The sequence below is a fragment of the Tetrao urogallus genome, assembly GCF_951394365.1.
Source record: "Tetrao urogallus genome assembly, chromosome: 3".
NCBI classification, from domain to species: domain Eukaryota; kingdom Metazoa; phylum Chordata; class Aves; order Galliformes; family Phasianidae; genus Tetrao; species Tetrao urogallus.
Window position 1 is genome coordinate 85854097 of NC_136815.1, and position 72089 is coordinate 85926185.

The window sequence follows — 72089 nt, forward strand, 5'->3', positions numbered from 1 at the left end:
CTGCTTTGTGTAATGCTTATTGGTACTAGCTTTTCTTTCTTTCAATCAGGCAGTAATTTTATTATACTCTTTCAAAAAGTGGGAATGTGATGGCAAATGTGATGAAAACACAGTTGGAAAATCTGCTCATATCTGGGCACACTGTCCAAATGCATATCATAATACAGTGGCTTGGGGTTGGTTGTTTTTTTATGAGTTTTCTTGTGTTAAAAATATCTACTTGTGTAAAAACAACCCTGCAAATTATCATGGGTATTTTCAGCTGTAATCTGAGGAATCCATACCTTGTAACAAGGACATGGGACAATTATTTGAAGGCACAGATACCACCCCAAGAGCTGAGACTTGTTAAGTGCTGAAGCATTGAGTCCAACAGCACTGAAGAGTTATTTTGGACAGGCCCTGAGATGCGTCTCATCTTGCTTGAGAAAGCTCTTGATGAGTTATCATTAGGTACAGCTATCACAACACCATCTCGCACTAATCTGCACTAAATGCAAAATGTGGCACTGCAGAACTTCATACTTGATGTAAATGTTATTTCCGTGACAGAAGCTTTGTATGACCCCTTCTACTGCTGTCCCTCTTCCTAAATATTACTCCTATCCCTTCATTCTCTTTCAAGTAGTGAGACTTACATGTTTTTTTGCCATCAACTTGTCCTTTGATCCACGAGGATTTAACAAATGTATTGAAAGTGCTAGCTGTCCCTGCTGCAAATATGGGGCAATGTGTTGTCTGCTGAGAGCCAGAAGGTATCCAGATACTGCTGGGTAAGACGTGTGCTAGCAGCTTATCATGATTCTATCAAGTATTGACGCAGGCAAAATCAATGCGATTTCACGCAGTGAGAATTGAAGTCCTGGGGACTGATAGCTGCTAAATCATGTATTCTTTAACTCTTCAATATAAAACTCCGTGGGGTCTGTATCACCACCATTTACCCTTCAGAAATCCCTTCATCCTAGCTTTCATCAATATCAATGAGCTTTTCCTACTGATAATTACAACATTCCCTTGAAGCTATTGAATAGGTCAAGTAAGCGAAAGCCACCTCATCACACCTAAGCCAAAGGTGCCATAAAGTTGTAAAAAATAGCCTTGTTTTTGAACCAGACATTGAAACATGGAGACCATAAGTGATACGTTGAATGCCAAGTTATGTTCTAAGATGAGACATCGTGTTATAAGCATAGTTTTTACCACATTGTTATCAGTATTTTTTTATTCTCAAATAGTCGGAAATCACTCAGTACAGATTAAGGCACATTATTTTCTAGATGAAGCTGACTCCTGTTTGCCACAGAACAGTTTGCCTCTGTTTTGGTACAGTATGAAACGTCCTTCTCTACAGTTCCAGGAGCTCCTGATAATCAACAAGTGAAACAATAAGTCATTCAAAACAAAACCAAGTATCTATGTGTCCCTCAAATGTAGAGTTCCGTTTTTTAACACACCGAAAGGAAGCCACTCCATTCTCTATTTATATTCAAGAGCTGCATCCCTTTCAAAAGGTGTTTTGTTCAGCAAAGTAATTTTCACAATTTCCACGAGCCCTTGTTCTTCTACCAGTTACTGAAATTTTATTTGGTAGAGCACCACTGTCATGGAAAACAGTAGCCCTTGGGAGGAATGGCACAAGCTCCAGAAAGAAATGTTGGTCTGTTTGTACAGCACTTGCTTTCAAATAGGTACTCAATATTTCTTTTGACTTTACAAGTTTCCAGTGTGATTTACAACTCTAAATACCACCCTAGTTATCAGTAGAAGAAGAAATCCTCTTTCAGCCTAGTAGTGAATCTATAGGATATTGCCTTCACAAGCTGTAGAAAAGGAAGAACAGGAGAGTAAATACCAAAAAAAAAAAAAAAACAACCTTTAGTAGACTTATATTGATTATGCAATTAAAAAAAAAAAAAAAAAGGAAAAATAAAATCACTGGTTTTGCTTATCAAGTAAGTCTTGAAATGAAAAAGTAAAGCAAAAGAAGGCTCCAAAATAAATTCAGAGTGCTCTTTCATAGTGTTGCAAAAATGTATGCTTTCCTAACCAAAACCTAACTTTCCAAAGCTCTTCCACTGTCCTAAAATTCACTTCAAATAATGGAATTGCAGCATGTCTTCAAAAATTTTGTCTTCACTTTCCACTTTTTCTCTCCACTTACCAGAAGGATTCTTTTTCACAAGGCAAGCAATATTTAACATGAGTTAAATGCATTATATTGCAAAACCAGTTAAAGAAAAGTAGTAATTAATGACAAATCACTGAGGCTTACAGATCTTAGTGATGCAGGACTATTTACTCAAGATTATTCTGCCTGCAGCAGCTTTCTTACTGTAGGTATACATCATTACCTCCTTGATCTGCAGTCAACAAATGAACAAGAAAAGAATGAGCTCAAACTAAAACAGAAGTTGACAGGAAAAGCAAAAGTGCCTTTGTTTGGTTTCTTGAATTTAATCTTTTAAACCCAAAAGGTGCAGTGTTTGGTTTTCTTCATTTTCCCTTTTCAAACCTTAAAATGCTGCAAACCAGGCTTAAGGCAGGTTGTTGGCACTGTGGTTCTTGCTACTCTTTCATAACGCCGTTAACACTACCCTGCCAACTCCTCTGTATAACAAAATATGTTCTTCCTGTCCTAGCTACTATAACTAAAGAAAACGGAGATGCTAGCTCATAATGTGAAATCTGCAAATTTCCTGCCAGTGGTATGGAATCACAACCCAGGGAAAACTGAGCTCCCATTAGACAGGTATTTTTTCCTCTCTTTTATTGGGGTGTGGGAGGGCATAATGTCTCATAATGAACATTTTAATGGAAACTCATTCTACTTGAGTAAAAATCTGAACAAAACTTTCCTTAGAGTTGATGGCAAATGACTACTGAAATGTAATTGCCAGAGTTTTCTGCAGTTGTTTTAGTAAGACATCATCTTTCATGATGTGGATGGGAAATGCAAAGGGAAACAGCCATTGCTGGTACCAAATTACCACACAGGCCCCAGTTGTGAGCCACTAATTGGTTTTCAGTCTGTTGTTTTGTTGTTTTTTAGGGTTTTGTTTTTTTTTTAATGTGAGTCAAGAAAAGATGGGCACATTTTGAACCTATAGTGCAGTATAGGTTGGTCAATGTACTTGAACAATTTCAGACTGGTTTATTACACAAACAGCATGGAAAAAAATGTAACTCCTGTGTACTGAGAAGGTGGGTTCAGTGTGAGGACTTATTTGGGTGATGTAGCTTATAAATACGAGGGCAATAGTAATGCTCTGCAGCACTGACATCATTAATTCACCATCAAATTTAAGCATCATTCAAGTTAATCTATGTCTGCATCAAGTGTAAGTAGTTTTCAGCTGTCTGAAACTCTTGGGATATGTGTGGATTTCTCACACCATCATCTTTCCCTGCTTTGTTTCGCTAGAAAGTTGGTGTGATTTTATACTGAACTCTCGTATGAAAAATGTCTGTCTAACATGGGTTCATCTAATTTATTCTGGTAAAAAGAATCTCCTAACCTAGCCTCCAGTAAGGCTTAGGGGTTCTGTTGGATTAGTGACTGCAAAATCTAAGATGAAAATTTTTGAAGGTGTCTCATTGACTGGGGATAGTGACAAAGCAAAATAATAGGAAAAATACTCTGTTTTCAACTTAGCTTCTGTTGGTTTTCAGCTATTAAGTTTGCATCTATTTGAGGAAACATTAATGATCAGATATTCAATCCACTCCAGCTCTGGTGGAGTTAAGTATGAACTGCTTAGCAGGTCACAAGTTCTGGCACACTACCATATTTGAATGATTCTCAGACTGGAATCAGTTGGTGCTTGGCAGCACTGCTTAGAGCCTGGACCAAATACAGGGCCATATCTGTCAGCTGGATGGGTCTTTAGTTATCTGAGTTCCCAGAAGCCAGATGTGCAAATGAGTTCAAAATGCAGGCTTTGCCTTTTCCCAGTAGGGCAGCCCTTTGGTGATCTGTGGGAAGATAAACTTCCAGTGCTGTTCAACTGGAGAGGGAGGATACACACATAGATACAGATGTGTGCCTGTGGCTGAGGGCAATGCTAATCCTTCCTGGATGAGAAAGTGAATCTACATATCAGCCGAAAGCCAATATCTTATATTGCTGCATATCCTCCCACTAAAGATCACAAGTCTCAAGAAATTCAGTAATTTGCCCAAGAGGAGTTTCTCTTAATGTTCTTTTCCCCGACCCTCCTTCACTGCCTGCTTAACTCCAGGCTTCTGCATTGAAATGGGAAGGTTTCTATCGCTTTACGCATTTTATGTAATCAAATTCTTTCTTTAAATTCTATCTCAAGTAAGTAAATACTTCCGCTTCAATGGCTAATATTCCCTTTCACCACTTTAAAGTTTGTATCATTTTAATGATACGGTGGGTGAATACTTGTGCTTAAATTATATATATATTTTTAAAAAGTGACTAGAAATGCAGGTTTTATCTTCTCCCTGCCATTCATTATTTTTTATAAAGCTCTATCATGTCTTCTTTTATTCATGCCATCCATAAACAGGTTTAATCTTTTCAGTTTCTCCACATAGAAAATTCTCAGCCTCTAGTAATTTCTCTCTAGATAGTTTCAGTATTTGCTGTATCTGTTTTGAAGTCCAGTTCCCAGAACTGAACAAAGTACTCAAGATAACTTGAAGCAGTTGTCTGAACTGTGGGAATTATAACATTTCCAGTCTGATCTTTCTTTACATTTTGCTCACTTTCTAAACACTGCTTCCATTGAGCTTTCCACAGTAACACCAGGATTTTCCGAGCAGTTGCACTCAATTCAGATCCCAGTAGGTTGTGAGAATATTCCATCCAGATTTAAGTTTTCCTAGCATGAATCTCTGTTGTGTTTATTGATCTCCTTAGGATAAGTCTCTAATTGCTGTCTCTGAGGCTCTTTTACAGCAAGCAAAAACAAATAACGGTGTGCGTTCTGTATGCTGTCACATCCTTTTACCCCTTTCCAGATCAGTGAGATTTTTAACATACTCTGCTAACTCACATGTTTCCTAGAGATGCCAGGTTGTCACAGGAGGCCTGCGTGTGCATACCCTTGGGATATATCTGTGCTGTCCCCCACAGCGAGTGCAAACACTGCCAAGCATGTCTGTAACTTACAGCACTGCATTTCGACTCATCTATTGCCTCTCTCTCAGCAGGTGACTTGGCTGCCTTGTTTACAGTAGCTGGGGTCTCTCAGCATGGCAATGCACAGTGAAGGGCAGACATGAGCCCAGTCACGTTGAAAGTCAACCAGATAGTAGCAATATTTGCTTTCCAGCAGTTTTGAATGCTCAGCAGTACCTTCTCTCCCACCACAAGTTGTCTTTATAAACATCTGATAATGATTGTGTTAAGGAATCAGCTGAAAGTCTGAACACATTTACACATACTGTTTCCTCAAGGCAGAGTTTCCTCAATACAATCAAAAACCGTACGGTAGCTCCATGAAAGGGAAATTTTTCCTTAACAAGCTGAAGCCCAGGGGCTCATCTCCTATCTTAGCACACTCACATTTTATTACTTCCTTCAGTTACCACCTCAACTCATTTTCCAGGTACAAAAGTCCCTAGTTTCCAGAAGGACAGCTAGCCCCTAGACACAGGATACAGGATTTACACTGCCTCCTGACAGAAATACTATTGCAATTATTACATTGATTAGAATGTATATTATACACATATAAAAGGCTGCAATTAAACTAGGCCTCACTCTGCTAGCCACTACACAAACGTGTAACAAATTTCAGGCCCTCGGGAAAAACACTTAATTCTAATGTAAACTCCTTGGGGCAGAAATTATCTTCATTTTTGTTCTGTGGGAATGCAGTGCCTGGCTCTGGTGGACCCTCTAGGCTGCACCACAATGCTAATAATAATACTGGTAATGATAATTAATATTAGTATCAAATGCTGTTATTTTAATTTTATCACATCTTACCTCTCCCCTTCTATTTATTTATTTGTTCGTTTTTGAGAGTGTCCTAAGTATATATTTCATTTTGACTGAAGAATCCTTTCTTTAATGGTCTAGAGGTGTACTAAGGATACTCCGCTCTGCTTACAGGGAACAAACAGTGCCATGGAATAAGTGTTTGGTGGGACGAGAGGCGTTCTGAGTAAGGACAAGTGGCAAGAGAGAAGGGACACCATCAAAAGCTGTTCTTCTGCTCCATGTGAATGTTAATACTTGTTCAGTGCTCCATGATGAACTCCCTCGGTACACTGTGTTACTGGAAAAAATCCTCCTCACTGAGAAAGAGGCGCATGTCACTGCTGAGTCAGAAGCTGGCAATGGTCATATCAGCACGCTCTTTAATTTTTTCAAATGCCCTTTTTTTTTTTTCTTTTTTTTTTTCCTCACCCTCTCCCAAGGAAGTGCACATTCCCTAAATAGTTTTGCTAGAAGGCATTCCAGTTGTTGATTTGAAAGTATCGTTCTTAACCCAGACTGGGAGAAATGGGGACAAAACGACACAAAGAGAAGCAGGACAGCTTAGTGTTAACGTGTTACAAAATGTGATGCTGATTACTCTGTGGGAATATAATAGTGATTAATTACTGAAATGCAAGAATTTACTATTTTTTATGCTTCATTACCCCCACGACGTCTATAGAAATACCATTAATCAGTTTCAATATCAAACTGGACTATTTGCAGTTAGTGTCCTACTTTTAAATGTATTTGAACAGTTAGGTTTATATGACATTAAGCCAAGTAAAACTAGATATATTTCAAGTAGAGTTAAAAAAAAAAACAAAACAATAAAACAAGAACTAGAATGGCAAACTAGCAAAGGATCTGTCCTCAAGATACAGATTATATCCATCTATAAAAACATCTGATCTCTTTCAGCAAAATATCATCATGACCTTGATAAGAAAAGTAATCTACATCTGCACAATACTAAGACACAGCTGATTGTGCCTGTCTGCAAAACTTTTAAATATCACCCAGCTGTCCCAATTGTACCTTCTGGAAATATTACTATTTACCTTCAGCCTAGAGTGGGAAATACATTTAGCAGTGTGCATGTAAAGTTGCATCGATGATTAAAAGCCCCAAAAACATGGAAAATAATAACAGTACTCGAGTGCTTTATTTCAGTGAGACTAGAGATCAAATAAGTCTATCGATAATTTTTCAGGGCTTACACCTGGGAGAAAGTGCTATGAAAATCTTTTGTAAGAAAAATGAGGCGTCCTACGAATGACATTGCTTCTTGCTGTTGAAACAGTGATCATTTCCTGCAGCAACATTAGTGTCTCTAAACACTTCTCAAAACACGTTAACTAACACTCTTACTTTTCCGAAAGGTTTTAGAACTCCATTTGCTTTCCAGCTTCCAGGCTTTTTGAAGAACAAAATTAAATAACAACACTGTTCCTCCATGTGATTGAAAAGATGAAAATATGATTTTATATATAGGAAATAGGAGAAGAATGTCTCTGCTGCTACAGAAGCTGGCACATGGCAGATCATTCACTTCTCTAATACTATTCCTTCCACCTCAGAACAAGTGAATTCGCTAAGGTAAAATATTCCATTTAACTGTGCTAGGCTCTGGCTGGATGCACACTTTTTTAACTCTACAATTACTATTTAGCATGCAAATAAGACAGATAAATATGCGGCGACCCTCTTTCATATCCAACCTTCCATCTCCCTCCCTTGTGCCATCATTGTGTTTGGTTGTGATAGGATCTGCCAGCAGTTCTGCTATGAGCTGCACTGCTTTGTGATCAGTTCCTGGGGGGCAGCCTTTCTTGTCTTTGGCAAACTCTTCCTAAAGAGTATTTTCTGCAGAGTGCCAGCAGCTCTTGGCACAGATTCATCAGCTCACAGTGACTTGCAGTGCTGATACTTAATAGTCATCCCCTGTAGCTTAGCAGAAGCAGGAGCTGAGATGGATAACGCAGCATCTAAGCTGCATCTTGCTTGTTGGGTTTCTTCTGTTTGGCAAACTCTAAAGACCAATTTTATATAAACCAGGGAAAAGAAGACACTTGTCTCGCACTTTGAGTGGTGTTGTATCTACTATTGTTGAGGGAATAAGAATGTTTAAGGGAGTTTCAATAAACTGATACCACTGAGCCCTTAGTGGATGAAGAAAGACAGAAGACTGGAAGAGGAACTGACTCAGCTTTTGCCTGCCATGCAAAGCAGGAAAAAGGACGAGCAGGTGAGTGTCTGTGACATGCAGTTGGCCATTGCTGTGGGAAAGCATGACATCCTCAGGGTAACTCAAGGGAGACTCTGCTACTCAAAGCGTCATGGCCTGATGGCACTTCCCATCCACTTGGCTGTGGGAGAAACGTAAGATCTCTGCCAGAAGGGCAGCCACACATTCTGCCAAGCTTGTCTTTTCCAAGCACTGATGGCCAGGTAGGTGAACATTATCCACTTTAACCTGCTTCACTGTTGTCCTCTCCCTCCATTCTTGCATCCATCATCACCCTTTTTACCACCTGCATATCCCTTCCTGCCAGCTGCCTGCACAGCACTCAGAATAACAGACTCTGTTCTTCCTTTGTTGCTGAACAGGGGGAAATGGTTTCAAACCAAAAGAGGGGAGATATGGACCTGATATAAGGAAAAAGTTTTTGCAGTAAAGGTGGTGAGGCACTGGAATAGGTTGCCCAGAGATGCGATGGATGCTCGGTCCCCGGAGACATTCAAGGTCAGGCTGGAGCAGGCTCTGAGCAACCTGATCTAGCTGTAGGCGTCCCTGTTCATCGCGGAGGAGTTGGACTAGACGGCCTTTAAATGTCCCTTCCAACTCAAACGGTTTTATGACTCCTTGCCCCTCAGGCCCCGCTGCCATCAGATGAAACGAGTGAACAAAACCCCCTCTGCACTTCAGAGAGCTCATTTTAAGGGTCCCAGCAGCAAGCTCCAGCCCGAGAGCAGCTCCTCACCGACGGCCTCGAAGCTTATTCACATTTACAAGATGAAACGTAAAGAAGTTCGAGAGGCTCCAGACCGAACGGGGCAGGAGCCCAGGTTAACCGCCGCCATTTCGCGGAGCGGGCACCCGTCACCCGGTGTCCTCGCCGCCCTGGGGCGGCCGAAAGGCTGTGGAAAGCATCCAGCTTTCGGGCGGCAGGGGAGCGGAGCACTCTGAGGTGAGGGCGGCGCCGGGGGCCGGCTGCAGCGCGGCGGGGGAGGCCGGGATCCTCCTGAATGAACGGCTCCTTCCCCGCCTCGCCTCGCCTCGCCTCGCCTCGCCCCGCACCCCCGCCCGCCACTCGCCGCCGCCGCTCCGAGGCGCAGCCAGTTTCTATAGCGACGGCACCGATCCTCCGAGTAGTAACAAAGCCGGCTGCCCGCGGCCGCGCCGGGCCGGCGGGAGAAGCTGCTCCCTCTCCCCAGGGCACCGGCCGGTTGCGCCCTGTCAGGTACGGGGCGGCCGGGAGCCGCCGCGCGGCGGGGCTGGGCTGGGCGGCGGGGAGAAGGGATCCGGGGAGCGTGAGGCTGGCAGAGCCGAGCGAGGTGCCGCTCCTGCTTGCCGGCTCGCTGTGCGGGCTCACAGGGAAGCGGTATGGCGGACCGGGCTCTGCAACCGGTGGGCTACCGCTACCCGCCCGCCCGCCTGCCGGGGCCGCCCGGCGCTGCTGTACCTCCTATTGAAATACGCCGTGCCCCGTCTGGGAGTCGTGGGGTTACAAAGTTTAATTCGCTCAGCTCGGTAAAGTAACGCTGAGCGGGGTGATAGTTTTTAAATGCGTTGTTGTTTGAAGGGGAGTCGATGCTAGAGCATTGGTACTGAGGAATAATCGGGAAATTGCTGCTTGTTTTTAGGAGTAAGTGTGCCGAAGGGCTGTAGGTGAGATGGGTTCGTCGCTTTCAGATCCGGATCCAGACTGAGGCGAGATGCTAGGGGTGATAAAACGCCTTCCCTTGGGAAAGCAGGGGTAGCAGAGAGTTCCTCGCCTCAACGCGAGGCCCTCCGCCAGCAGGAAGGCGGCGAGCAGTGCTGGCGGTGCCCAGACGGGTGCCGTGGCCACGGACACCTCAGCAAAGTTGCAAGTCCAGAGCAACTTCCAGTGATACCAGCATGGCTGACCTTGTGTGGGAAGGTCCTGAGGAGCAGCCCTTGGTCGTGGCGGAGTGAGCGAGGAGATGAGGTTCTGGGTGTGCCAAGGGAATAGCCTGCAGAGCCCGCAGCGGGGATCCTGTGAGGTGTGAACGAGCAAAAATGAGGAGCGGTGTATGAGCGTGGCTGTTGGGTTGCTGGCGGGTGGACAAGAGCGGAGATGATTAGTAGCACGTAACTTAAATGGCAGAGACGCTGGGATTTAAAACGCGGTACATAGAGTGATACCGGGCTATTGGAACCCCAGAGCTAAGTATTGACCTGAGGAGGTTGGAGAGAAGCCTGAAGAAAGCGGGTGTTCCATGAAAGGTGGAGTTACCCATAGCGTTTCAGTGAACGAGGTGCAAATATGTCATTGGCTGGAAAGGGGAGACGTGCAGCTCTTAAGCAATTGTGAGCGCAGGTAGCATGTAAAATTGAGGTGTTTTCTTCTTGCAAGAAGTGTGTCACCGAATTTAAGTTTTAAATGAGGGTTAATCAAGGTTAGATGTTTCAACTCCATCTGTTTGCTGTGGGATCTCCTGATTACATTTCATATTGAGAATTCAGATCTCTTTGGAAAAGGAAAATTACTTATTTAGAATTTCTTATTTACATGGGTTGCAATGATTTGCCTTGTGTTTATTGGTTTTTGTCCTTTGTTCCTTGCAGAGAAGTGTCACAACAGTTATTTTGTTCCAAAAAAGTTATAACCTTCTGAACGACCTCTGTTTTTCATGCAACACTGAAAAGCTAGCACTCAAGCTTATTAAATGTGTAAAAATGGAGACCTCCTATTAGTTTAGCAGGATGGAAAACAACATCTCAAGACCTTACCTGTGGCCATCTGAAATTGAATGCACGTAGCAGAAAATAAAAGATCAGCTGTGTGTGTGAACCTAGGGACCTATATTCCCTTAGCTGCATGGCAGAGAATGAGAGAAACACCGGAACTCAATACAATTCTGCCTTGAAAGCTAAAGGAATAGGCAAAATGTTTATGGTTATGCAGCTGGTGACATTTCAGTCCTGAAATTGTTTCATGTAGAACAACTGCAAGCTGTACTTGATGAAGTTTATCAGTGGAAGGAAAAAAAATAGTTGGAGCTGAGGCAATGCCAGGCAGGTACAAGGCAGCTCGCTGTGGATAATATGTCTTGTAGCATAAACTGACATGTATAAGGGCTTCTAGTGGGCCGAGCAATTCAAGTACTTAGATCACTGTCTCTCACAGTCTGTTTTTTCACACCTTCCTGATGCCCCTACATCCAAAGCAGGCTTACATGAAGCCTATTATCAAACTGTCATGAAAACATCCTCTAAAACTGTGTGCTCTCTGCAGTGATACAAGGCAACTGCAGGAATCAGCACTCATGACTATTTCTCCTGCCTCCATCAGTCCCAGCTGAACGTGTCTTTGTCTATATGCTAGGTTTGATGTCTCTGTGCTGAATGATTTTCTGGAGATGTCTGTGTGCTTGGTGCAGCCAGCAGCTATTTCAGGTATACAGAGACACCACCTGCTACCTCGAGGCTGCAGTTTCAGTCCGTTAGCAAGGTTGCTAAGGAGTTCCAGACATCCTCAGAGAGCAAAGCTCAGGAAATTCTCCTGTGGCCTTTGCAAGCATCGTGTGCTGAAACGCTCATATCCAATATAAACTACTGTTCTGACAGTAATGTAATACAGGCAGATGTGTACTTTAGGATAGTGCAACGTATGATAGTTGTGACTTTCCAGTAGAAAGAAAACACTTGCAAGTTTCATAGTGCTGTAAGCTACAAAGAGATCAGGCCTCCTGGAAATATACCCAAGGTTTCAAATTCATTTGAAAGAAACAAAGTACAGGATTTTTTTTTCCTGGTCAAAGACGTGCAGCTTTTAACCTACTACAACTCTGCAATTTTTTACACCCCAATTTTTTGTGGTTTCACTCAGCTTGGTTTTCTTGCAGATATGACACATCACAGCAGTCTAAGCACAATAAATGCTGCAATTAAGCTTAACTTTCCATTTTCTATTTGATCTTTTTTCACTACGGACAGATGAAGCCAATTTTTCAGGTTGGGTGGGGCTTAAAGCTGGATTAATTTGCTATGAATGAGTAGATTTTCATGTGAGGGTTTAACTTTGGTGGATTACCGGAGGGAAGTAAATCTTTATTAACTCCCTGGCCAAGACCCACGTCAGTGCTCAGTGAAAGTTTCAATTGAACAGAAGCAGTGTAAGTCTTGTCCAGGTAGCGTGAAACCTGTGATATTCCAACAACTGCAAAATGCTGAGCAGAGCATTATAGGTTTTTCTAATGTCTTTTGCAATTTCTGGGAAATTAAGCTGGAGCGTGGCAAAGTCATGGCTCTCTGAAAGTCTCAGGTTCATAACTGTACTGTAGGTATGTGTTGTTAAGATCACAGGGTCTATAAAGATTGCTGTCATCGGTGCTGCTATGTTCAGAAGCAGGAACTGGAAGGGGAACGCTTGGATATCCCAGCTTCCTGCCTCCATTGGCAGCTCCTTGGGTTGTTAGGAGAAATGGCAGACTGGTAGAAAGAAAGGGGGGTGGCAATCTGGGCTTAAGGACAGCTGTGGGGAGATGTGAAACAAAGGCTGTAGTAAGGAGCAAGGTAAGGTTTGTTGTGCAGCTGGCGATGAAGGCGTAGCTGTGGACTCGAGGAATACGGTGGGAGAAAGGTCACTGGGACTGCTCTGAGTCGGGCTGAGATGGAACTGGATCTAGGACATGCTAGTGGAGCTCTGGCCAGGAAAATCCATGGTTATGAGGATGTGTGCTCCATTTCCTCCCAGTACATGGCCAAATTAGGGGGTAAAGGCTTATGGTTTCTATCTGATTTGTTTATGTCACTATTTGTAAGGCTTCAAGGAACATCTGTAGCAAAACGTTGGTCAGGAAACCCCAAACATTCTATGTTAGCACAAGGACAGTGATGCTCCAGGCAGAGGAACTCATCTTGGCAGGCAGTTCACAGCAGAGACAAAAGTCCCATTGCAGATGATAAATGGATAGCCAATCTGTAAATCACAGCAGCAGATGTGCTACTGTGAACAGAAAGGAAACATTCCATCCTTGGTGACTCACAAGCAGTGACCTGATCAGAGTCTGCTTGAAAAAGCATCTGACCTTGGAGCTTCTGTTACGTAGAACAGTTGCACGTAGAAGTATGGATAAATGCTGCAGCAACTACATTGCAGGTATTGATAAAGGAAAGGTTTACCAGGAACCTGCAGAAGCCATTTGGTTTCTGACACGTTATGGCAGATCTGGAATATCTGCACAAGGTTGTTCTGTAGCAGAGATAAACATAGAGCTGATTCTGGCCGTTCATTCTTACAGCAGTTTCTTTTTGTGCTGAAAACAGCACGAAAAGGCTTGTCAGTGCTTCCACCAGTGGTGAAGATGGTTAGCTTGGTTAATTAGAAGTTTGTGAACAACTTAAGAAATTTTGGGTAATGTTTGAAACACCCTTTGTCCAGGTGAAATGTTGTGTAACACACGTTATGAGGGCTTTTATCTTCCTGTATCTCTTTCAGTTCATTGAATTACATTCATACGCTGTTAAAGTGACAGCCAAATGAAAGTCAATGCTGAAAGAAGCAAAGCTGTGTTTGGTGCTACGTCTAAATGGCGTACAATGAGTCATGGGGCCATGGATTAAGCTAGGAATAAAAACATTTGCCAAATAACCACCAGGTATCCTGCACACTCAGTGAGGCTTCTTGTAGAAGAAAGTACTTCGTGATTGTATGACTGTAATGTACTGCGTGTACTCAATAGAAAGCTGATGTTTTGTAACTCACTAAGACTTGCTTTCAGTATATTACAGCTATTTTACTGTGTCCTCTAAATCAAAGAATGCTTTTGTACCTGATGCTATATTCCTTTAATCAAGTTTCTCTTATTGGCTCATAAGCTAAACAGATTGAGCTCTTTAACACCTCCACGGGAAGGAATTCTTTTCATCTCCTGAATAATTTTGAGCGATCTCACTGTTTCTGTCCAAATCATTCTGCGTCCTTTTAAGTGCGTGAACATCAGAACTGCACAAAATACCGTAGGGTGACCCTCACAGAAGTACAAATGGTACTGTATCTAGGGGAAAATAGCAATTTTTGCCTCCTCGCTCATCCCACGTTGCTAAGTCCATGTTGCTAAGCTCTCATATCCAGTCGTTTGTCCTCTGTGATTTCTGTATACTTGCGGATTATTTGATAATTCCAGACTTTGTATCTGGTTGTACTCGGGTGCAGCAGTGAGCAAAGTTATTATAAAGTTAGATGGAAACTCTCTGTGTTGCTCAATATTCCGATGTAACACTCTTTCCAGTTCCTTTCATGGCAGACACGAAGTTGTCCCATCCTTCCTGTAGGTGTCTAAGTCCTTGACATTTTGTGCTGTTAACGGTGACATCTTGAACAGTATTTTTAAGTAAATGGAAAAGAAATAGGTCTGACTAGTAAGAACATATCTAAAAAGACATAAAGAGAAAGCATCTTCCAGCTGCACAGTTTATGTTCTTCATTGGCCATCAGACACTATTTCACACTTGAGAAGATAAGCAAAGGTGCCTGCTCACTTAAAGATCAGCTAATGATGAAAAATTTGATTTTTGGCCTTCTCTGCCTTTTAAAAATGAGGAACAAACCTCTATCCAGTAAGACAAAAACTGCTCCCATGGGTTTCTCTTAGCCTGAAATATTAACACCTTCATCATGAGCTACCATGTCTCCCAAAGGACAGAGAGAACAGAGAGTATGAATCATCTGTTTTCATTATCAGTCATTCAGGCAACGTGGTGATGGATGGATAAACAGATAGAGGCCAGGTCTGTGAGCCAGCAGCTGGCAGGTAAGTCCTAGGAAGCTCACTAAAACGTGTCCTCAAGAATCTCTATCTGATATGCTATACTTTGCCAATACATTTCTATCCTAGAATACAAAACGTGTTCTTCAGACAGTAAGATCATACTTAAGCATACGTAATTCCATCATTTCAGTGAAACTTGAATATGTGCATATTTGTACCTGTGCTCAAGAATCTGAAGAAGAATGTTTTCCTGGGTGAGGAGACAGGGAAGGAGCTCTTCCAAGACTTAGAAAAAATGAAACAAGGTGGGAAATTAAAGGCATAGAGGTGATGTAAAAGCAAAACAGTGATATTGGTTATCAATGGATCCCACAAAATTCCCAGATGAACAGGTTTCCAATGAATCTTTTTGTCGTCTGTCTTTTAAAAATAAATGAAACTCTTGTGTGACTGCTTTGCGTGTCTCTGCCACCCTGACAGGCAAGTTAAAGCATTTCAATAATGTGAAAGTATTCATAAAAAGAATTGTCAGCAGTGCAAGCCTGGAAATTTGTTCTTCAGCTTTAATAATGTTAATATGATTATGCTTGACTCACTGTGTGTGTATGTGAAATTCTGTAGGGCTCTTGAGAGGGCAGTGTAACCTGTCTGTAGTTCTAGTCTAAACATGTGCATACCTTTATATATGCTACCCTCTCAAGAGAGCTTTAGTATTTTAAATTGTTCAAGTACACATACGTTTATATTTGTCAGATAGAGCAATGGTGTCACTTGAGATCACAGACAGACTTGTTGAAGTTGCATATGTACAGCGCTATAAATTTCTGTACAAATGGCTCATCCCTGTCATCTGTTGTTTCTCTGCCTTTAGCAACAGGCAAACAACCTTATGCAATATGATCAGTGATGAGCAGCTTTGGACATGGTGCTGTGCAGAGCTTTGAAACAGAACAGTCTACCTGCTTACCGTAAAATAGTGCCTTGTAACAGGCAGTCATCCAATCATGCTGCGTATTTCCCACCTCCTCCTTCACTGCTTTGCTGAACCTGTCTTTCAGTGGTAGTTTCGTGTATTTAAGCTTATTTTTTATCACACCTCCTTTCATTTATGGTTATCCAAATACTAACCAAAACACTGACAAAAAGCAAAAAGACACCAAAGAATGCTAGGACAAATAGTAACTCCCCAGAAACAAAAGAGGATATAGTGATCATTCTGTGATTGCCTGTATTGTTAAGTAAGGTGAACATCACCCCATTGCTTGTGCCCCAGAGCTCTTTTGATTGCCTTTGAACAGTTTGCCCCAGGGGACCTGGAGGATTAGAGCTGGGAGGAAAGCTTCAATGAACCCCTGCTTTGATGTTTGTATATGCATAAAATTAAAAATGGAATGTGTGTGTACAGCCCTTGCTGTGCAGAATTTAGTCTAAAACAGAACAAATAGGTCAAAAATTCCAGAGAATAACATTACTATTATTGGGCATCACCGTTTGGTTGAAAATGATTTGAATGGTTTTCTGTATTTTGTGTTCTTGATGTTCTTGATGGTGTTTTTGTTTTGTTTGCTTGCTTGTTTGTGGTTGTTTGTTTTGTAGGAAAGATGGAAGAAATGGGTCTGTGAGGAAAGGGATTGCTGGACCTGTGAATGAATGAGAATGAATTGCCCTCCTGTGTCTATTAAAATATCTGGCTTTGGACTACACACTGCAATCTTTGTAACAAATTTAGTAGAAAATACACTGAAGGAGTGTGGAGCTCTCACGTAATAGGCGAAGCCTGGAAGGCTGAAGGAAAAATTCAAAGTGAATCCATAGATTGCAAGATCATACTGTTCTGAGAGAAGAAACGTGTCTTAGGAGAGCAATGTCATCAGCATTCATAGCACTGAGTGGTGGCACAGTTCCTGTAAAGCCTGCTCCAGAAATGACATCATTTGCCCACAGTGACATACGAGGCCACTGAGACAGGTTTGCAAATACTGAGCAGCTGCCCTGCACAAACCCAGTGGTGTCTCTTGCAAAAGAAAGGCTCCAGTCAGACATGTGAATGGTTATTCACCCATCTAGGGACTCCTCAGGGAACTGTGTTGGTAGGAAATGGGCGGAAACTTGGGGCCTGTTCAGCTGAACCCTTTGGTTTCTGCACTGGCAGAGCTCGCTTCCTGCCTGCTGCCCCAGATTTCTGCAGAGCTGCCTGTTTTGGCCCAGCTTTTCTTTCACAGGGATGAAGAATAGTACCAGAGATGGTCTGTAGGGTGCTGGAATTTTGAGGGGAAGGGAACTGCAGTGACGTAGTGCTGCTCTGCAGTGCCAGGTGCCCTAGGAAGACTGGGTTGAAAGTTGTGACCGTTGCATTCCTGTGGCTGGTGTTTAGGCTCTGGGATATGACTGGCAGATTTGAGCCACTCAGGCCAGCGTCAGAGTTTCTTTTAGTTAATCTTTCAGCCTAAAAGGGCAGTTGCTGAGGGATAGAGCACAGAGGCATCTTTGATGCCCTGCCTAGACCGTGTGAGTTAGCTTAGTGGTGGCTGTCTCCTTGTGCAATCTTTATTGTCCACGTTGTTCATCACTCTGACAGGCCAGAAAGAGCAAACATCATAATTAACATGAGACATTGTGATAATGGCGTTGTGTTCCAGCTTTAAATTGTTTACACCAAGCTTCTCTTTTAAGTAATTCCCTGATAATTCTGTTAAAACTTTTCTTTCCTTCAGTCTTGAATCAGCACTGAAGTAGAGGCATCTGTTTAAATGTCCTCTGCCTGAAGTGTGCATGTGGGGGGGCGTCTATGTTTGTGTGTGTGTTGAGCTTTCAGTCAGTGCTCCTTTAAAGCACTGGTTGTAGCGCACAGCTATGATTATTTTCCACAAAATGTCAGATCAAATCCTCTAGCTAAATATTGTTGTGTGTGTATACTTCTTGAAGATGGAAGCACTTATTTGTCAAGGTAATGTTTAAAGAAATATATTGAGCTACTTTTCTTTGGCATTTTCAAAAATGCTGTGTACTATACCACTTGAACAACAGTCATTAGCAACAATGTTCTACCGGATGTGATTTTTCTTTAGGAGGAGATGGTGCTCATTTTTAATGAGAAAACAGCCATCTCAGCCTTTATCCTGAAGTTTTATATACCTCTGTTTTCCTCAATATACAATAATGTATTCAGAAGCATGGAAGTGTAGTTTGTGAGACAGCGTGTTCCCTCCATAACCCTTCCTGGGAAATGCACTGTATGTTAGACCTGCTTTTGGAATATCAGAACCATCACAGGCGCCACATATTACAAAGAAAATGCTCTGAAAATGTGAACATTCATGTAAGAAATACACTTATCTTCATTTGATAGTGCAGTTCATACATGATTCAAACAACAGTAATCAATGGTCAGTCCTGTTTGTATGCTTCTTTTAATATTCTCTCATAGCGCTGTGAACACGTAACAAATAAAGCCAACAGATGAAGACAGGCATACGAAAATTTCATTGAGGTACCTTTGCTAAAAGTAAGGATGCTCCCTTAATGGCCAACCTCATCTTAGAGGTAGAAAGGAGACATCCCTGCTCAGGGATGAGTCCCCAAGCAGTGACCCAGCTGGCAACTCCATAGAGGCATGGGATAAAATGTCATCTGCTGAATGGACTCAGCATGTGTTTGACAAATCTAATAGCAGTAGCCAATGGTTTCAAGCAGGTACACTTGGTTAGGGATTTGGAAGATGAAGGAGTAATAAAACAGCTTTATTTCTGCAGAGCAGTGCTGTGATCGGTGCCAGCCGTAGGATCTCGATGCCTGTCTAACTTGCTCTGTTCACCATACTGTCTTGCAGCTTGCGTGGCTGTTAAGACTTCTCTCATCATCTTGTTTGCTTTGTGTGAGGAAGACCAGCCGTGTAGGTGTGAGTGGTTGCCTTGTATCTGCCCTGAGATCACTGAAAGAGCCAAGGGGGATAGGAGTTCTTCTCTGTGAGTCAGGCTTTGAAATGCGTCCAGCGGGGTATTGGATGAGGTTGTGGACTTTATCACCAGAGTCTTTCAAAATTAAAGTGGGCAGGTACACCTTCAGAACTGATTCCTGTAAAGAACTGCCCTGGGAACCTTGATTGTTATGAATGGAGTGTGGAAGTACTGGAGGAACAGCAGAAGCTGTGAGCATAGCTGTTGATGGCTCCCAGATTAGCAGGTCATCAGGATACACATGAGTGGGTGCGGTTTTTCCAGACACCCACATCAAAGGGAGGTCAGTGGGTAAATCCTGATGAATGCAGAGATGTGTCTGCACGTGGTTGCAAGGAGTCAGGAGGAGGCCTGGATAGCTGGCATGCCTGCTTCGACATGTAATTGCAAGGATTGCATCTCCATTGCTGAAAGTTGGGCAGACTGTCTGTAGTTATGAACATCTTGGTGCTTGTGGATAAGTGGGCTGGAGTGAGGCAGATGAGCATTTTCCTGTTGTGTACCATCTCCCATGGAGCTCTGCTAAAATGTCCCTACACAGTGTTGCAATCCTGTTTTCTAGATTTTCCAGGAAGATAGGTTTTCCAAGGAGAGATGACCTCCAGAGCTTTATTCCAGCATAACTCGTTCTGTTATTTTGTGACTAAACTGCAGGAATTAGTGGAGTGTGTTCCTTGGCCTTCACTGCACAGGAGGTAACATTAGTGTAGCTTTATGGCCCTTTTTAAAATTTCTGTTCTACTACCTACATCCACTGGTAACTCTTAAACGTTTTTGGTTTTCTTTTTTAAGTATGGATTTGTGTCACCCAGATGTAAGAAAAATCCGGAAGCATTTTCAGAGCATCGCGTGTACAGTTTGATATCCCCACAAGGGTTTGCTTTAACTACCTGTTAAATGTACAGGTTTCCCAGGGAGGTGGTCACAGCACAGGGCTTGCCAAAGTTCAAGGCAGTGCTCTCAGTCATGGTCTGATTGTTGGGTAGTTCTATGTGAAGCCAGGAGTTGGACTAGATGACCCTTATGGATCCAGTCCAACTTCGGACATTCTACAATTCTATGATAATAATCTGAGACTTGAAAAAATTCTCTTCAGTGGGTCTTTTTGATCAGAGATCTGTAAATCTCTGAAGGTTAGGGAGCTGGGTCTGAAAAGTCATCTGTCATTGCCCATCACAAACAACAAAGATGACATAGCATTTTCAGCAAATACGTATTTAGTGCCCAGACTGAACTACTCCCAGTTTGCAGGCTTTATCTCATCATGCTTTCTTGTTGTGAGGAGCTGACTATGAGGCCGGGGCTCCTGTTGATCTCTGCAGTAATGCTGCTGTCTGCAGAGTAAAGGCATAAAGGTTACCCTGAATCATGCGTGTTTCTGTCAGCACAGTTGCAGACCAGGTGTAGCGCTTGTTAGTTTGCATGTTGGCTGAGAAAATACACTTTCACTACCAGCACTTGGTAGTGAGAGAATTTGGTTCACAACAAAGTATAAACAGCTTTCTCCTAAATTTTATTCTGGTTGCTTTTGTAATATGTCATTAGCTTTTTTTTTTTTTTTTTTAAAGAGATATTTCCTGTATTAAAATGAGTGCTAAGTTTTATTCCTACATCCTTTCCTGCTCTTTCATTCTGTTGATGTTTAATGACATTCATTCTCATCAGCATGGCAGGCAACAGAAACCACATCATTTCTCCATTTGTTTTCAGGTTAGTACCACATTTTTCTATTACTTATTTCTATATAACACACTTACTTTTGTATGTTTGTTTAACACAAAATTTTCATCATCTCCAACCTCTGCTGCCTATAACTTCATATCTTCTTTCTTACAGTTCTTTAACTGGTGGCTCAGAACCTATAAACTTCTCTTTACTAGCTGGCTTGGCACATTTGCTGCTTCCACATATCTAAACCAGTCTTTCTATCTTGTTTGGCCATCTTCTTACTAACCCCTGTCGTTCTGCATCTTTAAAACTCCCCACAAATTCACCTTGTGCATCAACTCAAACTTTATTACATTCAAGCCTCCTTTCTATGCATGGGCTTCCTTCTCCTCAGTGTGTCAATTTAGAAACTTCTTGTGGTACATTTTCAATTACATTACCTCCCTCTGTCCACTCTATGCATAAAACTTTCAGATGCATCATGCCACTACTGTCTCCTTTCTCCGATTTAACATTCCCTTCTGTAAAGAGTCCAAGAATCTGAGATACTGATCTTGCAAACTGCTTTGTGCAGTGTTACACTAGCACCATGTCAGTAATTCAATGGAAATGAGTTTTCTTTTATGAGTTAGAACTTAACAAGGGGAAATGGCTGAGGACTGCTATTGCTGTGAGTAGGATCTCTCAACAGTGTAATGCTCCAGTGTTCCTGTTACTGTAGTAGCCTCTAGCTAGAATACAAAATACATCTGAGACTGTAATGTTTCATTTGGACATGATACCATGTCTGCTGTGAGCGTATCAAATACTTACATAATGTTTGATCAGTAAGTCCTTCAGACTTGATATCCTGCCAGTGGGCAGCCACAATTTGTGTATTCATAAACACCGGCAGTGAGATCTTGTCTGCTCCTTTTTTTGCACACCCCAGTGTATTAAATGAGGTTTATCTAGGGAACAGTGGCCCGTGGTTTTTATGAATTACTAGATGACATCACAGTTCTTTACTGATGATGTTCCCTGCCGGGATTTAGATATGACAAACCACAGTTGATTGCAAGATTTAATAATGCAACAATTTAAAAAAGATATATTTGCATGCAGAGAACTCTCAGAATACATGAGCCTCATTTAGAGCAAGAAAGCAGCTCTCTCCTCAGCAATCAATCTGTTAAGATGCGTATGTGGAAGATTTTTGTTGTTTAGAGATGGAACTGTGTTTGCATTCTCAACTAACATATGATCTAGAAACTTCTGTTTGAATTGGAAGGGACCCTTTAAAGCTCTTCTAGTTCCAGCTCCCCTGCAATAAGCAGGTACACCTACAGCTAGATCAGGCTGCTCAGAGCCCAGTCCACCCTTCCAATGGAGAGCTCCTCTAGAGGTAACCTCATCAAAGGAAAGTTAGTCCTGTGAAGCTCTGACTACAACAGATTGGTTATTTGTCTTGATCTGATCTATAAAGCTGTGCTTGTTGCTGTGTGATGTGTGACTGACTTCTTACAGCAGACTTTTGGTCTGGTTAATCCACTCAGCATAACGTTCCCTCTCTGAGCAACTGCTTTTCCTTCAGCTCTCCTTAGTGTTTTCATCCATCTGTATAACAGCATTCTGAGAAGAAATAGGTGCCTATTTGGAGAAAAAAAAACCATGATAGTTAAAATTTCTCAAACCTCCATCTGCAAGCCTTGTTGCTTCAAATTTTCAAGACATTAATTATTGTGACAAAGCTTTAGAAGGCCTTTGAATAAAGGAACACACCCCGACACAATGTGAACAGCAGCATTTGTATAAAGTTTTGAGAAATTGCAGATGAAAGTTTCTGTTTCCTGTGGTTATGGATCCTGTGAGTTGCCCAGTTCAGACTGAGACATGTCCAAGTTTGGACGTTTGGAGAATGGAAAGTAAAACTGTTTTTTTAGAACGTTGCCTCTTACTTTTCAAAACACTGTCTTCAGTCCCTTAATGTCCAGGGGAGTAGTGATGCAGGGGAGAGATGCACTTACAGCATCTACTCCCTGAGTTGTCAGACCAACATGACAAACGGCTTGCTTCCCTTCAGGAAATTCTATTAAGGATAAAGACAGGGCAAGGAGGGGATGATGGGTTTCACAGCAGGTCTTTTAGTGCTGGTAGTGAAACTGTATTTTCTCAGCCAACATGCAAACTAACAAGTGCTACACCTGGCCTGCAACTGTGCTGACAGAAACACGCATGAAACACGCAGGGTAACCTTTATGCCTTTACTCTGCAGATAGCAGCATTACTGCAGAGACCAACAGGAGCCCCGGCCTTATAGTCAGCTCCTCACAACAAGAAAGCACGATGAGATAAAGCCTGCAAACTGGGGGTAGTTCAGTCTGGGCACTAATACGTATTTGCTGAAAATGCTACGTCATCTTTGTTGTTTGTGATGGGCAATGACAGATGACTTTTCAGACCCAGCTCTCTAACCTTCAGAGGTTTACAGATTTCTTAATCTCCCAGTGATTGTAGATAGGCAAGATACACAGGCATTAGCATATTAACATCTGGCAGTGACCTGGGTAATGGTACCTATGTTAGGCTGACTGTCCTACACACCAAGTTAACTTGGTTTGTTCAGAATTGTGTTGTTACACCTCAGTTGCTTCTGGTACCAGATCTGGCTCAGTTATGTCAACTCTGTGCTGCTTTTTGAAGTGTTGGTGTACATGCTGCTGCAAAATACATCCACCAGGATTAATGAGAAGCATCTTTGCGAGTATGCTTTCTGAGTGTACGCTTTGTTTCTGCTCTCCAGAAACAAAGAACAAATAGGAGCTCAGAAGTTCTTTTGGAGTAATCATTTGACTCTGGGGAAGAGACCAGAAGTGGATTTCACTCAATTTCACTGTGCTCTGTCAAGAAGCCTAGGTGAAAGAAAAAGGTATTTTAACTTACTGCAGATTGTGGTCCGTGTTTGCAGAGATTTGAGAAAGTTATAGGGTCCCAGTGAGTGCTGTACAGCTTCCTGCACTGATTATTAGTGCAGTGCTTGCAACCTTAGAGAACCATGGTCTAGAAGTAAAACCAACAGCAGTATGCTATGTTGGTGCTTCGAATATGAAGCTTTCCATAGAAAAAATAATAGCATAAATAAAAAACAATGCTTCTTACCTTCTAAATAGACACTGTACTTTGTTATTGTTGTTGTGTTTTTTTTTAAATAAATATTCAGTTCTTTGCAAGAGCGTCTAGTTCTTTCCTGTAATGTCTAGTAAATAAGATCACTTACTAATTCATCTTACTGTTATCCTTTCTTTGAAAATAGACCTCTGTAATGGAGCATCTGGAAGCCTCTTGTTCACTTGGTTATGTAAAAAAAAGAGCAGAAGAGCTTCATTATTACAGTTGCTTTAGCAAAAGATTGTAATTTAAGACAACTGGTGCTTTAAGATGCTCTTGGTACTGTTTCTGTTCTACCAAAATTTCTTGCCATCTACTGAGAAATGTTTTTCATATCCTGCTTTATTCCGTAAGCTTCAGCCAAGCTGCTCATTTGTGCTGTAGTACTACATAAACCAATATCCTTGGGAACGCTGACTGAAAAGTTGCTTTGGTGATGCTGATGGGATGATGGGATTTTTATTATGTTAAGTGAAATCCAGAGTTTGTCTCCTATTTTCTAGTTTTACCTTAAACTAAAAGTCCCATTCATCATGTCCAGTTAAGAAAATACCAAGACCTGGTCTTAGTCATTAATTTACCCTAAACCAGGTTAAGAGCCAAATGTAGCGACTGTGTACTTCCTTATTTTTGCTTTTTAAACCTTTAGAATTCCTTTTATTTCCTTCCCATGTGGTTTAGTAGACAGGGTATCTTTCTGAATATGTCTTGATTACTTCCAAAATTTCTGAAGCAATATTTTTCATTCCTGGATTTTGTATTTGAACAGTGCTTAATGGGCACTGTTGAAACATTTTGACTAAATGACAGTTGAACTTTTCATCTGTTATGGCTACGAATGATACCTAAGTGTTGTAGTTCTGCTCAAAGCAAAGGTAACTTCATATCTGCCACTGAGCTAGCCAGGTCAACTGCTGGTGACCATGGTGCCTTCAGAAATATGCAGAGGGTATCATGTATTTGATGGGGGATGGTTGGACTAGGTGATCTTGTAGGTCCTTTCCAACCTTGTGATTCTATGATTCTGTGATTCTGTATTTCAGCTTATGCTCAGCAAATTCCTTCGTACGTTCAGATCAGTGTAGGATGGGATGATGTATGGGTAGTAAGTAGGGCCATTTTTAATTTTTCCCATTTGAAAATACTTGATCCAAAGTCTTAGTTCTGGCGAAGGCTACTTCTGTATAGCTAATGCTCAAGGAGACATCGAGAGTATGAATGGGAGGATTCTTCTTGAGAAAGCAGTTACACCAAACTTGTTCCTTACAGAATTTAGTCTGTGTTTTATTACAGCATGTGGAGTTGCAGCCTATGAGGACTCTGCTTTTTGCTTGTAATGTTCTATTCTGTCACACTAAAACTCTTCCACTGATGGTTTAGAACAGGTTTAAAAAAAAAAAAAAAAGATAAAAAATATTTCACTGCTAAATAACATGTTAAAAGCAGAGCAATGCACATAAATCTCCCTGAAGTTTAAATCTTGTATGGCATGAATCTGAGCTAAGCAAATCTTGGCAGCAGAATACTCCACAGTGATCCTGAAACTGGTCATGTAGCACTTACGGATCTCTGTGGTCTCAGATCATCCATAGTAATTACAAAGATGTTTTCAGACTAATTCTTAAAGCTGCCTTTCTTTAAGAGGGATTTTCTATTTCTTATTAGCAAAAAAGTGAAAGACGTGCCTATCATTTGATACAAATTAATTCAACTTTTTTAATACATGGATTTATTTTTCTCATGTAAATCCAACAGCAATATAAACAATAACAACATCAAACAATCACCAAAACCTGCTAACAGTAAATTTTCTTCTGCAGTTTCTTAGGACCATGGGGATCATAGATTGTAATTTGCTTACTGTGAGTATAAAAATGTAACAACATTTTTCCTCTTTATTGTTTGAGGGAATTTTCATTACTAAAGAGAAATATTTCTTAAAACTAGATGAAAAAAAAGGCTGCTTGGTGCAGGTTAATAATATGAAGTGTTTGAAAAAGCAGTGCAGATTAAAAGGAATCTAGTACACTTAAAATACTGCTTTCCTTGTACAGACCAAATGGCCCCTTTTCCTGCTGATATTTTGTAAGAGGGTTTTACATGCTATAGTCAAAGTCACTTAATAGACACATCATTCAGCTGGGTTCATTCCATTCGTGTAAATGTAGATGAAGACTTCGTGTAAATTCGTGTAAATGAAGATGAAGGCAACTTAGCTTTACCATGCGTCCATCAGATCTACTAATATGCTATTTTTCATAAATAGCATATTTTTTTGTGTACTTGGTCTTAAAAAATATCTTAAGATTTTAAAACAGCCTTTTTCTTAGTTGTATCACTGTGATTCAAGTCATATTGTGGAGCTGTTGGAGAGGGTCCAGAGTACAGCCATAAAGATAATGAGAGGGCTGGAGCACCTCCTCTGCAAAGACAGGATGAGGGAGCTGGGCTTGTTCAGCATGGAGAAAAGAAGGCTGCTCAGAGACTTCATTGCAGCCTTTCAGCATTCAAAAGAGGATTATAAAAAGGAGGGGGATCAACTTTTTACAAGGGTAGACAGTGATAGGACAAGGAGGCATTGTTTTAAGCTCAAGGAGGGAAGATTGAATGTCAGTGGGAAGTTCTTCACAGAGAGAGTGGTGAGATGCTGGAACAGGCTGCCCAGAGAGGCTGTAGATGCTCTGTCTCTGGAGATGTTCAAGACCAGGTTGGATGGGGCCCTGGTCTAGTACCAGATCTGGAGATTGGTGGCCTTGCCTGTGGCAGGGGAGTTGGAACGTGATGATTCTTGGGGTCCGTTCCAACCCAAGCCATTCTATGATTCTATCTATAATAACATCAAGTGAAAAGGGAGTACGTGCCAACTGTTGCTATATTAAGTTAAATACTAAAATTACACTTCGGTATATGCAAGTTAAAATACTGTTTCCCGAGACTTCTCCTTTTTCTTTTCAACACAGTGGGACTCTGCAGCGTCAGCCAGATTAGATTTTGATTGCCAGCTTTTCAAAAAGGCTATGCTGGTGGAAAACCAAGCCTGGAGAAGTTGTTGAGAGGTGGAAATCTCCACTGGTATGGGTTATTTTGACGTGTGTTTCTCCAACATTCTGTGATTGATTGTGACTGCAGTTGTTTTAACTGTTTCTTACTGTTTTCCTTTCATCACAGTATAGCGCTCAATTTCTGAGCAGTAACTGAAGCAGAAGAATATATTACCAATTATATGCAACTGATCTGTAAACTTCTCTGTCTGTGTCGTCCTGTATCATCAATCCCACACCATTTTTATTTTCTCTTGGTAATAACCCATCTAGGTAAAATACACAGCATTGTAAAATGCTTATTTATAGTCATATCCTCAGAAATGGCTGAAACAGAATGAACCTGGATAAACACACCTCCGTGTTGAACAGGTTGTTCTCAATAGCAACAGAAAAAGAAGGAAATACAGCTTTATTCTGCTCTGCAGTTACTTTCAGCTCCATGAGGACAAAGCCAACAACACTTTCTATTTAAAACTTATTTTGAAGATTAATTTGAACTTTTGAGGTGTGTTAAAATGCTTTCGCTTTGTGAAGAGAAATTTCTCACAGAATGATGTAATCAAGAGCAATTTTCTGAATTTTTTTCTCACCTGGTCCCTCTCAAATTACACACCATAGAAAATACGTCTAAAGAAAAATAGTTCTATCATATTTTGAGGATCTGTTTTTTTGTGCATGTCACTTAGCATCCTCTGGGACAACAGTAATTTTTTGTTGTTAAAAAAAAAAGGAGAAAAATGTCTTTTGCATGTATCTGACATTCAGCTGTATCTTAGCAAGCAAAACAGGGAGCTAAACTTCCAGAAAGTCTGAAACCTAATACAAAATTATACTGGCTTTTAATAGTGCCTAATTTAAAGATAAATTAGAGACATGTCTGTCAATCATAGAATTAAACATTCATGCTTATAATAAGAAATACTGGTAAGCTTCTATTTGTTCATCATTTTGTACCTTTTCCAGTTGTATTCTAGAATCGGTGTCCTACAGTCTTTTCAATTCTCAGAGGAGCTCCTAAGGAACACAAAAGCCAAGGCAAAGAAACAGTACTTCACCTTGTTTGAGAAGGCTGCTCCAAATGCCTCCTGCTACCAAATAAGAGAATGCCCAACGCTTCTGTAAATTAATGATTTTAAGGTCAGGAGTTCTGTCATGAAATATATTCTTACTGGAGTAATTGGTTTCTTGGTTTCAGAGTCATAAAGGAAAAACCACTGGCAGTAAGAAAGCAGTACAAGAAGAAATGCTGGAGCAGCCTAAGCAAGCAGGTTGGGAGCCAGTTAAAAGGAAGTTGCTCTGTTCAACAAGTGTGTTTCAGGAGTTAAACTTGTTACCATTTTAGATACAGTTCTTTCTGCTTATTGATATATAGTGTAATTAGCAGCCCGTTTAATTAAGACAGCTATTAAAAGAGCAGATCCTTTGTCCTTTATTAGTTTTAATCTTGAAACAATCACAAACAACCCGCAGCTGTATGTCATGTTAAGAAGTCATTCGATGTATTGCTGTATAAATTGCTTGTGAATTATATATGAGAAAAAAATCATTCTCAAGAAATATTAGAAGAGGTCTTGTGTCTACAAGCCTAACTAATGAAACATTTTTTTTCCTACATCATAGCCAGTTTTAAGATTCATATTATTGCCATAGTAGCCTCTAGCTAGACTGAAAGTCATTCAGGATAATGTGGTTTCAGAAGGGCATTCACTGTTTATTCACAGCATTTTCCACTACTATCTGGCACATAATGCATGTTATTAGAAGAACAAAAAAGTATTATGTCTTATATTGTTAAGAGGAAATTGAGTCTGGTGACATAGAGTGTGCACAGGTAAAGGATGTAGAAAGTGCCCTAGGAGCAAATATCACTGTGTTGAGTAAAGGGAACTCTGTTAGCTGCAAATCTCTCTTACTTATCAGAAGGAGGGAGGGGAGGGGGAAGAAAACAAAACTGAACTGTTGATTTTATTATTATCAGTATTATTTAAGATGACACATATATGTCAGAGATCCATGAACTCTCTGATGCCATGAATTGTTTTCTTTTTAGTATTTTTGTGTTATTATAATATGGTAGTGGATTGAGAGAGCTTGGGCAAGGGCTGTGAATGTTATAACAATACCTTCTCATTAAAAAAAAAAATATATATATATATATTTTGTATTAGTTACTTGTGAAGCTGGCAGTAATGCAGAACCAGCTGTTGTGGATGTTGCAGTGTTTCTATTCTATTCACAGCATTCAGGGGGAGATCCTTTAGAAATTAGCTCATTACTTATCCCTTCAAAAACTGTGTTTTTATGAAAAGGCATTTTATACAGATGACCATAAACCAAGCATGGCTCAATATGCCACATTCTGTAACTCTTTGCAAAGTTACACATTGACGAGAGTTGACAGGGAGATGCTCATTGTTAAAAGCCATCCAGTGTTAGCAGAAATGTGGCATGAAGCAGGTTGAATGTGTGATAGCTGGTGGCACTTGGAACCCACTCTATTCAAATGTGAGATTAGTATAATAAAGCGATTTGATGGGTTTTTGGGTTGGGGTTTGTTTTGTTTTGCATTGTGCTTAGCACAGGCTGGACAAATCTAGTGCAATGGTCATTTCCTGCTGAGTCAGAATGCAGCAAAGCTGTTGGAATGTGAATGCAGTGCAGTGGTCATGGGAGATGGTTGTTTTCTGGTCTGTGCTGAAGAAGTGGCTGCATTTTGGGAAAGCTAGAATGATCAAAGAACTTCTAAGAGAAGTTAGAAGGAAAGTATTTTGATATGTTTTTAAAACCCTACTTTCAAAGCACGTTTTTTTTCCCTAGCTACTTTGCTGTATTTTTTTTCCTGAGTGAATTGCTAACATTTGTGAATATGTGGATGCTAGACGAGATAATGCTTCGGAGCATTTTAGCATGTAACATTGGAAGAGGCTTCAAATCACCAACAGATCTGTTAAGATAACTCTGCATTACCTAACAGAAGTTATTTCAATAAATGGGATTTACCCAATATATTTCTCTAGCCAGAAATCTTAGCGTGTGAATATTTCCATCCAAACCAGAGGAGTTGGACTCCTTTTTCTCTTTCAACAGAATTGACTGTAAGGTCTCCCGGCTGTATTGCTGCTCTACTGATTTTGTTTCTCTCCCTTCCACCAGTTGTTTCCTGTGTGGAGGAGAATAGGCATTTCCTGTGCTCCCTACAAGTGAATCTTTGCAAGAACTTCTTTTTCTTGGAAAGTAAGTTTCTCTGTATTAATTTCTCTCTCTGTACTTTTTTCTTTTTCCTTCTCCTATTCCATAAATGCACTTGGGTTGCATTTAGAAGAAACTCTTTGAAAGCCTTTGAAAATATCATGCTGGGTAGGTCCCTGGGTGATGATATCTTAAAGAAGTTAATTACTGACCTCCTGTATTCATGTGCCAGTATTTCACATATAACCCAAAATTCCACTCACTGAAGAAGCGTTACAGATAAGTAATAAATGTTGGCTTCATAATCTGGATGAGGATCATCTTTCATTGGAGAAGAGAAGAAAAAGTTTCCCATCTACTTTGCCGTGCATACTGAGCTCTGACGTTGAGATCTCAGTCTACATCTAATTGTTTCTGGAGCCTTGGAAGCACGCTTTGCCTGTGGAGTGTTTGATAAACAGAGCTTCTCATACAGACCGCATGAGGTGAGTTATGGATACCAAACACAAAATCCTGGAATAATTTGGATTGGAAGCCATCTCAGAGGCTTAATCCCCTCACTCAAAGAAGGGTCAAGTTCCAAGAGAGAGCAGCCTGTATGGGGTTGTATCCAGTCACGCTTCCCTATCTGCAAGGCTGAAGACTTCATTCTCACCTCCCTCAGCAATTGGTGTATTAACTATGATTTTTCTAATTACTATTATTTGACCTAATATACCTAATTGGAATTCCTCATTGAAATAAAGTTTTATTTAAGAATTTGAATTTTCCAATAGAAATTACATTTTTTGTTTTCAAAGGAAAGAATTTCTAACTGTAAAGCAGAAGTGAGCACTAATCACACCAGAACACATAAGGAGAAATAGGAGAAATGCAACATTTGAACTTAGCCAAAGAAAAAAGATACCAAGCAATAACGTTTGAATTCATGAATATATTTTGAAGAGGCCATGAGAATAACGTGCTGAAAGTAGCTTTATCTTGCACGGTGCAAGCAATAAAAGAAGCATGAAAATAGTTTGTAGAATAGCTCATGAATTAAACTGCAAACAGAGGATCGAGCGTGGTGGGTGTGTTCTGGAAATGAAGTTAATGTTCCCAATTTACTATCTGGGACTTGCAATGGAATTGTTAGTTCTTTTATTAAAGCTGAATTTGGCTACCTAAAAACGCTAGAATGAGGAGACTTTCAGTTTGAAAACTGATTCAGGCTGAAGTGATACGTGTATGGATGTAATTGGTTGAGAAGTGGGTTGTTTTTTGTGAAAACAAGGAATATTCATTAGAAAAATAAACATTAAAATGTGAAGAGTTTTCTAGTTAGGGGTTTTCAGAGGACATTTACGGTTTTCTATGGGAAGCAGGCAGATGTTCCGGAAGTTTTTTGGTTGATCAGAAATCTACTTTTAAATCATGGGATGGTATGTGGCAGTCTTAGTTGTGAGGCACTGATGTGCTTTCTCCCCATTCTCCAAGCTACTTCCAATGATTTACCAGCTGTTCTGGCTAATTGAGGGGGTCTCCGTTGACTGGAGGATGGCAAATGTGACACTCATCTACAGGAAGCACAGGAAGGGGGACTTGTGGAATGGCAGGTCAGGTTTGTCTGACATCGATGCCAGGGAAAGTCATGGAGCAGGCCGTCACGAGCACATCACACAGCACATACAGGATAACCAAGTGACCAGGCAAGTCAGCATGGCTTCAGGAAAGGCAGATCCTACTTAATTAACCTGATTTCCTATGTGACCCACATAGGGTTGAAGCTGAAGAACCCGCTTTTCCACAAGCTCTGATCAGCACTGTGCTCAGCAGCTATATGAAGGAACAGAAAAATGAGTAATTCCACAGGCAAAATTAAGAAATCCTGATATTTTCCAAATTTGTTGCATGTCCCCACTTGCCATTTTTCAGTAACCCCACTCCTCTTCAGTGTCCCGTCCTCCCCCCTCTTCGTTTCCTAAGAGTACCACCACCTTCCTCCTGTAATGCTCTCTCTGGTTGAACGTCAGGCAGCACGTGGCTTGTTCAGAGCAGATCTGACTGCCTGCTGATTGACCATTGCCCTGCAGCAAGAGTGATAGTTATTATAAATCTTTCTCCCCCTCCTCTGTCCCAACAGCCAGTCTTCACACTTTTTTTAGAAACTCAATTATCTTCACTACTGCTGCACCTCTGTCAATTTGTTTGAAATTGGAAAGCAGGTTCAGAAGTTACCAAGAAAGGCAGAAGGACCACAGGTTAGGTCTCATTGCCTTAGGAAACTAAGCTTTAAACAAGGATTCACAGGTTAATCAATCAGTCACTGCTTAGCTTGCATCTTCTACTGAGAATTTCATAGGTGGGGGGGAATTGCAGTGACTCACAAAGTAGTTTTATCAGCATAACTGTTGTAGAGGTCTCATATGACACGTGAAAAAAGAAAATACTATGGAGGTATATTTGCAAAGGAAGCTAAGGCTGTAAAAAGTTGGACTTCCTTGTTTCACCTGCGACAGCTTTTTCCCTTCTTTGTTTTCCACTGAAATTCCACATTATCTTTTTCAGATGGGTGCCTGGCTTGGAGGAGATGCAGTACAGAGGCCCTAGCAGAAGCTCAAAATGGATGACTCCTACTGATGCTTCTTGACAATTTCATCTCCTCTTTTCCTGTTTGAGATGGCTGATACGATCATCAGGAAAAATTTCTAAACTAAGCCTGAGTGAGGACGTCTCTTTCCCCTAACTCCTCTTTTCACAAATCTGCAAACCATCAGACAAAATGAGCAGTCCACTACAAGAGGAGTCTGCAGAGCCCCAGAGCTCCGATGAGCTCGAGTGCAAGATCTGCTACAATCGCTACAACCTGCGACAGAGAAAACCAAAAGTGCTGGAGTGTTGTCACCGAGTATGTGCCAAATGCCTCTGCAAGATCATAGACTTTGGCGATTCTCCTCAAGGAGTCATAGTTTGCCCATTTTGCAGGTTTGAAACATGCCTGCCAGACGATGAGGTTAGTAGTCTTCCCGATGACAATAACATCCTTCTGAATTTAGCTTGTGGGGGAAAGGGAAAGAAGTGCCTACCAGACAACCCAACGGAACTGCTGCTGACTCCCAAAAGGTTGGCGTCTCTGGTTAGCCCTTCTCACACCTCTTCGAATTGCTTGGTTATAACAATCATGGAAGTACAAAGAGAGAGTCCCCAGACTCTGAACTCGACACCCGTGGTGGAATTTTACAGGCCTACGAGTTTTGACTCTGTTGCAACTGTGTCCCACAACTGGACAGTGTGGAACTGCACATCTTTGCTCTTCCAGACCTCAATTCGGGTGCTAGTTTGGTTGCTGGGGTTGCTGTACTTCAGTTCCTTGCCTTTAGGGATTTACTTACTGGTATCTAAGAAAGTCACCCTTGGGGTTGTCTTCGTGAGCCTTGTTCCCTCGAGCCTTGTTATTCTCATGGTTTATGGCTTTTGCCAGTGTGTTTGCCATGAATTTCTAGACTGCATGTCTTCTTGACAACAAATGCAGTGAAATAAGGCACACTGCCACATGTGTAGCATAGTTGATTTAGCCTGTCTTTATATTCTTATTTATTTTTATCATTGACCATCCCACTGAGTGAAAGCAGTGACCCATATTATGCGGTTCTTTTTACAATTTGATTATTTATTGTTTTCTCTTTATTTTCTTTTCCTTTTAGCTAAGTAATGACATAAAATTTCCATGTTTTAAAGGGCTGGGTTGTAGAAAGGGGTAATGGAAAATTGCCAAACTTGGTGTCTGCTGCTGTTGTTCAAATAAGTAGCCCCTTGCTTTTTGTTGGCTAGATCGTGCAATATGAGGGTGCAGGATCTGCCTTAGGAGAAGTTAGTATAACAGGCACCTTCCAGTTCAATGTGTAGCATCTCTTAATGCAGAGAATCTCGTGCTCTGGGATATCTGTTATTTCTGGTAGCAAATGGAATCATTTAGTTAATAAGAATAAGACAAGTTAACGTTTGCTCTTTCCAGTTCTTGTTACAGCAAAAATATTTGTGGGGTGCCCAGTGGTCACAGACTTTTGGTGTTCTACAGCATGAGGAACCTTTTCCTCATGCTAACAACACATCTCCAAAACACTTTCCCCATGCACTTTGCTTGTCCAATAGTTGCAGCTTCATCTCCTGCAATGGATTACTTCCATTAGCCACGTTTGTTCTCATCTAGGTGCACTAAATAAGTATGTGTAACTCTTAGCTTCCTTTGAGAGTTCAGAGATCTGCAAACTTCTCTGGTTGTGTCCCATAATGTTTACCTTCACTCCAAGAGTTTCCACCACCACACTGCATTTCCAACCTTTTAGTTCCTGTAACAAAAGCCCGCCTACATTTAGGCAGCTACACTGGAAAATCTTGCCTATGTGACTTTAGCTGTAATCATAGATCTTTTTGCCTGATCGTGAGGACGTGGACTTTCACTGCCTAACACACGTTTCAGAAAAATTCTGAAATGATTAATATGTGAGGGGGGGAGTTCTGCTTTTTTGGGTGGTTTTTTGTGTTTTTGTTTGTTTGTTTGTTTTCCGATTCCACAGGATAAGCACTGTGATAAGTTACTATTACTCTGGGAAGGATTCTGTTTTGTGCGTAGTCCTTCAAAATATTTAACACTCTGAACTCCCTCTGTCACCATTGTGAGTTGATGGCACCCCAGCTGTGGCAATTAGTGCAACTTGACTCTGTTGAATTCAGAGGAATTAGTGGCGATTTACTATTCCATAAATACAATCAGGCCCTACGAGGTTTGCTTCTACGCTGCGTGGTTGAGGCTAAATTTTCAACTACTGGAAGAGCACAAAAATAAGAAATGTTTAATATTTGTGTTTATGACTAAGTCTGGTCCACGCCGCAGCTGCAGCCTGGTTTTCCTGCGCACAGCAGAGTGAAAAATGAGAAGCAGCAGATGATCAGTGGAAGCACAGCTTTCGGATCAGGCACGAAATGGAGCGACCTCAAGGCGCAGTAAGGGGAAGATGGGTTGGTTGCAGGAAGGCTGACTAGATGGCCTAACAATATGTTCTTAACAAAATGACTTTGGTCAGAGTGGAAGATGTTGAGGGGGAAAAGGAGAGCTTAAGTGGTGGTTGTGTCTATCAAGAGGGTCTGAAGTCAAATCAGTCCAATTTTTGTAGCTGGCACAGATAATACCTATGGTTTCATTGCTATTGAAATTGTAGGAGAAATGTGAAATCCGAAGGTCCCGCTTTTCTTGACACTCAAGTTTATAATAGTGCATATATGTGTGTGTATGTATATATGGACACATATGTAAGAAGAAAACCTATAGCAAAATTATAGTTTTCAAGTGTGTGGAGTTGCAGAGCTTTGTATTGAATGATTAAAGGAAATGTTTCCAACTTCTCTGTCATCACTGGATAACAATTAGAACTAAAACATTTTCAGAATTCCTAGAAATGACTATTCCTAAGTAATTGTTTTGATGTTTGTGGTAAAGCATATAGAGTTAGAAGAGCTGTGTTCCCCAATCCCCGCATACTGCAAGGTTTGACTCATCTATGAATTCATAAATTTTCAATCTCCAACAACAATCATGTCAAAAAAGCAAGAAAGATAGAAATCTATGTGGTTTAATGGTACTTCATAACTTTGGGAGAAGATGTATTTGTGTGTTAGGGATTTATGTGATTTAGGGTATGTTCAATTTGTCTGAATATGATATCTTTAATAAAGGGCTGGCTAATACAGGATGTAGGTTTTGCAAATGTGTGATGTATCTGTGTTCCTTCTGCACAACATGTCTGCAGTGCTACCCGTTGTCTCTTCCATTTTGTTATTTCCCAGTTCATTATGATCATTTTAGCTCCAGCATCAGGTATTTTGTACTCTGTTTTACAACAGAGCCTCATCTTGGCAGGATTGCAAGGTACCAGTTACATATCACAGCACAAACAAATACACTTGTTGTGTTATACTTCACTATTTTTTAAGAGTGCCACACAGTTAAATTCACACTGTTATTTTAGACTCTGCTGCAATACTGATCCACTCAAAAATACGAGTGCAGAGAAACACTGATTGTATAGCTGCTCTGCTGCTTAGCCAGAGCACATCATTACAGCTTTGTTCTCATAAAATTCCTGTATGACTTAAAATGTGGCAACTGAGGATTGCCAGGGGTTCTGAATCTCAGTTTATTTGTAGAAGAAACAGGAGAAGATATTTACTGTGTGACTGAGGCTGGAAGAATTTCAGGTAGTATTCTGCCATTATTTGTATTCTTCACAACCTTTAAGATTGAGAACTGAAAACTCATGACTCACATCCTCTGCAGTGGAATAATTCTGCTGGCCTGCATAAATGGAGCTGGAATCAAGTCCTGCACACCCTCCTGCCAGTGTTTCCCTCCCTTTCTATGGCTTCTTTCTTTATCTCCTGTGGTCATAAAATACTACGTTCATGCCAAGAGAATTCTATGGGTAAGATTTTGTTCCTGCTTTGCCCAAATGTGTGAGTCAACAAGGTACAAAGTGTTATAAATTCATTACCACAGGATTATTTTACCCCAAATGATGGTTTTTGTTTTTTAATTCCTGCTGATCTTGTGAGTACAGAGCGTATCCTCATCAGCTGCTAGTTTGCAGTACAACATGGGGCTGTTCCCTGAGGAACATGTGCAGTAGCATGGGGCACAATGTTGGAAGGATGCTGAGGTGGACCTTCCTCTGAGCAGGATCTGATGCAGAATGGAGCATTTCTGCAAGCATGGCCCAAGCCCAGAGCCCGCGGGTTACACGAAGAGCAGGCTCCAAGGGAGGCAGTGGGCCTTCAGGGCTGTGATGTATTGGGCAGCGAGCTGTGGGGCCAGCTGTGGAGCTCAGGGACAGCTGTGGAGATAGAGGGGCACTGAACAGAATGTTGGACCTTCGGGCAGAGCCATGCAAAGCGGAAAGTGATCTGTTCCTGGAGCAAAGCTGCGGTGTTCAAGTGAGATGGGAGCAGAGCTGCCAGTAAAGTTTTTCAGACTGATCCTTCTGATTTTTCAAGCTTGTTTGGTAATTAAAAGTCACCTGGCAATGCTACTACAGCTGAGTATTTTCACTTTCTACACGCCAAGTTATTGGCCTTCATAGTTTAAAAAAAAAACAAAAAAAGAGATCCTTAGATTTGGACACAGTTCCTCTATGACATAAACTATTTAAAGCTTTGGTCTGGTAAATGGGATTGACTAAGTCCCATTTGGATTTGCTTTAGCTGCACAGCGAGCTTTGTCCTGCTATATTGACTGTATGCCTGCAAACCTGCATATGGCAATATAGAATGCAATTAAGTAGGTGAAATCTCGTTAATACTGTTCTAATGTCAAAGCAGGCCAAACGCCTGGCTACGTCCTGCCTTGTCCTGGCTCATCCCAAACCTGTGAGGGGCTGCCTCAAGCCTGAGGAGCACCGAGACCTGACTGCCCTGTGTCACCTCTGTGGCTGCTCACTCCAGCTATGGATCTTGCTTTCTGGTAAAGCAGGTGTGGGTCATCATTTCATCTTCCTGTAGGGAAGGTGCACAGCATTCCACTCTCAGACAAACTCATTGTAACTACCTTAAGTTTCCTCAGATTTTGTTGTAGCACTTCTTTGTGTTTTTTTTTAAACAAAACCAAGACAGTGCAAATTATTTAAATGGAGCAGTGCCTTCAAGCAGAAAAAAATGGGGGAAGAAGAAGAACTGAAAATCATGGAACCATTTTAAGACCTACAAAGTGATGGAAAGAGACTGTTCTGAGTGTCAACGTTTTCTTTCATGCTGGCAGATTAGATGTTATCCTTTAAGTGACATCAGTAAACATTCAGTGCAGGAGAGTCCTCAGGGAGTTTATACGTTGGCACAAAACCTCTGTTCCAATGGTTTTCTGTACATCATTCTGCCTCCTGCATCAGCTCTCCTAGTTGGAGCCTCACAGTTTCAGAAGCTCTGGTTGAGAAAATAGATCCCCCATGTGGGGATGCTAAATTACCTTTCCAGAGATGTGTGTGGCAGTTACAAAGCTTTCAGTGCTAGACCTTAAACAAAGAGAAGTCATCTCACAGTTTGAATTGGTAGCATAAATTTCAGTTTAAATCAAATTTCATTGTGTTTGGCAATGCTACAGCTAAAATCATTTTATTGTGTTTCTGCCTCCTGCTTGTGTTACGTGAATGTGGTTTGCATTTAAAAAAACGTATTAAATCATAAAAACCAGAGATGGTTGGAAAAAATCCAAAGAAAGCATTCTATCTGTTTCCTCTGTCCCTGTAGAGATGAATGCTTTGTCTGCCCTGGGTTTAAATACCTCAGGTGATGAGGCCTCCACCTCTTCTCTTCAGACTTTTCAGCCATTTAATAGACATCTTTGTTGGGAAATGTTTTCTTTGTATTGAGCTTGATTTTTTTTTTTTTTCCTTCTGCATAATGCAGTTCCTTTATTCTGCTCCCACTGTTTTTAACTTTCATGAAATCTGTGAATGTATTGTATCACATTATGAAGACAGACTGAGAGCTGGGGCTCTTGAGCCTGCAGGAGAGAAGGCTCTGAGCGGACCCTAGAGCAGCATTCCAGTACCTGAAGGGGCCTGCAGGAGGGCTGGGAAGGGACTTGTTATAAGGGCAGGTAGCAACAGGATAAAGGGAAATGGTTTTAAACTGGAAGAGGGTAGATTTAGACTAGATATTAGGAAGAAATTCTTTACTGTGAGGGTGGTGAGACCCTGGAACAAGTTGCCTGGCAAGGTTATAGATGCCCCCTCCCTGGAAGCATTGAAGGCCAGGCTGGATGGAGCTTTGAGCAACCTGGTCTAGAGGGAGGTGTCCATGCACATAGCAGGGAGTTGGAACTGGATGATCTTAAAGGTCCCTTCCAGCCCAAATTGTTCTATGATTCTATGTTTGATTCTATGATAAGCTCTTCCATGCCATAGTTGAACAATTCATATTCCTTGTTGTTCTAGACAAGCAACCAGTTGCTGAACAGTGACGCTTTGCTGGGACAGCATGCCATGCATCAGAAAACATATTTCCTGGCAACTCCTGGCTGACACTTCTTTTTAGAATAGGGAGTGAAAAATGTCAAGCAAAACTGAAGAAATGCATCTTCCCAGGGGCATCCATGGCAATATGACTGACATTTCCTCAGGTGTTGAGGCAAGCAGCCTGCTTCCTTAGATAGAGATTTTCTGTACAAAAGCAGATGATTTTAATAAAAACAGTTGCTTTTAAAAAGCATCTTAGAAGCTTTTTTCAAAAGGAAACCTCTGTGTGAGAGCCCTGCTATGTCAAAACTCTTATCTTATTGAGAGACAAGACCGTATTGATTGCCGCTCACTGCAGAGCAGTTTTTGCTGACAGCTTAGCTCAGATGAAAAATTGAATTGGGTGTTAAGGAGAACAGTTTGAAAAGATGCTTTTGCAACTGTGTCTCTGGAATCAGATCTGTGCATGAAAATGTGACTCATATCTTGACAACAGAAACATTGCGTTGCCAATTGAATTACAACGTCCTAGATAATCCTCAGCCCATCTGAAATGATAAGGAGTAGTGTGGCCAAGGAAACTCAAGGTGGGCAGATGTAAAAGAAGAGGTACTGAGCTTTGAAAGCTGCTCTGATCCTGGATCAGGTGGACGGGCTGCTGATTCAAGAAAGGTCTCTGACAGTGACTGGTGGTGGATGCAGGCAAAAGGACAAATGGGCAGCCCACACGGACAGTGAGCTTACGGCGTATTTCCTCACTTATGGCAGCCTTCAACCTGGAGACCTGTTGAGATGGGGCTTATATCTGTGTCTGTGGTTTTGATTCTTGCCTTTGGATTTCCATTTTGACATTCACAAAATCCTACAGCACTAAGTTCCATAATTTAATTACACACTTTATCAAAAAGGTCTACTTTGTCTCAAATGTTTCTAAGATACCAGTGATGTATCCTCAACTTTTCTTGTTGTGAAAAGCAGTTCCAAGGTGTGAATCTTGGTCAGAATCACAGAACTGTAGGGACTGGAAGGGACCTCCAGAGACCATCAAGTCCAATCCCTCTGCCAAAGCAGGTTCCCTGCAGCAGATCACGCAGGTTGGGAGGTGTCCAGATGGGTCTTGAATATCTCCAGAGAAGGAGACTCCACAGCTTCTCTGTGCAGCCTGTTCCAGTGCTCTGTCACCATGAGAGTAAAGAAGTTCTTCCTTGTGTTTGTATTGTTCACTTCCTCTGCACAACCTGATCTCTATAAATATGAATGTCATGATTTTATCCATTATGCTTCTCCTTCGCTGCCTCTTGTCCGAACTGGAGGTGCTACCCAGTTTGACCTCTTCTCCTACAAAAGTCTTTCCATACTTGATACAGCCATTGCATTGGCCTGAACCTTTCCTACTGCTTTCTTTTTTGTTTCAAGGTGGAGAGAAGCCCTCAGAAATAAGTTCTAAAGGCAGTTAATGTCATTTGTTAGCAAGTCAAGAAAAAGTGTGAGACGTCTGTACCACGTTCTAGTCAGTCTGTTTGCACCAGTGAATGCAGGAGCTGGTAGGCTCCAGGATAACACTTAATTTAAACTTGACGTAGACTGTACTGATTGACTCAATTAAATATGTGGCTTGATACTGCTGGACTGAGTGGTTGCTGATGGATGAGCACTGTGAGATGCCTTTTCCTCTCTGCTATGATGTACACCCACCTCACTCCTTTGTGCTGCCATCCCAAGCTACCTTCTAGAGCTTTCCATTGCAAAAATCTCTTTTCTTTTCTCTTTTTTAATCTTAATCTTTACGTCCAAAAGGCTTTTGGCCTGTTCTCCTATGTTCAAAGGAGATGTTGACAGGTGGAAACAATAAAGAAAATACTGATTAGAGAGTAAGCCCTTAGTGTTTGTCCTTTCTATTGCCAGTTAGGGCCAAAGTTAGTGCCTTCAGCTCCAAGGGCTGCAAAGGACTGGCTTAGCAGACTCCAGTGAAATATCACCAGAGGAATTTTTTCACCCAGAGGATGGTGATGCACTGGAACAGGCTGCCTAAGGAGGCTGTGGATGCCCCATCCCTGGAGGCATTCAAGACCAGGCTGGATGTGGCTCTGGGCAGCCTGGTCTGCTGGTTGGTGACCCTGCACATAGCAGGGGGTTGGAAGTGGATGAGCATTGTGGTCCTTTTCAACCCAGGCCATTCTGTGATTCTGTGATCAACACACTGCAATGTGTAACTTGTGATCCAACTCCCGAAAACTAAGAAAAGGAAAGATTTTAAAGTACTTTGCTTTACCATGTGCTTTGGCTCCTAAAACCCACTGTTGTAAATCACTGATCAGCTTGAGGTTTATCAAATGTAGTGCATAACATGCATTTTATGGGCAGACTTTGACTGCTGTAAAGCTGCCTTCTGCACTTGTGTTTTTTAGTTTTATGAAGAGAAGCCAGTGTAGGGATGTCTTTTTGTTCATCTTCAGGAGTAAAACAATGAACTGCAATGTAATCTTTCAGACACAGAAAGGATAACTTGGTAGTAAATGACAAAGCTATAACTTGCCATCTAAAATAATGAAGCGCTAATGTAAAAGCAATTGTTTCACTCAATAAAAAAATAATTTTTCAGAAAAGATTTGTCATGACAAGCATATTTCTTAACGCCTTGATTTGGACATCCTTCAGATTTAATTCCTGCTATTCACTGGATCAGTTTAAAAAATAGATTAAGGGTATCACACAGCTGTGATATGCAGTCCTTTAGTAGCGAGTACAATAAAGAGATTTATTGGTATTAGCCAGAACACGGCCCCTGGTGTAATTTTCATTTTGAATGGATGAGACTTCAGTACAATGATGGCTCGATACTGTGCTCATGCAGGGACTTTCTTGTTTTTCGAAGAAGAACTGCTGTGCTTTTCTTCCTTTTTCTTTATTCTTATCCCTTCTCAGCTTGCAGATATCTGAACCACTGGCTGTGGGCTAAGGCAGCTCTTAGCTGAGAACAAACCATCCTTGGGCAAAGACGCAGGTATAATGTCTTCTCTTTCTAGTGCTGAAATAGAGACTAACCCAAATCTCCCATCTAAATCTAAAACCATTCCCCCTTGTCCTATCACAATCCACCCTTGCAAATAGCCATTTCACCTACTGTTTATATGCTCCCTTCAAGCACTGGAAGGCCACAATGAGGTCTCCCCGAAGCCTTTCTTCTCCAAGCTAACCAAGCCCAGTTCCCTCAACTTTCCTTCATAGGAGAGGTGCTCCAGCCCTCTGCTCATCTCAGTGCCCTCCTCTGCACCCGCTCCAAGAGCTCCACATCCTTCCTGTGCTGGGGGCCCCAGGCCTGGACGCAGAACTGCAAATGGGGCCTCACAAGAGCCGAGCAGAGGGGGACGATCACCTCCCTCTCCCTGCTGGCCATTCCTCTCTTAATGCAGCCCAGAACACAGCTGGCCTTCCGGGCTGCACTGCTGGCTCATGTTCAGCTTCTCATCCACCAGGACCCCCAAGTCCTTCTCTGCAGGGCTGCTCTCCTGGGGTTCTTCTCCCTCTTTGTATAAATACCTGCTATTTCCCCAACCCAAGTGCAGCACCTTGTACTTGGCTTTGTTGAACCTCATTAGGTTTACGTGGGCCCACTTCTCCAGCCTGTCCAGGTCCCTCTGGATGGCTTCCCTTCCTCCCAGTGTATCGACTGCACCGCTCAGCTTGGTGTCATCTGCAAACTTGCTGAGGGTGCACTCGATACCATCATCTCTGTCACTGATGAACATGTTGAAGAGCACCGGTCCCAGGGCCGACCCTTGAGGGACACTGCTTGTGACCGGCCTCCACCCTGACACAGAACCATTGATCACAACCCTTTGGCTGTGACCAGCCAGCCACTTCTTAACCCATGGAACAGTCCATCCTTCAAATCCACACCTCTCCAATTTAGAGAGAAAGATATAGTGGGGGACCGCATCAAAGGCCCTGCAGAAGTCCAGGAAGATGACATCCATCACCGTTCCCCCATCAACTGATGCTGTCACTCCATCAGACTGGCAGGCTATTGTTCCCCAGAATTTGTTCTGAATGTGAACATACTGCTCCCCACATCATTTTGTCTCTGAATTGTTGAAAACATCAGTGTTCTTTATGGAACATGGAAGGACACCAAGTTGAAGGAAAAAGCATAAATGGAAAAATCTACTAGAAAAACAACACTGCAGGGGTTGCACACTTCTGAAAAATCATCAAAGATTTATTTAATATCCAATTGTTTCAACAGTAAAAAAAAAAAATATTGTATCCACAAGGGTTTTTTTTCAACTGCTGCCAAGCATAAATCATGGGATTTATTTTAGTACCTAGTTTACTTTAGTGCCTTTATCTGAAAGAGAAGGATTGTCTATTGCTTTCTATTGTATTAAGAAATCAGTCAAAACAAGAATGTAAAAAGTACCTTTTAAGAGTTATTTGAAGCAACACTCCTGAGTCTCAAACATTTAGGGCATATTGAGAGCAGGTTTGTCTAGTTTGAAAAAAATACTTTCATAAGTAAGTCAATATATTTGCTTCTTTTAAGCTTCTAACGTGAGTGAAGCTCTTTTGGATCTGTGGATCTACGAATTTTCTTGCAAAGGGAATATAGCTCAGTCTTTACAGTGGAAGATTGCTGTTTCCTCCTGACCCCAGCATGGACATCCCAAGCAGCAAGACAGAATGACTGTGCAAAAAACATTCAGAGATACATTAGCTGTAAGAAAGTCACAGTACTCCTCTATTTCCACCATTAAATTCTAGAAGGAATTAAATAAAATAAAATGGAGATAACAGCCCATCAAAGCAATACTGTTAGTAGAGTCAAAATCCTCTCGAGTTCACATTTTATCTTCTGTATGTAGCAAGTAGTAAAATGGAAATTCTTCAAGCATATCATTTTTTCTTTCAACTTTACACAGTCTTTTCAACATAAGTAAGTGTGTTTGTTAAGAGACTTTCAGGACTATTTTTTCTTCCACTGCTTTCCCTGCAAGTCTCTGCCTTTCAATTCCTCTGGCTGACAAAAGCTTCAGTAGCTCCACGTGCCAGAAGCTCCTGCTGTCAGCCCCGCTGCAGTGCCTGCAAGCCAGATCAGCCAGCAGAGACACGTGCAGAAGCAATGTTACACCTAAGCCATCCTACAGCACAAACTCTCTCGGGCAATGCCACAAAGTAGCACGTAGAGAGCAAAACCCAGAGCCAGCCTACCACGAATGCAGGTATGTGTGCCAAAAATCTTTGGTGCCCGTTGCTGCAGGGTTCCAGAATGGAGGAACGCTCCCTGGACCAGTGCTGGGGAACACAATTGCCTCGGGTGTGGAAGGCCATCTTTTTAAACACAATTAATGAAATGGTCCGTAAAAGGCAGGAAATTCTCGATCTCATAGACCCCAAACCAGCCCTGAAGCTTCGTATCTCCACATAGGATACTTGACTACCTGTGAGCAAGAGTTGTCTTTTGTATATTGTATCCATCCTGGAGAATGTTTTACATGATAACATTCCTGTTCACTCGATAGTCGGGAAACTTCTCCTTATGGAGAGGTGAATTTCAGCAGTGGGTTATGACTGACCTTTTCGGTTCTGGACATGGTGAGTAACCTGATCAGATTCCCACTGGCACCAGATGCTTCTAAGCCATTGAAACAGCAAGGGGGCCAAAAACACAGCAGTGAAACCTTGCTAGCAGTGATGTTTGTACACGATGTGAACGTTTCCTCTGACAGTGATTGTGACATTGAGCTATTAATTATAGTCACATGTAATCCTGAGCAAATGTTTTGGTATAATCTAGCTCTTCTAACTGATTTTTTTCTTTTTTATTTTCTAAACTCTGAAGTTGCATATGCTTCTCATTAGTATTAGTCAGTGCTGACATTGAAATTAGCAAATAAATTTAGCATGGTACACTGATGTCCAAATAGAATGCTTCTTAATGAGTCTTTGGGGGTTTTTTAATGGGTGTTTTTAAATCACGCTCTTTTTCCTCTTAATGCTGCAGCAACAAGATGAAGCATCTTCACCTTCAAATCATAGTATCACAGAATTGTTCAAGCTGGAAAAGATCTCTAAGTTCATCTTGTCCAACCATCAACCCATCTCCCATGCCCACTAAACGGCATCCCTCACATCTGCACATTTCATGAAAACCTCCAGGGATGATGACTCCAGCGCCTCCCTGAGCAGCCTAATATTGTCATTTGAAGTATTAAAGCCAATTGTTACGTGAGTTAAAAACAACAACAACAACATTCTTTAGGTAAACAGAATTCTAAATTCAATTCTTACTGCAATTCTTTCTGGTAAAAACAATCCAGATGTGAACGCATACGCAGGTATGCTGCTTCCTTCTGCAGGTATTCACTGCCACCATGCAACTGTGGAGCTTTCTGCTGTGTTTCTGCAGCAGCACAATGCAATCTTCACCATCCAAGGAGCAAAGCATTTAAGCAAGCTGTCATAACATTGTGTATGGCAAGACAGATCAATTCACCCGACCACAGTTCATTTGCTTTTTAAAATTCATCATCAAATGTTATATGGAACGTGTAAAAGCAAAATGTTTTTGGCAAGAGATGGAGATGATCTTGAAGCCCTTTGTTAATGCGGACAAAGGTAACAGAAACGGGGGTAAATGGTTGATACACTGCTGCTCAGAATGAAGACATTTTAAGATAGCAGTAGACACTCCCACAGCACTTAGAGTTGCCTAGTTCAGCTCCGATAGAAATCAACCCTGTGACTGAAATTTCTGTGAAAATTTCTGCTTTAAGCACTTTAGAATGAAAATGACAGAGAATCAGGAGCTGAACAATAGGCAGCCACCTCAGCTGTCCTGCTGCTGAAAGCCTGCGGATTGCAGATTATTACAGTGCTTCAATGATAGGGATATTTTTGATAAACCATTCTTTTACCTCTCTAAGGAGCTACGGATCAAAAAGCAGATGATGTTGTGCAGGAGCTAAAAGCCAGGTTAGTCTGCCTCTGTCACTTTATTTCTAAGTCTCTGCTTTTTCAAAATGGGTTCTAGTCATTTCCTGAAATGCTCCTGCCTCTGCCTTAATACTTCTGAATTCAATGCATTTTTTCAGATTCTTTTTCAGTTCTTTCGAAAGCAGACTAAGAGGAACAGTGCAAGATGCAGTAGTGACTCTATCTAAAATATGTAACATCATTCTTCCAGCAAGAGTGTACTTTCCATCCTAACATGGACGAGAGTATAATAAATAGGTAGACAGAGCTCCTCAAGCTAGGAGTGAAGAAGAAAGGCAGTTTCCACTGCATTTCTCTGCTTATCTGTGGCTCCTCCGGAGTGAGGAGGAGCACGCTGATGTTAGAGCAGCAGATCCTGAGCCCATCTCAGTGCAATGCTTGTCACAGTTCCCACAGATGTTTCTGGGAAATGATGTTTGTTGAATGACAAAATGCAGGATTCAGAGGTACAGGTAGTACTGAGATAAAGCACGATCTGTCTGAAGTACATGCATGCATCACTGGGAATTACCAACTGCAAGATTTCTACGTGGATGCTATAAAGGAGCTGTTATGTCAGTTTCTCTGCACCTTCCAGGAAGAGAACTCACCATCATGGTCTGAATGTTTCCCAGATACTGATCTATCACGGGATGGATTCACTTGGAGGCAATTTAATCTTGTAGTTCACATTCACAGCTCTGCCTTCATTTGTGTTAAAGCTATGGATTATTAAAAAGAACCTTACAGAAATAAAGCATCTGGCCAAGAAACCCAAACCAGCAGAAACTTCTGCAGTAACTGTGGTGGGACTTCCAGGAGCGCAGAGCACTACAGAATGTGGTGGTGCCTGGTGAAGGAACCTTCCTCACGTGAGGAGAAGTGCCCTTGCTCAAGGAACGCTGGAGAAACCACTGGTGGGTCTCACAGCCCTCCTCAAGAAGGTGGCACATGCTCACATAAACACCCTTCCGAAGCTGAATGATGCTACGGGTGGGCATGAGCTTGAACAGTGATTATCTCTGTAGAGATAAGGAAATCGTGGTTCTCAAGATGAGATGAGGAAATGTTTCTTATAAATACCATAGGAAAAATCTGTGCAATTATCTTCATGGCACAGATGTTACTCAATTGAATTCAAATTAGGGAGTTAAAACTCCTGTGTCTGCTAGGATTCATCTACATTGGAAGTATAATCTTCACATTTCAAGCATTATCTCCAAATGTAGATAATCAAAGTACTGCATGATTTATCTTGTAGATGTATCAAAAGAGCTCAGTCTGAGGCTTGAACACACACACTGCTTTAAGCCACCTAATGCAACATGATCATTCTGTTCTTTCTGATCATTTCTTCTTTATTTTCTTCTGAAACTTTTTTTTGGTCTTGAGCAATACACATTCATTCTTTAGAGGGATTGTTCAAATTCCACATCCCCCTTGATTTCACAGAATCATAGTATCACCAGCCTAAGATCATCCAGTCCAACTGTCCACCTACCACCATACTTCCCAACTAAACCATGTCCCTTAGTACATCCAAATGTTTCTTAAATACAGAAGTCTTTATGTAAACAGCTTATGCACTCAGCTCTGTTCTATTTGGGATGAGATGTGGCAGGGTTCATGCTCTTGTTGGCTGTTCCAATGGCATTTGAGAAGTCCAGGGCCAAGCCTTCAGCCCTCCCCTTCTTTTCTGCTCACAACTTGCCCAGCTCTGGCTTGACCACACGTTGTTCACAAGCAGAAAGCCACTTACAGTCCTGCTAGCTTGAGAACTCCACTTCTTGTCAAAAGATTTTACCTCAGAGCAATACTACGTACAAAAGAGCCTTATGACTACATCCATGTTGCAAAGTGCTTCTTCTGAGACATCTGCAGAAAGGACTTTTTAAGGTTTTTAACTTAAATATGAACTGTGGAAAAGGAGTCGTGCTTTCCCCTTAAGTAATTGGCTCTCTGTAAAAATTGCTGCTTCATTTTCTAATAGTCATAATGGACAAATAGCTTTTCATTATCAGAGCTTCCCAGAGCATCTGAGAAGAAGAGAAAACAAGTGTGTACCAGATGTTCATGCGTCATCTGATGCATTATTGCTAGGTACTTAGATACTGGGGTAGACAACTGCAGTACAAAAACCTATGCGGAATGGAAACAAGCAACCTATAAGCATTTGATCTGGAATTGAAATAGGATTAAATTGTCCAGCCGTGCAACACTGGCATTCTATTTTCCTGTATGTAATCTGCTAGGCTTTGCATTATTCTCCCGAACGCTTCATTGGGCCAAATTCATTCTTAGTGTAACTCCGCTGATTTTAACAGACTTGTACAAGAGCTTAGTTTGGTCAATTGCATTACAGACGTTTTATGCACGCAGCATCATTCCTAGGAGAAGAATTACTTGTGGGTAAAAACGTTATCTGTGTTTCAAGACATGGTCCATCTTCCAATCGAGGCCCCAGAGAGGAATAATGTCAATAAGTTAAGAATTGGCAATCACTCAGGGAAAAGATGTCAAGCACATGTTTTAGTAGTAATTTTTTCCCATAGTTTGCTATGAAACATTTTGTGGTGTTGGAGGGAAAGCTGTTTAATGGGTGGCTGTTTTTTGGGTTTTTTTGGGTTGTTTTTTTTTTTTTTTTGTTTATCCTATATTTAATTCATTTCTGTCTTCCTGATTAAAAAGCCTCAGTCAGCTAGAGAGACTAATTAGGCTATCCTGTAACAAGGATTACTTAACTATAATTATTATTTATTTGAATCAGTGGAAGAATTACTGAGGCTTATGTTAAAGACAATAGAAGCTAATGGAGGAAGAAGCAGCCGAGGCCAGCAGTGATTCCAACCGCATACTGGCAGCCACCCAGACAGCACAAAAGAAACCCTTGAACTGACACCCTGAAATAGGGGCCTACTGATATTTCCTCCCGACTCATTCGTTTTGATCATATTTTCAAATGCAATCTCTTTTTAAACAAATGTCCTTGGAGAACACACACGTAGGGCACCAGCACTAGTATTAGCTGGAATATATTTATTTGCCTACTGTTTTCCCTGGATTTAGAATATGGGTTGGGTTTTTTTTTTGCCCACTCTCTGCTTAATTGTTGCAAATATCCATGCCTTCTCCCCTGCAGATTTAACCCTTCCAAGCTGCATCTCTTCTATTAAAAACAATCAGTTTCATTATTTCATTAATGAAACGATTGATTCCATTATACTATTTAATATCATAATTAATTAATAGTTAATTCAATTAATCATTTCATTAAAAAAATTAACACTCCCCAAACAAAGCTGTGTTCACCCAAAATGCCATTCTGCCTCAGAGCCTCATTCCCCTGAACTCACCTCCTCCACTTATGCTCCAGCTGAGGAACTTGTCTGGGCTGGTGCAATCTACAGGCAAATAGTGGTAAAATGCAGGGATTTAATCTAGTCTGACCCAGAGTCAGTAGAATCACAGAATCATTTTGGTCAGAAAAGAGCCTTCAGACCGCCAAGTCCAGCCACCTTCTAACACTACCAACAGCCGTCACTAAACCATGTCCCTAAGTGCCACATCCACATGTCTCTTAAATACTTCCAGGAATGGGAACTCCACCACTTCCCTGGGCAGCCCTGTGCCAATGCCTTACCACCTTTTTCATGAAGAAATTCTTCATGATGTCCAAACTAAACCTCCCCTGGTGCAACCTGTGCCTGTTGCTCCATGTCCTGTCACTTATCACCTGAGAAGAGACAAACACCCACCTTGTTAAAACTTCCTTTCAAGTAGCTGTAGAGAGTGATGAGATCTTCACTCAGCCTCCTTTCCTCAGAGCTAAACAATTCCTGTACCCTCAGCTGCTTCTCACATGTCCTGTCTTTCAGCAGTTACTCCACCAGCTTCTCTGCTCTTCTCAAGCGTAAACCTCTGAGATGCTGTTGCAGAACTTCAGAATCAACAGCTCCGATATTTTCTGAGCTGGATGAAATCCTTTGATTCAGTATAACAAAAGAAGGGTATGATTCTGGTCTGTTCAGAAGCATTTCCATTTTCTTTTCTAGAAACTGAATCCAATACCACACAGGACTTGAGCTGCTGGTAGTACAGAAAGAACAGGTTTCTCAATCCCTGCTCCCCAGGCTCCCAGCTACCGGGTCTGCATCAATGTTCTCCTGTTAAACTTGTTTCCACAGGCTCAGGGAGGTCAGGAAAGCAGGACACAGGGAGGACAGAGTGTTATTTCCAACAGGAACGTGCATCTGTAAGAGCCGACAGTAGGTGTGAGCATCTCATCATTTCTGCTTTGCCCAGGAATAATTAATGCATAAAATCACCTTGTGGTATGTATTTTTCTTCTCAAAGCGGAAGAGATGGGCTTGATGAGCTTGTTTGTTTTTTTCCTTTGCAGACCCAAGTCATACATGTTCCTCCTGCATACTGATTGGCAGGGCACATTCGCAGCCTGGAAGGGTACAGCAAAAACTTGAAGTTCAGTCTAGGGTTGTGGATTCCTCAGCAGAGGTTTGGCTTATGGGACCCTGAAATGTCCTGCACTGCCTCCTTGAAAGGCGGCACTTGGGACAGGGAGGCACCCATGAATTAAATCCTTTCCTCTTAATGAAAGCAGAGCTGTCATTCTGGGATTAGTGAAACCTTGGGGCTCCAACAATACAGCTGATGTGCATCACTGCCAAGGTGAGATTTTAGAGAAACATCCTTCTTCACCCTCACAAATAAGGGTCCACATAGGTCTTTTACTGGAACTATGCAGTGCCTTCAGTACTAGCCTAGCAATTGATAATTATTTCCTTGCTCTCATCAGCGTGTCACCTTCAGCCCAGGCCTGCTGATACAGGTAACAACAGCTGATGAGACTTTATGTCCAGATGGGTGATATCTATATTGAAAACACAATTTTGAACTGTTACTATCATATATCTGACTTTTGTGTGTGTGTGTGTATTCTGAAACGCCGCAACAAAGATTCAGTTTTGCTACGTAATCTTGTTTTCTAAGTCCTTCATGCAGATTTATGCAGATGTTCAGTTTGCAGCTATGCAAAATTTCAGATGCTTGTAGACATACAAAACATGCTTATAAATGTTTACATAAGCAAAATCCCTTAGCAATGCTGACTTAAGAACCTAAGCTGAGTGTCCCTGCTTCATCTCTGCATAGTCGGCTGATTGGCATTTGGTTTTCAACTCACCTCTTCAAAGTACAGTAAGTGTACAGCTTGGTTCTTAAGCATTTATGGATGTACACACAGTAGCTGAAATGGAAGTATAGATCCCATCTGTCCTTGAGCCTGTGTAAAAAGAAAGTGCTGATACACACTGCTGTGCTCTGAAGAATGCTCCTGAGTCCTACTGCCATACATCGCTCCAATTCAAGCACCGCTGTTATAAAAGCCCCTTGGAAGGAAGACTTTCTTTTTATTTTTGTGTAGTACTTAGCATTGTAATGGCCTGGACTGTGACTGGGACCCTGAGGTGGAATGGGAATAGAAATAATATTGTAATAAAGGCACTTGGAAAATTCTGCTCAGCTGGCTTTCTCTTGCTGGCATTTGGCTTTGCTGTTAATGAGGTCATGTGAAAGGAGCATTTAGTTATTTATTCATTATTTATGCATATGTACAAAAGGGTTTGGGAAGTGCAATCTCAGCACCTTTTACACAGCTACAAATTATAAAAATAACATTCCACCCAAGTGCAGAGCAGCCACTCAAAATAAGTAGTTAAAAATACATTTGGCAAATGAAAAGCTGGAATCACATTGCTATACCAGTGGGACTCTGCTCCACCACAGTCCTGCCTAGGGAAAAACGAGGGGCTTTGCACAGAACCCATAAAGACCACAGAGATTAATGCTTTTAGACTGCAAGAAGCTGATAAATTTCAGAACCTGAAGGCCAACGATAAACTCTACGCAAGAATTTGGAATGTCAGGTGACTTCCTTGGCATAGCAAAGAGATGTGTCTGTGAGACTTGGTATCCTGCTAACTTGGGTTCCCATCAATCAATACATTACATCTTTTCTTTCAGCTATTTCTGTCTCTGAAATTACATCAAACTAAAAGGACCACGCTCAAACTGGATACAAAATATTTAGACCATTTTCCCATCAACAGCTCTGGATGAAAGTAAAGGTGCAGAAAAATTATTGGTTATTACTAGCGTAGGGTCTCTCCTAGGAGAGAAATGATACTATTGCATCTCAAAGTGTTTTATTTATTTTATTTTAGTTATAAGAAAGATCTAAATATGCTATGGAACTGGTTGTGCTGAAAGTCTCAAAATCATCTTCTCAGGGCATGTTTATTTGTGAACATTGTGCTCTGAAAAGATGTGATGGCTCAGACATTTGAGATGACTTATTCTGCCAGGCATTGCAAACTGAGCGATGTTCCTTAGGAGCAGCGCTTAATAAAGTTTATTTTAGTTTAAAGTGCCTTTTGACCTTGTTTTTCCTCATGATTTTGTTTTGTTTTGTTTTTAAACCATCCACATCTGTCTTTCTTAGTGGTATGATTCACCAGACATTGTGAGCTACATAGGCTACATACAAATTCAGCCTGGATTTGGAGGAGATGCTCAGAACGACAACCCAGGCAGAGCCATCGCTGATGCTGGAGATTCCACTGCAACCCCTCCAGGTCACAGTGAGCAGCTGAGGATATCAGCAGCAATGGTATGAGAAGTACTGCAACGGCAGCTGGAAGAAATTCACAGGTCCACAATGCCATCATTCAGAACCTGCTCTGGTACCAAATCAGCGCTCAGAAGTGACATTAACTCCCATTTAAATGATAAGAAGGGTAGCCTAGAATTGAAGAAAATCAACTGATGCCTACAAGATTTGTAGCCTGGGTTTGCCGTTCCTTCAGGAGGAAAGTACGTATATAAAAATGAATTTCAAACTTTTTTAGCCACACACAATCACCTTAAGTCAACAGATAGTGAGTTTCTGCTTGGCTTACTGACCCCCAGGGATGCATCCTTATTGACAAAAATACATCAAAAAAGCAGTCACCGAGTGACTCTTATTTAGGAGCATTACCTCTGTAATATGGGGATAATAATGATAATATTACCCTTTCTCACTGTGGTGCCACAAATAGCTTTCACTAATGTCTAGCAGCTCACATAAAGTACACAACACTTTCTATGGGAAGACTTAAATCGGAAGTCTTCAATGTGTATGAACTAATAAAAATCTCTTTTACAGAAGCCAGGGCATTTTTCTTCCTCTTACGGTCAAGTAACAACTGAAATAATCTCATTTTCTCTAATTCTGTATGTGATTTCAGCTGGGCACACTGGCAGCACTTCACACTGATGAGGTGCTCATTTCAGCACCTTAAACAAATACATTAACGTGACTGTACAGACTGCTGCCAGATTTGTAAAAATCGATTAGCTTGAGCCTTTCAGAAACAACATGGATATTGTGTGTGGTTACTGCTGGTTCCAGACAAGGAATTATCTGTTCATAAGCAATTAGCTTTCTGCCATTATTAAAATCATGTAATGGCATTTCTGCCATTTGTTACGATGTTTTCTTAAATGCGACAAAAATTGACACCTAAAGAAAAGTGTGAGAGAGAATGGTTTCTACACAAGCATGAAGTACTTGAAAAAAACCCACCTAGACACCAACAACTCTAATCTTTTTTTATGTACTGCCAAAAGTGAGGTGTCATTCGCAGATAACGACGTCTTCAGTGATGCAAAAAAACTTTTATTGGACTGCTTTCTTCCATCTGGAAATTTTAGGGAATGCTTAAAGCTAGACCACTGATCATTTATAAAAGAAAACCTGTTCTTCTTCCAGCCAGAGTATTCATTAATAATTTGGGAGCTGGGGAGAAAAGTTGTGTTCGATGGAAGAGGTACATTTTATTGAAAAGTGAATTGTTGTCTGGTGAAATTTGAAGAAATGGAAGTTAGCTGTCAGTTGAGAATTTCCACTTTTCTTTCTAAATAGTGCAGAAGTTATCTGTTACAATTTACAGGTGCTTTCTTCCAGGTCTTTTGGCTTCTCTTCATTTATTTCTGGAAAGCTGTAGGTGAAGTTGACATACTCGATGGGGCTTTGAGCAACAAGCCCTACTGAAAGGTGCCCCTGCCCATGGAAGAAGGGTTGGAATTGGATCATCTTTGAAGTCTCTTCCAATCAAATCATCTTACAGATTCTATGATTCAGTGAGCCAGCGATTCTACAGTAATGATTTTCCAAATAAACGGGCATTGTTGTCATTTTGGTTTTATGCCTGTGAAGTTAACTGCACCTCTGTGCTCCTGCATGTTCCTCTCAGTGCAATCCAGCAGGAAAAAAAGTCTTTATGTCCCCTGCAGAAGCGGAAGTTCCCTGTTTTCAGATCAGGCTACAGTGCTCAGTAGAGCAACCATGCTCAGACCATACGTTCAGTCAATGTCTGGCATTTGCATCATCATCCTTGGGAGTATATGATCAGGTCTTTTATTTAAGGAATTATTAGAAGAAACAAAACATTGATAACATTTTTTTTTTTTAAGTAGCTTCTGCTTGTGTCTCTTTTGCCTTAGCAACACCGCTTTGAAGGACTGTCTTCCCTGAGCCCTTGCTAGGTCTGTGTGATCTCTTCACAGGTAATTACTGCTTCTAGAAAGTACACCACAGACTTCATGAGGGATTGTCAGAGTTTGAGGAAGCTTGGTTATTCCCAGACAAATAATGCCTTCAGGATCTGAAGTTAGACTGCATGTCCTCAAGGCCATTGAACTGGCCGTGCCTTTATGGCTCTTCAGTGTTAGTCAGCTACATATAAGTTAAAGATTTCTGAACTGAAACAATGCAGTTGTGCTGAAAATATCTCCAGAAGTAGCTTAGCTAACTTACAGTACCTATGGATTATTATTATAAACCTTTAACTCTCAGGTTACAGAGTTTGCATTATTCCACAAAAGGAAAATGGATTGTTCAGTTAAGACAAGAGGCTACATTTAATAATATCCTGAAAGAATCCTTTAACCATCAAACACAGAGCTTTGGTCCAGAGCCAGCCTCTAGCCTAGATGTCCTGAAGCATCTGCAGCTGGTAAAGGATGCGAGTAGGCAGCTCAGAGCTATGTTAAGGTAAGCGATTTCCTAAACTGTAACTACTAACAAACATATTGGTTGCTGCTAGGAGGAAAAAGAGAGGAAATATGATTGAATTATATTCCCTCATGTCCACTTTTGTAAACAAGACTGTAACTTGAGTTTTTCTTCTCATCCATCTTGGAGTTCCCTCCTCTCACTACAACCTTATAAATCTATGAACTCTGATTATCACTGCCAGAGAACAACAGTGCTATCCACAGTGTCAGATTTCTCTACAATTCAGATTCTGCTGGCAGCCATTTGGGGCTCCAGCATCTTTGTCCTGAAGTATATTTTCAATTTTTCTTGAAGTGTTACTTTCAGTTTTTAGCTTTTTCAATCCTGGGGGGCGGTGTGTGTGGATAAGAAGCAAACAGGAATTGTCATTAATATTGCATTAAACCAACAACATGAGATCAAATCCAACAAAATAAGACTGCAAAGGTAAAACAGTCTGGGCTATTTTCACTATAAATCCATGCTAGGAAGCAAATAAGCGATGTCAGTAAGGTTTACATTACTGTAAGCATGCCACAGTTTTACCCTGCTCCCCAGAGCTGAGTTTCTGGTTGAGACTGAGATGCAAATGCTGTGCATAACAATGGAATCAGCATGCACTGAAAAATCTTTCTCCCTGTCTCAGGAAGAAAACACAGGTGTCAAGGCCTAGAGTTTTGTCAGTTATTAGGATAGAAAAGGGAGTATCTGTGATCCTAATTTGCATTCTGTGAGTTCAGATAGAAGGAGACCAGGGAGAAGGAGACCCTGGAGACCTGCAGGGTCGGAGGTCAGAAGACCTGACGATTCCAGCCTATGTCCTCTGCAGGACCCACAGAGACCAATACTCAGCGTGGCCATCTGAGGCAGGCTGAGGCACTAATGTGCCACAGGGCAACCAAGATCTCTTCTCGAAGCCTGCCTTGTCCAGCTCAGCAGCTTCCTTAGCAGGAAGGCACCTAGATGAAAAAAAGAAAGATACAGGACTGATCTGGCTGCGGGAACTTTTAAGAAAGCCTAGAGGTTTGATGAACATATTGGAAATTATACATGCAGGTGCAACAATCGGCATGACATTCTCATGTGAATGTCTGGCTAATATTGTTTTCAATCTCATATCTTTGGGGGACTAAAAAGCAGAAATGTTTAGTTACGATTGGTAGTTTGCCCCAACACAGCTCTCCGGAATGATGAAAATGGTTCAAACTGTAGACTAGTGCAGTTGGACCTCCTATTTCTGGATGTTTATCATATGGAAATGTTTACACTCTTATATGCATTCTTTATCTTCGTGATTCCATCATTCATCTGCATAATGAGCATAGATTCTCACAGAGACAATGCTAAACTCAGCAGCCCTGATTTCAGTGCAAGGACCTTGTTAGATCCCTTGCTATCATCTTAGTGATGACATGGATTGATTGGGTGCAGATAACACTGATTGCATGTGCTAGGTTTGATTCTGACATGCTGCGCTGTAATGATGACAGAAAGCCATGCATACAAGCAGAAGTCAAGAACTGGAGGTAAAGTTCTCTAATGTCAGAATTAAAGTTTATAATGCTTTTTATTTAGCTGAGCAGAAATAAACTGGCACGGTATCCAACCACATTAACCTGCTTTTGCTTCAGAAGATCCCCTCCTCCCTTAAAATTGCTCTTATCTCACATTTTTCTATTCCATATTCCTGTCCTAAGCATTTTAACAACATTGTGTACCATTCTAAATAATTGCTGTTACTAGTTTCACAAATACTTTTGCTAAAAACAGATGAGCAGTTATTACCATGTTTATGGTGTTGTTACATCTTAACTTTGCACTTCATTCCAAGTAGCCCAAACACTCCAATCTTGGAACATGCTGTACCATATTGATGTTTTTCTCTTCAACTAATAAATAAGAACATGAAAATCTTGTTGGATAAGACAATAATTTCTATATCTGAATTTACAGCTCCATTCATTTGTGTGGAACGAATGTTTTAGACCTACATAATCTGTTCTTGCACTGCAGCATTAGCCGAAGGGGAGGCTGCATATTTTTTCTTGGGTAAGGTCTTCAAAACTGCTCTGGAAAATAGCAACCTTATCTTTCCTGGAAGTGTGAGGGAATGGGAGCATTAGGAGGGAGATTTTGCAAGCCATTGCAAGAATCCAACAAGAGTCCAGAACAGATAATAGTTAAAAGACATCTAGCTCAGCATTGATTGTGGATTGAATCCTGTAGTCAAACACATCTATCACAGAATTAGATGGAAGTATTGTCTTGGCACAAGGTTTGAGAAATTAGCTGCCTAAATTTATTATCTCAAGGATGTTACAGATTCCTTTCCCTCTTCTGGGGTTTGGTTGTTGTTTGGTTTTTTGTTGTTGTTGGTGGTAGTTGGTTTGGTTTTCAGCACGAAAAACACAAAACAAAACAAATGCTACAGGTTATTGTGTTCACTATATACATCAGTGTATTTTGTTACTGCGAGAGTGAAGATTTGGAAATTTGTTCTCCACCACCTTGTGGTCTGTATTGCATTTCTATCTGTTTAAATGAAGACAGCTGGCTCTTGAATCAGATGCTCACATTTGACTCTACCAGAAAGTGTCCAAAAGGCTGGTTGTTTTTTCTCCAACTATAGCAGTAGAGAGAGATGACAAAACACACATTTCTTTGCTGATATCTGACACTTATTTTGCAGAGACATACAAAGCAGAGGTGAATCAAGCTGTTGGACTTTAACGTATAAAGCATGGCAAAATGTTCCATCCTAAATAATCCTGGGGCCTGAGTTCCCCTGCACAGGTTAAATTGCTCCGAAGACCATGGTGTCCATCCACAACCCTCTTGACAGAGCCTCAAAATCATCTCTGAATTCCTTCACCTCTTCTCTGTGTGTGTACACACTGAAGGAAGGCAGAGCTCCTCTGCTTCTTTTACCATCACGATTTAAGTGAGCCTTGTCCAGAGAAATGAAGAAGATCATAGCAAAAGTGACTGAGAACTGACACAGGGCCTCTATTTTAATAATTGTGTTTGGATTTTTTTGTCCTGCACATGAAGCTCCCTCAGACATGCCCCTTATCACAAAGGAAGGCTCTGCATAATTAATTCTCTACATAATAGTCCCACTCCATAATTAATTTATTCATTCACTTGCTGTATAACTGTTTCTCTACTTAACTGATTCACTTCTGTAATAGTCCTCTGCATAATTGATTCGTATTGCTGTTGATTCCCACCATTTTTATTTAATACCAGAAATGATTCACTATAACCGCTTCATTGCTTAACTCATTATCTGCACAATTGCTAGATATTATAATTGATTCACTGCTTAACTGTCTCACAGGATAATGAACAGCAACTAATAGCCATCCACTTTTCACCTCCATTTCTATTCCCTGCAATTACCCAAAGCTGCCTTGATAACTATTTTACCCTCTCAGCCCACTGCTATCCCCAGTCTTGCTCCAGAGCACTATAACAGGCTGCCCAGAGGGGTAGTGGAGTCTCCTTCTCTGGAATTGCTCAAGACTCACCTAGATGCTTTCCTGTGTGACCTGCTGTAGGGAACCTGCTTTAGTTGTGGGGTTGGGCTCAATGATTCCCAGAGGTTCCTTCCTATGCCCACTGTTCTGTGATTCTGCTATCACCACACCTTATTCTTATGCCTCCAGTCCCCTTCAGCATCCCTCCCTTTCCTCCCCCAGCTCTCAGTCCAGTTCTAAACCTTCGTGCTCATCCTTTCTGTCCCCCTTTCACTAGTCCACTCCTCCCCTTTCAAGCTCCTTGGAATTTATATCATTTTCCAAATCGTCCATGATTATAAGCTAGACCTCCCACAAGCAATAAAGAACCCATGAGGAAAGTCTTGCCTAACACGTCCTGCTGCAGGACTCCTATATAAAGTGAGATCAGGCTTGTGGGGAAATGAAGTTCTTATGAGCAACTTCTGTCACTCCCTGCACATAAAGAGAAAGGGAAAATCAGCAGCTCTTATGGAGAACCTCCTCCCAGACTTCCATCTTCCTGTGTACTTCCTGCAACTGAGAGTGCCTGCAACCTGCAACCTGCAACCCCTTTCTGTGCCGTGTGAGCATCTGCTCTGTCTTGACTTAGTGAAAGGTGGGGCAGTGCATCAATATGTGGTACATGAAGTCATTTGAGGTTGGGAAGAGGGGATACTGGCCCAGACTGACCTCTGACTAAAGGTGCTTGGTTCCAGTAGCTTTCAACACACATCACATGTATCTGTTCATTCTACAAGAAAAGCATGCCCGATGAGAACACAGCAAGATTCAATATTCTAATGTAAATGCTATTTCTTGCTGCTAGCAACTATAGTACTTGAACAAATATTATATCAGTGTCTTTCAAGAAAGAGAAATCACAGTGGGGCTACTTCTGACTATTGCCAGAGCTTCCATGGAGTTACACCATGGGGTTTCTACAAGAAGCTCAGAGCACAGCTCTGATCTAAAACCCCCAAAGTGCTGTTTAGCAACATATGAGTTCAGGTCAATTGCCTCAAACCTTCGCCAGGTCCAAAGAGCTAGGATTGCAGCGTACTGGCAGTCAGCACTATTAGCAGTTACTGCCATCTATGGGTAAGATCGTTTTAGCTTCATTCCTCTCAGGAAGTGATTCTGATTCTTCGTAATAAATAATACAGCTATCCACATATCTAAACAAATGTAACATGAGAAATCACACTGTCATCACTGATTTCTCCACGAAAAAAAGAAAACAAAATAGTGATCAAGGACTTCACCTGTACATCCACCTGGAAAGGATGGGAAAAGGTGTTAACATTTAAAAGGATTATCTGCCACAGATTGGGAAAACAATATCATCAATTCATTTTCCTTTCTCAGTATGTTGGGTGCTTCATTTGATTTAAAACCATTGGGACAAATGCATCCCTGATACAAGACTGAAATTACTCCAAATGCTCCTTATCATTTGCATATTAATTTGAATATCATTACAGCCTTTTTTTTTTTTTTTTTTTTTTTTCAATCGCTTCAAAATGGGAAAGCATCAGTGATTCTCTTCCTCTTTCAGCCTGGGAGTTTTTAGCTTTTCCCATTTAGAATTAAGAGCTTTCCGGAGCATTCATCACCCCTGACAGCTGCTAATGCCCCTCATCTCTGCACAGTCACTGTGCTAAAATATTTGGAGAAAGTTAACAGGACTATTTGCTTCTATTTTGGACTGCACCTGTCCTCCTTTCAGTTCATTAGTCTTTCTGTGACAATGGCTAGTTCCAGATGCCTATGGGAAAAGAGAAAAACCTCCACAGCAGAAAATTAATGCAAGGCAATGGGAATCAGCCACTTCCTGTTGCAGGTAAGTACGCTGTAAACTCCCTTTCATAATCCAACCAATCCATCTGAAAATGGACTTTGGTTTTTGTTCTCTCCTGATTCCTGTTAGGAATCTTGTTACAAGGACTGTTCTGTTGAGTAAAAACCTTTTAATTAGAAATCCACACTTATTCATGGCCACATTATACCAAATATTCCTTTACCAGAAAAGTACTTCTAAGTGAAGCGTTATTTTTCTCTGCCAACTATTCCATTCCTATCTTTAGTGGCCCTCCTCTGCACCCGCTCCAAGAGCTCCACATCCTTCCTGTGCTGGGGGCCCCAGGCCTGGATGCAGCACTGCAGATGGGACCTCACAAGAGCAGAGTAGAGGGGGACGATCACCTCCTTCTCCCTGCTGGCCATTCCTCCTTTAATGCAGCCCAGAACACAGTTGGCCTTCCGGGCTGCAAGCGCACACTGCTGGCTCATGGCCTGCTTCTCATCTACCAGGGCCCTCAAGTCCCTCTCCAGAGAGCTGCTCTCAAGGGGTTCTTCACCCAGTCTGTATAAACACGTGGGACTGTCCTGTTCCAAGTGCAATACCTTGCACTTGGCCTTGTTGAACCTCATTGGGTTCACATGGGCCCACTTCTCAACAACTGTAACAAGCAACACAGTGGTTTTCAAGCAGCACAGTAGCTTCCAGCTCTTCCTGTTTGTTTCCCAAGCAGTGTGCATTGGTGTAGAGGCACTTCAGCTGGGCAGCTGGTCTTGTCGCTCCCTGAAAGGATAACTCCCTAGTTCTGTCTAGGTATCTCCCTTGAATTTCCCCACTGCCTCCTCCCGTTGCCCTGGCAGTCTCTGTTTCATCATCACAGAGTTTTGTATGCACTGCAGTGTTTTTGGCACCTCTCAAAGCAGTGGGTCCTTCAAGGCCCCTTCCAGCACCCTGTCCCTCTAGACTAGTTATGCCTTTGCATGCCCTGTCATGGGAAGGCTCGTGTTCCCCCTGCCCCCCCATCACACCTAGTTTAAAGCCCTCCCAGTGAGTCCCGCTAGCTTTACCCAAGGACCCTTCTCCCTCTTTGAGAAAGGCAAACCCCATCTGGTGCTCACAATCCCAGAACCATGGGGGCGAGTCGTCCGTCAAAAAACCCAAAGTTGTGGCAATGGCATCAGCCCCAAAGCCAGGTATTTAAAGAAGTGATCCTTTGCCTTGTTTCTGTGCAGTTACCCAATACAGGAGGCAAAGAAGAAAAGATGAGCCGCGCATTCAATTCCTTTAGCTGTCATCCCAAGACCCTGAAATCCCTTCTGGTAGCACTTGACCCACATGCAGCCACAACATCTCTTCCGCCATGTGCTGCACGTGTTTCTGAACGGGATGTCAGGGGAAGTTCTTTACACAGAGAGTGGTGAGGTGCTGGAACAGCTGCCCAGAGAGGCTGTGGATGCCCCGTCCCTGGAGGTGTTCAAGGCCAGGTTGGATGGGGCCCTGGGCAGCCTGGGCTGGTATTGAATGTGGAGGTTGGTGGCCCTGCATGTGGCGGGGGGGGGTGGAGATTCATAGTGCTTGAGGTCTCTTCCAACCCTGGCCACTCTGTGATTCTGTGATGGTAAGCACTGTGCCCGCGTCCGGCCCCAAGCACCCTGGGAGGCGTGACGCGGGACGAGCAGCAGAGCTCCATCCGCAACGCCAAGCTCCACTCCGGAGACGGAAGCGGATCGACGGCCGCAGCGGAAGGGAGGTGCCCAGCCATGGCTTTCCGGTAGCGCCGGTGGATTCTCTCTTTTCGCTTGCCGCTGGGAGCGGGCGGCATGGCCGCGAGGCGGGCGCTGTTAGCGCTGCGGTCGCACGGCGCCCTCCCGCCCGCTTCCGCCTCACGTCACCGCCTCACGCCCGCCCGTCCGCGCGCGGTGGCCGCCATTAGCGGCGGCGCGGGGTGGGCGCGGCGCTGCGGGGAGAGCGGTGAGAGAGGGGAGCGGAAAGCGTGGTTTGGAGCGTTGATAAGCGGGACGCTTGTGCGCCTCGGTGGGGTCCTTCTGGGATGTGGGGGACCTGGGAGGTGTTTCGGAGCTGCGGCGGCGCTGCCGTCGGTTTTCGTGCTCGTAGAAGTTAGCAGTCAGATCCCTTGGGGTTTTCGAGGCAGTCGGTGCACGTCGCTGCAGGCTGCTGCGGCGAAGGTGCGCGTTGCTTCGTTATTGCGGCCAGTAGGAAGCTCCTGGAGAGCTCGCGTGTCGATTTCTTGTTGTTTCGTAAAAATATGTCCAACCTTCCGCTTGTCTTTCTCAGGTGTGAGCAACTCCGTGCCTTCATTTTTACGAAGCAAGGACAGCGTTTCCTTGCTGGGAAGTAGGAAGCTTTTTTTTGACACTCATGCCCTGGTGTGCCTCCTGGAAGGACATGGTAATTTGCTACGCAGTCCCTTGGGTTGGATCGTGGGTGGGTTCTTAGCTTGTTTGTTTTGTAATGCGATTGAACGCGGGCTGCTTTGTAAAATGCAGCTCTTGGGATGGAGCGTAGAATGCAGTCTACAATATTCCTTCTCTTACCCTAAAACATAAGGGAAGAGATCCTTCTGGATTCATGATGTGCCTTCACTACCTCAGTAACACTAAGAGGAAGGAACATGCAGCCAAATTGCTACTGGAAAGCAGAGATCCCAGTCACTTTCTCCTCCCGTGTAGTTTCAGTCTTCGTGTGTGTGCCAACCTAATTCTTAGGAAACTACAGTTCCTTTGGCTCGATTAGCATTCTGAGACATTAGTTTAATGAGCTCCCAGAGCAGTTGTGTGAGCACTAGGACATACATAGCAGCAGGAGGAAGGGTACCTTTTGGTGATGGCAAATGGTTAAATCAGCTCTGCTGTTGAAAGTGACTCACTCTCAGGCCCCAAATCTGCTTTTTAACACTAACCTGCTACGTATTTGAAACTGTGTTTTATGATAGTTCACCACGTACAGAGTTCAAAGTGTATTTTTATAGGGACTCAGGTGCTTGTAGGCCTAAAATCAGAGCTCTTCTCTGTTGGGAATTGCTGAGATTTGCCTGTCTCCTGTGGTACTACTTACAGTGTACTAAAAGTAGATATCTGCTCTTGAATGTTAGGGTTCTTACTCATAGAAATAACCACATGAGAGATGGCATTCCATAGTGCTTTTAGAAAAAAACTTTCAACATTTATCTTGCTGATGTTGTAATAGTGCTGTACTACAGACACAGCTATGTATATTACAGGCATGATTTTGGATTGGAGGAATTTGGTTGTATTGCCTGTTGGTTGTGCTCTGCTAGTGCTAGATAGGAAGGAATATGTTTTATTACCTTTCGTTACTGACTGCTTTTTTAAAAAGCTTTGTTATTAATATTAGAAATTGTTCATCAGCTGTCCTGCAGTAAGTCTCTGAATGGGAAATGGCCTCAAGTTGCACTAGGGTAAGTTTAGGTTGGATATCAAGAAAAACTTCTTTACAGCAAGGGTTGTTAAGCGCTGCAATAGGCTGCCCAGGGAGGTGGTTGAGTCACCATTCCTGGATGTGCTTAAAAACCATTTGGATGTGGTGTTCAGGGACCTGATTTAGCAGAGGGTTGTTAGAGTGAGGGTAGGATGGTTAGGTTGTGGTTGGACTCAATGATCTTGAAGGTCTTTTCCAACCTGAGCGATTCTGTGATTCAATGATCATATTGTTGTATTTTGTTGTGCTCAGGATTCACTACTCAGCAGTCGGAGGTGATTGTGTCTGCATTCGTGAAAATCGTGAACACCAACCTGGATATGATTTACAAGGACATGGTGACCAAAGTGCAGCAGGTTAGCTCAAAGAAGGTGGAAAGTTTAAAGACAGAAGAGATCTAGTGTGCCTGCTAATGAAGTGCACATTGCTGTATTATTTACTGGTAGACAATGTTTAAAAACTTGAAAATGAACAGCTATCCATGTGTATCTACTGGCTGTTGAGTTTTGTCTTGAATCTCACTTATCAAAGCATTGAGATGGATCTTGACACTTAGGAACTATGATCTGGTACAGTGTTCATTAATAGGTATTTATTTGTTTCTTTGTTTCTTCCTAGCTTTATTGTAACCTGAATACAATTCCTGAAAAGGCTCTTACCAGTCATAGGAGATACTCTATGCATGGGATTAACTAGTAACAGCCCCTGTATTACTTTCTTCTCTAGTTTTACAGCAACGTTTTCCTCCTGAAGATTTCCTCCTGTAATTTACCATTCTGTTGTGTATTCTGTTTCTAAATTTATCTTTCTGTCATAGTGACGTTCATACTGTATTAGAATTGAGCAACACTTCTTTGCATTGCTTTTAGTGTGTGGTTAGTGTAGTTGTATATACTGATAATGCACAGGAATGGTATGTTTTGGATACTGATATAGTGAGTTGTCTGTTTCTTTTGATGCATATGTTGTTCAAGGTATACTCTTAAGTCCACTCACACACACACACACACACACACACATATGTAATATATATGTAAATCAGTGAGAGGAACTGAAGAAAACTTGCTTGAAAATGGGCTGATAATTCTGAACAGCTGGAGATCCATCCTGGTTACCAGAAAATTAGGTGGACTTGAACTGAATTTGTGAGAGAATGGCTGTTTTGTTTTTGGGAGGGAGCCCTTTGTCAGGTTGTACACAGGCAGATCTATCTAAGCAAGCAGACATGAAAGTATTGAATATTTTAGGCACATCCGACTCCAGAAATGAAATTGAAATTCAGAGTGAGACACAACTTGCTCTATATGGAACTTAAGCATCTTTTGAATGTGATTCACAATATCCAGTATGTTGGCATTGCCAGACACATAAGTGTGTCAAGTAGGCCATGCTAATGGGAAGCAGTAAGTGAAGTACTTAGACTGCTTTGTGAGGCTGGGATTCACAAGCCCCAAGACATTTTCCAAACAAAGGATTCAAATAATTTTGTGGTAGCTAAGTTGCCATCTTAATGTGAGAATCTGTCATCTTAATGTGAGAGAACTGTAGCTGCTGGCTTCACAGTATAATAGTCTTGACAGAATCACAGAATGGCCAGGGTTGGAAAGGACCTCAAGCATCATGAATCTCCACCCCTCCCTGCCACATGCAGGGCCACCAACCTCCACATTTAATACCAGCCCAGGCTGCTCAGGGCCCCATCCAACCTGGCCTTGAACACCAGAGACGGGGCATCCACAGCCTCTCTGGGCAGCTGTTCCAGCACCTCACCACTCTCTGTGTAAAGAACAGTGGGGCTGCTCGTTAAGTAGTGGATTTTGCATCACCTTCTGTATGGGGAGGCTTCAGTCCATCTTTTCTAACTCTTAGATTCCAGGAAAGGCAGATGCAAGAGCACTCCCTTCTCCTGTGCTGAATTTATTCTGCACTGTATCAGAGAATGCATTGTTCAAGAGCCCTTTCTCCCACTGTGTGTAACAATAAGCAGTTGTTGGCATCTGTACCTCCTCGTATTCCCAGATTTTTGAAATGAAAGTAGATATATTTTTTTCCCCTTTTTCTGTGACTGTGCTAAATATGACCCTCAGGTGACTTTCTGTCATTGAAGTTCAACTGCACAAGTTTATATGGCATGCTCAGGAGGTGTGTATTAACCTGAACTCTGGGTGACATGGTAAATGTGTGCTTTGTTATAGTCTTTGTGTGGTCAAGGGCTTGTACTAAAAGAGAATGAAGTACTGAAAGAGAATTTGGAAAACTGTGAATGTAGTTATTGCCATTAGGCCATAATTGGATAGGTAAGAGATAAATAAAAGCCTTGAAAAACGCATGTACGTGTTGTATATGTATAGAAATGAGAAAGAGATGGAAAATGGAAGAAATTCTTTCGATGAGTTCAGTGGAGAGAGAATAAAAATAAGCTGAACACATAGGGAATAAGAAAGGAGATATCCATGGCAGTATCTTTTTGTAGATCTTCTGTGATATTTCCAGCACATTGACCCACTGCTTTTTTTTTTTTTTTTTTTACAGTCAGGTAGCCTAACATGGCATTTCCAGATGCCACGCAGTGCTGTAAATTAGAATATCATTACTTGACAAAAACCAAGTTGCAGGGTCAGATTTGTAATGGTGTTAATCCAGAATCAAAAGCAAGGATCTGCTTATTAGTGGGAGGCATTTAGGAGAGAGAGGGGAATCCCTGTTTGCATGTGGGTAGAGTAGCATCTGAAGCAGCATGTACAGACCTTTCCATCCTCCAAAATGGAGGGGGATGCTTGTCTGTCTTCTGGTAGCTCACTTCTGTCACACTGAGAGTAGTGGTTGAAAGTGTAAGTGTAGTGCATGCTTCTGCTTAGCTGAATAGAAAAGTGGAGTGAGCTCTCTTCCACAGGAAGGTGGAAAAAGAAGAAATTACAGGAGTAGGGTAGCACTGGGGAGTCTTGGTGTGAAAGCTGGCTTTGCTCATTTAGCACAGGGGCATCTTTTCTCCCCAATGCCTTTGCTAGGTTAAGAATTCGAAGACTTAGAAGAAACCAGATCCTAGGCTATTACTTGAATTATTCTGATCTGTGTTAGCATTGCTGATTTTTTTTTTTTTCCCCAAACATTACTAACACTTCAGCACAACTTGCTTGTTTTGTCACTTTCTCTTAATTTATCTCACCTTCTTTGAAACTAAGATAATCAATTTTAAATTGCCAGATTAAAGATTTAGGGGTTTAGCCTGTTGTATTTGTATGCGCAGATGAGAAAAAGCATTATGGTTATATGTTCTGAGGCTTGTCTTCTATTTTTTCTAGGAGATTGCTCTTCAACAAATAATGTCCCATATTGGTGGATTGAAAAAGGACATGATTATATTGGAAAAAAGTGAGTTTTCAGCACTTCGGTCAGAAAACGAGGTAAAAAAGTGTTTTGTATCCAAGGGGTTGACTTGGGTGCTAATATGGGTTAACACCAATTTAATAATCTCACGAAGGGGCAGAATGCACCCTCAGCAAGTTTGCAGGTGATACAAAGCTGGGAGGAGTTGCTGACCCAAAGGCTGTTGATGTCCCTCCATCCAGATGGAAGCTGGGAAAATAGGCTGTTAGGAATCTTGTGAAGTTTGGCAAAAACTTAAATCATCCTGATCACACACGAGGTAAAAAATAAAACAATGAGGAGGGAAGAAACTGCTGAGCTGTAGGGCATAAATTGTTGATGCAGCTGTTGCTCTTCTTTGTTCTGATAATTTTCATACACTAGAATTAATAGAAAGTGCTACAGCTATTCTTATTTCATACGTCTTTTGAAAGAAATAGTGAGAGAATAATTTAGCTTGGAAGGGACTGCCAGAAACCATTAAGGGAGTTGCTGGCTGTGTTTTGATTACCATTTAGCAATTTCTTTTTAAGGCTAAACAAGCACATTGCTTGCTGTCTCGCACGCTCTTTCTCTTTTCACTCTCCACTCCTATGCCACTTGCTGCAGTCTCCCATCATCTTGGTGGCTCTCCATTGAGCTTGTTCCAATGTGCCAACATATGTCTTGTATGGAGGAGCCTAAAGCTGGACACAACTTTTCTGATGTAAGCTCACGAATGCTAAGCATGAGGGATTAATCAGTTGCTTTTGGCTGTGTTTACTCTTGCTAATACCATCCTGTGCATTTGGCCACCTGTAGTGCTGTGGGAAAGTGCTAGCTTCTGTCTTGTGCTGTTGTTTGGAAATATGCAGTACTGATTGAGTACACACATGTACAGGTGGGTCTGCCTACAAACATACTCAGGATATAAATGAAGTTAAACCACATTCATTCTGCCTTCTGTTGTGGTTTAACCTGGCAGGTGGCTGAGCACTGCACTGTCATCCACTCATTCCACCATCCCTTCCCAGTGGGATGTGGGAGAGAATTAAAAAATGATAAAAAAATAGAACCTATGGGTTGAGATAAAACTATTTACCAAAATAGGGAAAAGGAAAATAGTTATGTCTGTATAACAGATATAACAAGTGTTGCACAAGGAATTGCTCACCACCCCCTGACTGATGACCAGCTAGCCTCCCAAGCAATGGTAGAGAAAGAGAGAAGAACTCCTTCTGCTTGATATCCTATGGTGTGGAGTATCCCTTTGGTCAGTTTAATTCAACTGTCTTAATTCTGTTCCTTCCCAGCTCCCTGGGCCCTTTGCTGAAAGTGGTCTTGGCTCTGTACTACACTGCTTAGCAGGCAACTGTAAATAGCAGTGTGTTATCAGCATTGTTTTTCTCCTAGAACTAAAACATAGCATCATATCAGAAGCTCTGAAGAAAAGCAGTTCCATCCCAGCTGAAACTAAGACCCCTTCCTTTCACAGTATGGATTATAATCATTGCTACTGATCATACCAATTGGTTCACATGTCTAGGTTGCCAGCTTTTGTGTACAATACTAAAGTGTACATTTTTTCTGCTCTCCCAGAAAATAAAACTGGAACTCCAGCAGATAAAGAAGCAAGTCATGGTAAGATACTGTACCAACATAATCAAGAATTAAGGCCTGTCTTATTTGCTTAAAAAAAAAATGTTGCTGTTGTGATTTTTATTGTAAAGGTTGTATTTGATTGTTGTAATTGAAATTGATGGGATAGAATGGGCTGCAACGAAGTCGATTTCACACATATTTAATTTATGATGACAGAACTGTAAACTTACTGTGTTTACACAAAGTACTGAATTAAAATGTAACTGTCCAGAATTTAAAACAGACTTAGCCAGTAAATTTGGGACCATTGGTTTGGTCCCACTTGTTTGTTAGCAAATGACCTTAGCAAGAAAAAATAATTTGTGGAGGAAACACTTGTTAATGATCTGCAGGTCCTTCTTAGGTTTAATAATCAGTGCTGTGTTTCTGCTCTTTGTAGTTTGCTTCTCCTGACTAACAGTCAAAATACCTTTCTCTCATGAAGATGATTTCAAAACCTGTTACTTAGATGAAAGTGTAGCTTTTATGCAGGTAGAAATTCTTGCAAGAATGATTAAGGTTGGAAACTGTTTTGTTATGAAGTGCTTAATGCACACTGGCTTTCAGAATACTCTTTCTAAAATACATTCAGCATCTGATTTTTGTCTTGTAACTTATTTTATTGTTTCACTTGCATATAAATGAGTTAGCATATTCACTGGTAGGACATGAAGGATCTGAGTCATCTTTAAGTTAGGTGTCTTTAAATTTAACTTCTTACTGTAAAGATAAAATTATAATTGTAATAATTTTGCTCATGCTTTTTTTTTTTTTCTGAAGGACAAAATGACACAGTGTTGTAAAGCCTTCAAAATATTTTCATTAAATTGTAACATTGTGCTGTAATGACATCTAATTACAACACAGTTAAAGTTCAAAAATCCTAGCATAGAAATTGAATGTCGTTATTATTTGTAGAAACTTAATGAAGTCTTGTCTAGCTGATATTGGTCTACTTGAGAGATGTTTACTTATTTTTAACTGCAGAATATCCCAGAACATCATCAGTCTTTTGATTCTCCCACACACTCATCTGATCAGCAGTTTGTCTTATGACAAAGTGTCATCTGGCTAGAATTCCTGCTGGGAAGTTAATATAAAATGGCAGTTGTCACTAAGCAAAGTAGGGGTTGCTTAGGGCTATCCATGAAGCAGAATACTTAGTGGTAGTTTCAAGTTATGTGTTTAAAAATAATAAACATTTTCTGTCTTCTTAGTTGTCAGTGGTTCTTTTCTGAGAGCCTGGATGCAGTCTTCAGAAACAGATTTCCTTTTAAATTTTGAAGTTGAAAACTGTTTTTAAAGTATGTTGAGTATCAAGATTCCTTCATAGAAGTCCAGTTTACAAGTGTGCATGGGCAAGGAGTTCTAAAAGTGGTGAGCCATGGGTTTATGAAACGCTCCCAGAATTTGTAGAAGGTTGTGTTCTTCATCAGCTGTTGCTTTGAGTGTTCTGGTGTAAAAGTAGTTGTTAGTTTTTGATTTGTCCCAGTGAGAATGAACTCATCCTGCAGAACACCAGTGGAAGGGTAGGAATGCTTGTACTCTGGAAATTTATGCACATTGTGTCTTCAGAATCCAGTTCCTCTCTAATTAAAAAGAGGCACAGTGTTTTGGCTGACTTTTTTTGCTTATAATTAAATAGAAATTCTTTATCTTTACACCACTTTCTCATTTGTGTTCCCATAAGGATGAAATTACCAAAGTTCGTGCAGATAACAAACTAAACCTAAACCTAGAGAAGAGCAGAGTAAAAGAACTGGTAAGTTCTGATTGCTTTCTTCTGGAAACATTTAAACATTGAACAATCTCCAAATTTGGATAAGAACATCAGTTTAATATTAGTCTGTGGTGTTATTCCTTTTCAAGATGCTATTAATCTAAATTACTCATCCTTATGTTGCTGTGGTACAAGGTACTGTGGGGTTTTTTTGTGTGTCTGTCTCTTGATATTGTTTCCATATCAGTATTAACGTACTACAGTTAAATATTCTGACTAGCCTTGAGATTTTCTGTATTGTTGGCACAGCTCTATTTTCTCATTGAATTAAGTACAAACATGTCATTATCTTGCCATTACTGAGGATGTTTCCTTTCCCTATAGCAAGAGGCTTCAGTGTGGCTAGTTTGTCAGGCAGTGCCTGTTGTGAAAGTCGTTGTGATGAATTTTTATTGTAACTGATACTGATTCTAATTGTTTTTGACTTTGAAATATCTGGCAGAACCGAGTGGACAAGCTTTTCAATTAGATTAACATACCTGAAAAATCAGAAGATAGGGTAGTTTTGTTTTTCATTAGGTGGAGCATTCTAAATAGAAGTCTGGTTTTAGATCTTTTTTGAAAGTTTTTAGGAACTTGAATTGCATCATCAAAATGGACAGATCTTTTAGTGACATCTTACTGCAGATTTTGTTTGTAACTCAGTCTTTTTATCACAGGTAGGTAATGAAGGAGTAATATTTACTTGCAATCTGGACAGAAAGAACTGTTTGGATATAAGGCATTTTTTGGTGTGTGTTCGAAGTGCTGAAGGAGATTATCTTAATTTGCCAGCACTCATGTCAGCCATTTCTAGTGTTTCAAACTCTTAAGTGCTTTATCTTTTAATAAGTCTGTTCCATTTTACTTTTCCTGGAGAAGCCTTCATTAGCTAGAGCACACCTGCTTATGCCCTGATGTATATCTGCAGCGATACAGATTGAATTGGAAAATCTTGAAGCATGGAACAAATTTTCACTTATATTCACGTGCCTTAAGTTTGCTGTTTAAAAACATCAAGATGCATCTGGCAGAACTACATTTTCTCTGCTTTGCAAAAACCCATGGATTTAAGGGGAAATCTCCCAGTTTAATTTTGGGGGTGGGGGGGTAAACCTTTCCTCTTCTTATGTGCTTATGTTATTACGGACATGTCTTGGTCTTTTGTAACAGAAGGATTGTTTATTGTTTATTTTAAATGTAATGCCACATTTGATAGTGATAATCAGTTTATTAATGTGGGGTCCCATTTACACAGAATCATAGAATGGCTTGGATTGGAAGAGACTTTTTAAAGGCCATCCTGCTGGTTGCCACCCATCAGGCTGCCCAGAACCCCATTCAATTGGCCCTGAAGACTTCCAGGGATGGAGCATTGCTAGGTTAAACTTCACCTCAAACATGACTTAAAAATTGTATTGTTTTGTTATCTTAACGCTTTGAAGAATTTTACTTTGAGGCAATATATGCTACTGAATTTTTTTGTCCTTATCATCAATTTGCAGAATTTAGCAACACGTGTTTTATTAATTATAGGCATCTTATTGTTTGTCTCTTCTATTTTTTTTTTCTATGTAGCCTTGTGCTGTTTATGGATT

At 41.4% G+C, this 72089-nt stretch overlaps 2 protein-coding genes across 2 annotated transcripts in view; both read left to right on the forward strand.

Annotated features, from left to right (window-relative positions):
* Positions 1-32682: 32682 nt before the first annotated feature.
* RNF182 (ring finger protein 182) lies at positions 32683-33420 on the forward strand (the record flags this gene model as incomplete). The annotated part of the gene is made up of 1 exon (XM_079533273.1): positions 32683-33420. One exon carries the CDS (start codon positions 32683-32685, stop codon positions 33418-33420), a length of 738 nt encoding a protein of 245 aa, XP_079389399.1.
* Positions 33421-62107: 28687 nt separating this feature from the next.
* The window catches only part of MCUR1 (mitochondrial calcium uniporter regulator 1), a gene marked incomplete at both ends in the record, with an annotated part of 13439 nt that continues 3457 nt past the window's right edge, over positions 62108-72089 (forward strand). The window contains 6 exons of the mRNA XM_079533134.1: positions 62108-62258; positions 62583-62696; positions 63999-64102; positions 67049-67150; positions 68691-68732; positions 70423-70494. Of these exons, the coding sequence (XP_079389260.1) occupies positions 62108-62258; positions 62583-62696; positions 63999-64102; positions 67049-67150; positions 68691-68732; positions 70423-70494 (585 nt within the window). The remainder of the gene's footprint in view (positions 62259-62582; positions 62697-63998; positions 64103-67048; positions 67151-68690; positions 68733-70422; positions 70495-72089) is intronic.